Source organism: Rhinolophus sinicus, linkage group LG06 (genome assembly GCF_036562045.2).
Source record: "Rhinolophus sinicus isolate RSC01 linkage group LG06, ASM3656204v1, whole genome shotgun sequence".
Classification (NCBI taxonomy): domain Eukaryota; kingdom Metazoa; phylum Chordata; class Mammalia; order Chiroptera; family Rhinolophidae; genus Rhinolophus; species Rhinolophus sinicus.
The window spans coordinates 160981920-161041823 of record NC_133756.1 but is presented as its reverse complement, the minus strand read 5'-3'; the positions used below and the strand labels follow the sequence as shown (position 1 = coordinate 161041823).

The 59904-nt window shown below is 58.2% G+C and overlaps 6 protein-coding genes across 9 annotated transcripts; 2 read left to right on the top strand and 4 right to left on the bottom strand.

Moving 5' to 3' along the window:
• The first annotated feature begins 8750 nt into the window (after positions 1-8750).
• Positions 8751-11384, top strand: CD248 (CD248 molecule). The gene has a single exon (XM_019737598.2). It carries the CDS (start codon positions 8793-8795, stop codon positions 11100-11102), a length of 2310 nt encoding a protein of 769 aa, XP_019593157.2. The 5' UTR covers positions 8751-8792; the 3' UTR covers positions 11103-11384.
• Positions 11385-20872: 9488 nt separating this feature from the next.
• On the bottom strand, positions 20873-25804 carry TMEM151A (transmembrane protein 151A). The gene is made up of 2 exons (XM_019737910.2): positions 25540-25804; positions 20873-23331 (listed from the first exon to the last, which is right to left on the bottom strand). Exons 1-2 carry the CDS (start codon positions 25612-25614, stop codon positions 22000-22002), a joined length of 1407 nt encoding a protein of 468 aa, XP_019593469.1. The 5' UTR covers positions 25615-25804; the 3' UTR covers positions 20873-21999.
• Positions 25805-28041: 2237 nt separating this feature from the next.
• YIF1A (Yip1 interacting factor homolog A, membrane trafficking protein) lies at positions 28042-32158 on the top strand. Its single transcript, XM_019737812.2, has 8 exons — positions 28042-28227; positions 28827-29038; positions 29201-29305; positions 29422-29500; positions 30977-31034; positions 31228-31383; positions 31773-31866; positions 31958-32158. The coding sequence occupies exons 1-8, from the start codon at positions 28197-28199 to the stop codon at positions 32102-32104; spliced, it is 882 nt and encodes a 293-aa protein (XP_019593371.1). The 5' UTR covers positions 28042-28196; the 3' UTR covers positions 32105-32158.
• Positions 32159-32529: 371 nt separating this feature from the next.
• CNIH2 (cornichon family AMPA receptor auxiliary protein 2) lies at positions 32530-38498 on the bottom strand. The gene is made up of 6 exons (XM_074336725.1): positions 38152-38498; positions 34391-34459; positions 33905-33952; positions 33574-33686; positions 33343-33486; positions 32530-33165 (listed from the first exon to the last, which is right to left on the bottom strand). The coding sequence occupies exons 1-6, from the start codon at positions 38230-38232 to the stop codon at positions 33138-33140; spliced, it is 483 nt and encodes a 160-aa protein (XP_074192826.1). The 5' UTR covers positions 38233-38498; the 3' UTR covers positions 32530-33137.
• Positions 38499-39259: 761 nt separating this feature from the next.
• Positions 39260-46384, bottom strand: RAB1B (RAB1B, member RAS oncogene family). Its single transcript, XM_019737603.2, has 6 exons — positions 46229-46384; positions 44512-44584; positions 44127-44222; positions 43918-44013; positions 40805-40936; positions 39260-40717 (listed from the first exon to the last, which is right to left on the bottom strand). The coding sequence occupies exons 1-6, from the start codon at positions 46240-46242 to the stop codon at positions 40523-40525; spliced, it is 606 nt and encodes a 201-aa protein (XP_019593162.2). The 5' UTR covers positions 46243-46384; the 3' UTR covers positions 39260-40522.
• Positions 46385-47054: 670 nt separating this feature from the next.
• On the bottom strand, positions 47055-56577 carry KLC2 (kinesin light chain 2). 4 transcript variants are annotated; one of them, XM_019737882.2, is made up of 16 exons: positions 56519-56577; positions 55419-55708; positions 52899-53129; positions 52685-52754; positions 51801-52023; positions 51086-51173; positions 50869-50970; positions 50598-50771; positions 50408-50507; positions 49777-49826; positions 49600-49667; positions 49098-49206; positions 48854-49009; positions 48653-48777; positions 48403-48460; positions 47055-48036 (listed from the first exon to the last, which is right to left on the bottom strand). In XM_019737882.2, exons 2-16 carry the CDS (start codon positions 55650-55652, stop codon positions 47953-47955), a joined length of 1872 nt encoding a protein of 623 aa, XP_019593441.1. In that variant the 5' UTR covers positions 55653-55708; positions 56519-56577; the 3' UTR covers positions 47055-47952. The 4 variants fall into 4 exon arrangements, with proteins under 4 accessions (XP_019593441.1, XP_019593440.1, XP_019593443.1 ...); XM_019737881.2 differs by having other exon boundaries at positions 56365-56576; XM_019737884.2 differs by lacking the exon at positions 56519-56577 and adding an exon at positions 56365-56498 and having other exon boundaries at positions 55419-55657.
• Between the last annotated feature and the right edge of the window lie 3327 nt (positions 56578-59904).

Genomic DNA, 59904 nt, shown 5'->3' with positions numbered 1-59904 from the left:
CTGCACTCAACAGTAACCTATGGAGTATCCATATGGACCAAACACCAAGCACCCACAGCCCCAGCCAGAGGGAAACAGATGTGATCTGGGCAGTAACTAAGGAGCAGACTATGCTTGGATTCTGCACTGCCCGCTCCCCCACCCCAGCCTCCCACCTTTGGCCTCTGTAAGAGGAAGGCTCTGAGAGGCGCCAGGCCTTATCCAGCATCCATGGCTGCAGGGCAGCTCTGGAAGCCTGACATTTGGGTCTCTTTGAGGAGCACCAAGTCATTTCCTCACTTGGAAATGCTGCACTTATCACCTCTAGTCACCATAGTTCCATGTGTGGGTTTGTTTATTGTCTGTCTTCCCCACTAGCAGGCCAGAGCCAAGTTGGCCTTGTTCCCCATTAAATCTCAGGGGCCTAGAACAATGCCTGGCCCGGAATTGGCACTTAGTAAATACATGTGGAGTGATTGACTGGGGAAGACTCAGCCTAAACAGTTCGAAATCCCTGGGGCGCGGGCAGTGCATTCTCCATCGCTGCCACCAGGGGGCGAGCATGCCCATTCCTAGTCCCAAGCCAGGTCCCCTTCTCACCTGAGGCCACCCAGGGACTCTGCCCGGGCTCCGAAGACCGCTGCCCAGCCGGGTTCCAAGAAGGAAGCAGCCCTGCAGTGAGGCCTGGGGATCGTCCCTCCAACAGGGATCCTGAGAACAGAGGTCGAGAAAAGACTGAGGAAGGGGCCGCCTACCACCCAGGGCTTTACCCGCCTGGCAGGCCCAGGAGTCGAGGCCTGTGGGATGGCCTGAGGGGACCCTGTGAAGGGTGGGCAGGAAAGCAGTCATTAAGACCCACAACGACACCCTGACACACCTTCAGCACAGAGCATTTAACACTCTGCCATAGCTTTGTGGCCAGTGTTCACAGTTTAACACACAGAAATACCCGGACTCACATTTGCAGAGCATGTGATACCCTCCCTGCCACAGTCATGGACGGTAAAACCTGGGCACCCCCAACCTTAACAGGAACACAGAGAGTGTTAGGAACACTCTGACACTGTTAACCATTTGTGCCCTGTGGTAGGGGACAGTGACACACATAAGCCCCTCCTCCAACCCACACCCTGACACAGACATCCTAGATCAGCAAACTCAGAGATACTCTCTCACAACCCTCCCTCTTGGGTTCAGAATATGACTCCCTGACACAGGGACAGGTTGACACAGAGACGTGTGGTGAACTGCTACACAGGGACCTCATGACCCATTTACACCTACCCATGTGGGACTGCCGCTGACACACCCAAGTCCCCCGCTCAGACACACACACAAAGACACACACATACTTTGTATACTTTTGATCCTGCAGAAGACATCCAAGCCTTTCTGACTAATCTCACTCCCAGCCCTGGCCTATCCCTGCCACCACTCAGACCCCCCCCCCCCATGGTAGACCTTGGAGAGGTCTGAGAGCTGCTGAAAAGACCCCGATGGGGGGTGTGGTGACCCCACTGGCCAGGCAGGAGGCAGAAGCCCGCAGTACTGGGTGGGGAGGCCTGAGCTCATCAGATTCCAGCCTGAGTGATTCACGGAAGCGCCTGGGGAGGATCTGGGGGTTGGGGGGGGTGGGGGCACTGGCCCAGGGGCTGGGGCTTTGGGGGCCTGGATGGGCTTCAAACCACAGGGTCTTGGTTCCAGAGCAAGCCTCTAGTCTGGGAGGGGAGCCTTCCTGGGAGAAGTCTCCTTTTGAGGAAGCGACAGCCTGAAGTGGTGTCTGCTGGGCCTGGCTCCTGGGAGGGGCTCAGGACACAGAGCAGAGCCCCAGGATGAGACAATCGGCCCCTCCTGCCCAGGACCTGGGCCCCTGACCCCACGCCTTCCTAGTCCTGCAGCTGGGTGTCTTTAGCAGGGCTTAGGCCAAGGGTGGGGGCAGGGGTGGGGTGACCTTCACAGCCATCTTGGCCCCTTGGGCCCTCAGGCAGGCAGCCTGAGTGAATACCAGAGGCCCTGAGGGCTGGACCTGCCTGGCCCACAGGGTTACAGACCTTCCTGCCCTGCCAAGCGAGGCTTCTGCCAGAAAGCTGAGGACACAGGGCTGTCCTAGCACCAGGGATGTTTTCCTGTTGAGATGGAGCCTTCTGCTCCTGCCACCCCCTGAGCCTACTGCCCCCCAGGCCGGACTAATGCTCAGAGGACCCAGTTTCTCCTGCAGGGTGACAGGAAGAAAGGATGGGGCTAGGGGCAGAACGGGGCACAGGAAGTGCCTTTCTTGGAACTCTGTACCAAAATAGCCTGTTCTGTCCTACTCTGGGTCTCAGTGTCCCATGAGGGAGGTATGTGTCACCAAGGAGACCTTCCCCAAGGAGGGGCCTGAGCTGACCTTAGTCTGGCTTTTGCCTGCCATCCTCCCACCCCCCACCCCCACCATCTCCGCCTCAGGCTCTGCTCCACTTTGAAGTCTTAACATAAATATCATGTCTGCTTGGGTTCCCCTTCCCGGCCAGTCACAGCCCCCAGACCTGGCTCCCACCCCAGCCAGCCCCGGGGATGTGTGCTGGAGGAGAGGGGGGGCCTGGACCACCCAGGGAAGGTGGTGAGCCAGAGACCCTGGGACAGGATCAGGGAGACAGAGTGGGCAAGACACCAGAAGCAGAGAGAGGAGACAGGCAAGTAGGCAGAGAACAGAGAGACAGACCCCAACAAGGCGACAATCCTGGGGACAGGAGAGGAGAGAGACCCAGAGACAGACAAGAGAACTAGAGACGCCTGACACAGAAGGAGGGAAGAAGAGGCTCTGCTGTCAGAGGGATAGCGAGACAAGAGATCCCTGGGGACAGAGAGGGGGCAGGAAGAAGAGGGAACTGGATAGAACAAGAAGGGGAAAGTTCCAGGGCTGCAGGTAGAGACTGAGTAGAGGGCAGACTAAGATGGGGGTAATAGTAGGAAGGACACAGTGGAAAGACAAATGTCCCTGGCAGGTGACCAACCATCCTCCTTTGCCTAGGGCTGAAGGGCTTCCTGCGACATGGGACTTACAGTGCTTAGACCAAGAAAGTCCTCAGCAAACTAAGCCTAGTTGGTCACCCTAGGTGGCAGGCCTCTGCCAGATACCACTATACTGAGAGGGAGGGCTGCGCCCTTCTACATCTGATGGGAGCTCCAGGACTCCCTTCCTTATGTGCAGATGTGGCCAGATGTTCAGGTCAGGCATCTGCCAGGAGAGAGACTGGGGCCCCAGCTGGGCCCAGGTTGGGCAATCTGAGGGCAGCCATATGCTTCTCTCTGCACAGCTGTGGGCACAGGTGTGGACCTATGAGGACACACACACGTCACCCAGCTGTGCACACCACAGCAGTGCAGGGCCTGTGCAAACATGCACACACATGGTCATGCATGGACACTGGGTACACCCATGAACACACAGTCTCCCTCCAATGGCAAAGATACCCATTCACCCCATCAGAATCCTTTACTCCCAGGGGCCAAGTGTGGACAACACCCCTTCTTCCTGGGCCCCACCTTTCCCAAGCCTGTCTCTCCCACCCTGTGCAGTTCCTACACCACCCGCTTCCCTCAGGGCTCACCCATCCAGAAGCACACAGGGTGGGGCCCCAGCATGTGGGGAGGGGGAGGAGACCAAAATCGCTCCCTTCCCTCCCAGACTCGCTTCCCTCCCCACTCCTGCCCTGGGACCGCTCCTACCTCCTCTCCCGCGGTTCCCACCCAAGACCAGGCGCCTTCCGCCCACCCACCCATAGACCCTTCCTTCTGACAGCACAGAGGCTGGGGTGGTTTGCGAAGAATTTAGAAATGAAGGGAGGTGGGGGGATGGAGACAAAAGAAAAAGGAGGAAGGGAGGTGATTTGTACACAAAGCTATCTGCTGGCTCAGCAGCAGGGGCGCCAGGCTCTAGGATGCCTGGGGGGGCCCCCCAATCACACTCGACCCCCCCATCCTGGCTGGTCCACTGGGCCCTCTGCCGCTGCCTTCACCCCCACCCTCACGGGCCCACGCACTGTATCCAAAACCACCATCTGGCTTGTCCCAGTAGCTGGAAGACAAGGTTCCTTCTGGGGAAGCGGACTTCCGTTTTCATGCCCCTCTTGAGGTGAGCTCTCCCCAAAGCAGGGAACCCCAGACTGCTGACCCCTTTTGTGAGCTGTGCCTGGCGTCCTGAGCTGTCCCACTCCAGCCAGGGAGACATACTGGCCTCCAGCCCCAATAAAGAAAACAGGTTATGTGGTAAGCATCACACATAATCCCTGCCAGTGGAAGCCCAAGCTGTCCGTCCTCCTGGGCTGCACCCCTACAGACCCATAGAATTACATTCTGAGCATGCCATCCATCACAGGGATGGCTAGTTATGAATGAGCGCTTCTGCCTGAACCCCGGGACCCAACCACGCATCTAAACATCTTCTCATCCACACACCCACCCACTTAGCCATCTACCCATCCGTCCATCACTCATTCTTTTACTTAACTACCCTTCCATCCGTCCACCCATCCACCTGTCCATCCACCCATTGTCCTACTGAACCACACTTCCATCCATCCATGCATCCATCCATAATCCACCTACCCATCCTCCAAGCATGTATTGTATCAATTAGCATCTTCTCTGTGTTACGGGGGAACCAAAATGAGTCAGGCTGAACAGGACCAGCAGGAAGAGTTAGAACACAACAATCTCTCTTCACCCTCTCACCCGCCAGATCCTCTGTCTCCCCCTAGGGCAGGAGGTTCTTGGGCTGCCTCACCTCCATCTCTCCCAACCTGGATGAGGGCGGGTGAGTGTTAGGCATCTACCCAAACTGGGCACTCAGCTTCGTCTCCAAGTCTCATTTTCTACCTACTGAACGCTTAGCCTTCTTAGTGTTAGGTATGCCCCACTCCTCCTCACACTACCCACCCCCCAGGCTTCCCTCCACTTGAAAGTGGTCCCAGCCAGACCATCTGGAATGTGGCCTTTGACCCTCCTCCTCTAGCTTCCCTTGCCTGCCCCCCAACCCCTCACCCCCACAGAGGCTGGAGTCCTGACCTCTGCTCTGACACGCCCACTAGCCAGACGGCCTGCAGCCTCCCCTCAGACGCCCCAGCCCCAGCACTGGCCATTGCCTGAATCATGACTGGGCCCGCCACACCCTTGGACCAGGCTCTGGCCTGCCCCAAAGGAGACTCCAGAGGCTGCCTCCCCCAGCCTGGCCCGCCCTGCTGCCTGGCTCTCCAGCCAGCTCACTCCTTTCTCCCAGACTATTGCAACAACCTTCTAACTGGTCCTTGGCCTCTGGTCTGCCCTCCACCCACCACACACCAGCCACAGGGATCTCCCGTCATGCCCCTTCCCCATACCCCTACAATAGAGGCCAGCCTTTTAGCCAGCTTCTCTACTCCTGACTGACTCTCTAGATGTCCCTCACTCCAGGCCCAGTGGAGTCCTTCGGATTCTCTATATGCGTCTTGAATCACCCACCTCGGTCCCTTTGTCCAGGCCGAGTCTTCTTCCTATCCCGCCTTCCTCGCGTCCTCATGCCTTGCTGTCATGCCCCCTCTCAGACTGTGCTCAAATGAGTCTTCAGGGCACTGCAGCAAAAAGAGAACTGAAATAACAGGCAAGAGGCCTGAATCGCAGCCCTGTTACTGACTTGCTCTGAGACTCCCTGCAAGGCCTCGGGTTCCCCACCTGCAAAAAGGCTTGCTGATTTCCAGAGATCTCTCAGTTCTAGGATGGTCTGACTTCTGGGGAAGTCTGGGCGAGTGTGGAGAGCAAGTGGGCTTTGGCTCCAAGCAGAATACCAGTTTCCCACACTTACATCATCCTGAGGCAAGTTCTTCACTTACCATGTTTCCCCGAAAATAAGACCAGGTCTTATATTAATTTTTGCTCCAAAAGACGCATTAGGGCTTATGTTCAGGGGATGTCCTCCTGAAAAATCATGCTGGGGCTTATTTTCCAGTTAAGCCTTATTTTCGGGAAACACGGTAGCTGAGTCTCATTCATTCATTCATTTGCCAACCTCCTGTTAGCAGCATCTATGGGCCAGGAGCTTTCCAGGCTCAGGGTACAACAGGGAGCAAGACGATGACCCTGTCTCGTGGAGCTCACAGTCTCTTAGGGCAGGAGTTCTCCTCTGAGGGTGATACGGTTCTGGGATGTGACGATTGATTAACAATGTCTGGAGACAGTTGTCCCAACTGGAGGGGTGCTACTGGCATGGAGGTAGAAGACGGGGTGCTGCTAAGCATCTTACAAAGCACAGCACAGTCCCTATAAGAAATAATTACCCGGCTTTGCATCGCAATAATGCCAAGGTGGAGAAACCCTGGCTACTGGAGAATTTGAGCCAACAAGTAAACATATATCATGTCAGATAGTGGTAAGTGCAAAGGAAAAAAATGCAACAAGACTAGGGGGCCAGGGAGCCCCAAGGGTGGGGAGGGACGTAGTCAGGGACTGAATGGGAGCTGAGACCTGAAGAAAGTGAAGGGGCAGAGAGCATTCAGATGTTACCAGAATGTGTGTGTGTGTGTGTGTGTGTGTGGTGGGGGGAATGGGCGGGGGAACAGCCAAGGCAAAGGTGCCGAGGTAGACCTGAGTCTGGTAAGTTTCAGAAACAGCCAGGAGGCCAGAGTGGCTGGAGAGGAGGGATGACAGGGAAGGAGTGGGATGAGAAGTTTGGGGGCAGATCACATAGGCCTGGAGGCCATGGTGAAAACTGTGGCCTTTCCTCTGAGTGAGATAGGGGCCTTCAGGCTTCTGGGCAGGGGAGCAACTGGATCTGACTTAGTTTCTAAAAGGATCCTTCTGACCGAATGGGGAGGACACAAGAGAGAGCAGAGGACAGGCTATTGCAAGAGTCTAGATGGAAGATGACAGTAGTGGTGGGGGCCAAAGATGGGTGGCAAAGAAGGTAGTGGGAAGCAGTCAGATTCTGGATCTGTTTTGAAGGTGAAACTGACAGAATCTGCTGAGATTGGACGTGGGGTGTGGGAGAAAGAGGAGTCAAGGATGATCTCAAGGCCTTGGGCCTGAGCCAAGACAAGGCTGAACTGCCCATATTGCCTTTCTCCTCGTGAGAACGGGGATCGTTTTATGTGCTTCACAGATGTCGACCGCGACAGAACCACCTTCCAGGTATAGAGCAAGCACTTCAAAAGCCCTTGTTCTCAGGAGAACTGGCTGTGTCTGCAGTGCTAGCCCTGGTACCATAAGGTGGTTAGCAAAGCAGCCCTGGGCCCCACCCCCACCCAGATTTCCTCAGAAGACTAAGGAACACTTGCCTCCTGCTTTGCAGCTGACAAAGCACATTTGTGAACACTGAGTGTTGAGATACACTAGCCCTGCTGCGGGGAAGGGCCCTGACACATTACCCCCTTTTTGTAGATAAGAAAAATGGAGAGCCAGAGAGGGTCAGTGAGTTCCCTGCAGGCACACAGCAAATCAGTGGCATTGTGGGAAGCTGGACCAGAGCAATGCACTGAGGGGCAGGACCTCTCCTCCATATCCCCACACCCAGCTCAAACTTCTGCCAAGAGTTCAGTGGGCGTGCACGGGTTAATCTGACAACTGGCTCCCCAGGGACCATCCTGGATGATAGGCTCAGTGCACATGCCTCCAGAGGCCTCCAAGAAGAGGACCCTGGCCAGGCCCTACACAGCAGGCCCTGAGGGCAGGGAGAGCTCCACACATGTGACTCCTGTATCACACACACACACACACACACACACACACACACACGTGTGTGTGTCATTGTGTGTCCTATGCCCATACATGGCCTCTCACCAGTTCCCTAACAGCCAGCCCTGCATACCCTGAGTGCAGCCCAGCCCCTGCCCAGCTCCCTCCCCCTGTACCCTGCCCTCCTGCAGCAGGAGCCCAGAGAAGCATTTCCTGTTTGGGGGCCAACTCCTCCCCCTCTAAGCCCAGGTTCCCAGGGCCCTGGCTGAGCAGAGGTGGAGGGAGGGCAGCCCTGTCCAGCTGGAGCCAGAAGCTTAGGGAGTGGGTGGGTGGGGGGAGGTTGAGTCAAAAGCTTAGTACATAAATAAGGGGTTGAGGATACCGGTTCCTGAGAGATCAAGGTGTCTCCAGTTCAGGGCCTGCACATGAACTGGAGGGACTCCATGTGTTAGGGCATGTAGAATGCCACGCTACTTTGTATGTGCACTAAGGGGGGCAGCATGTCAGAGCATGTGAATGTGTGGGAAGGGGGTTGCAGGCCCACGTGGGTCTACAGTGAGAGGAAGGGCTTAGCCTGTCAGAGCACATGCACATCTAGGACCAAGGGGCAGATGGTCGAGTGTTCTTGTGCGGGGAGAGGAGCATACCCACTCGTGTGATGTGGAGGGTGTGAGTCAGAGCATGTTTCCACACGTATGACAAGCAGTTGGGCTGTGAGACTGTTCACGAGTGTGATGAGGTTGGTGTGTCCAGATTTGGGTCACTTTCCGTCTGTGGGAAGTGATCTCACCCCTCTGCCAAGAGCTCCAGGCTGCGCTGGAGTTTTCTGAGGGTCATCCAGCCTCTTCAGGCAGGCAGTCCCCTCTCCTTGACTCCCAGCCCGTTCGCGCGCCTCCTCCCCTCCCCCGCCCCCAACCCCCAGTACCCCCGCCCCTGCCCCCCGCCCGATTGCTTCCTGCTCCGGCGGCCCCCGGGGAGCAGGAGCAGGGAGCTGGCAGCCGCCCCATCCCACTCCTTACAAGGCCTGAGTCCGGCCGGGCCCGCCCCCGGCCCGCCCACCAGAGGGCCCAGTCCCTCCCCCTGTCAAGAGCGATCGCGGGCCGGGCCCGGGCCAGTCGGGGGGCGTCGCGATGCTGCTGCGCCTGCTACTGGCCTGGGCGGCCATGGTGCCCACGCTGGGCCAGGCCCCCTGGGCCGCCGAGCCCCGAGCTGCCTGTGGTCCGGGCAGCTGCTACGCCCTCTTCCCACGGCGCCGTACTTTCCTGGAGGCCTGGCGAGCCTGCCGCGATTTGGGGGGCGACCTGGCTACCCCACGGACCCCCGAGGAGGCCCAGCGCGTGGACAGCCTGGTGGGTGCCGGCCCGGCCAGCCAGCTGCTGTGGATCGGCCTGCAGCGGCCGGCCAGGCAATGCCAGCCACAGCGACCACTGCGCGGCTTCACGTGGACCACGGGAGACCAGGACACGGCCTTCACCAACTGGGCCCAGCCGGCCACTGTCGGGCCCTGCCCGGCCCAGCGTTGTGCAGCCCTTGAGGCGAATGGTGAGCATCGGTGGCTCGAGGGCTCTTGCACACTGGCTGTCGATGGCTACCTGTGCCAGTTTGGCTTTGAGGGCTCCTGCCCAGCCTTGCCGGAGGAGGCGGGCCAGGCTGGCCCAGCTGTCTACACAACGCCCTTCCACCTGGTCTCCACCGAGTTTGAGTGGCTGCCCTTCGGCTCTGTGGCTGCTGTGCCATGCCAGGCTGGCAGAGAAGCCTCTCTGCTGTGCGTGAAGCAGCCTGAGGGTGGTGTGCGCTGGTCACGGGCTGGGCCCTTGTGCCCAGGTACTGGCTGTGGTCCCGACAACGGGGGCTGTGAACACGAGTGTGTGGAGGAGGTGGATGGTCATGTGTCCTGTCGCTGCACTGAAGGATTCCGGCTGGCAGTGGATGGGCGCAGCTGTGAGGACCCCTGTGCCCAGGCCCCATGTGAGCAGCAGTGTGAGCCTGGTGGGCCACAGGGTTATAGCTGCCACTGTCGCCTGGGTTTCCGGCCAGCCGAAGACGAGCCCCACCGCTGCGTGGACACAGATGAGTGCCAGATCGCCGGCGTGTGCCAGCAGATGTGTGTCAACTATGTCGGTGGCTTTGAATGCTACTGCAGTGAGGGCCACGAGCTTGAGGCTGATGGCATCAGCTGCAGCCCTGCTGGGGCTATGGGTGCTCGGGCTTCCCAGGACCTTGGGGATGAGCTGCTGGATGACAGGGAGGATGAAGAGGCCTGGGAGGACTTCAATGGTGGCTGGACAGAGATGCCTGGGATCCCATGGATGGAGGCCACACAGCCGCCTGACTTTGGCCTGGCCTACAGACCGAGCTTCCCAGAGGACGGAGAGCCTCAGATGCCCTACCTGGACCCTACCTGGCCACCCCCACTCAGTGCTCCCCAGGTCCCCTACCACTCCTCAGTGCTCTCTGTCACCCGACCCGTGGTGGTTTCTGCCACACGCCCCACACTGCCTTCTGCCCGCCAGACTCCTATTATTTCTGCTACACGCCCACCTCTGGCCCCTGCCCCTCAGCTCCCCAGGATCCCTGCCGTACACCCAGCTTTGCCCCGTGACCACCAATTTCCCATGATCTCAGCCAGTTATCCAGATCTGCCCTCTGTCCACCAACCCCCTATTATCTCTGCCACTCACCCAGCACAGTCCCCTGCCCACCAGCCCCCGATTATCTCAGCCAAATACCCTGAACTGCCCCTTGTCCACCAGACCCCCATGTTTCCAGACACTCAGGTCTCTGATACCCAGACCACCAATAATTTGCCTCCAATCCCAGCTAACCGTACCCCTCTGGTCACCACTTCCAGTGCCCATCACCCCCTTGGGACCCCAGATGTCCCAGTGCTCAAAGCCCAGGACACCCACCTTCCCATTACTTCCACTATCCAGCCCTCTTTGACCACTACTTCCAGGTCCCCTGTGCGCCCTGCCCATCAAGTCCCTGTACCTGCTGCCACCCAGCCCCCAGTCCTCCACACTCCCCTGCCCCCTCAGAGTCCCACTAACCAGACCACTCCCACCAGCCCTACACATACCTATTCCAAAGCCCCACAGATGCCAAGGGAAAATGCCTCTGATTCCAAGCTGGCCCCATGGCTGCCTTCAGTGGCCCCCACAGCCGCCCCAACAGCCCTGGGGGAGGCCAGTCCTGCCGGGAGAAGCCGGAGGGATGACCGGTGGCTGCTGGTGGCACTGCTAGTGCCAACATGTGTCTTCTTGGTGGTCCTGCTTGCACTGGGCATCGTGTACTGTACCCGCTGTGGCCCGCACGCACCCAACAAGCGCATCACAGACTGCTATCGCTGGGTCACCCATGCTGGGAGCAAGGACCCAACAGAACCTATGCCCCACCGGGGCAGCCTCACAGGGGTGCAGACCTGCAGAACCAGCGTGTGATGGGGAACAGCCCCCCTCTGTGGGGGTGGGGGAAAGAGGCGTGCATTGGACACATGGTCCAGGCTGCACCAATGACCCATGGGGCCTGCCCAGATGGACAGAGAGCTTCCCGCTCCCCCAGGCGCAGCCAGGCTCCTCTCTCAGTCAACCACTAGACTTGACTTGTGGAAACTCTGCTCCCTGGCCTGGCACTCATGACAGAGGAGATGCTGAGGCCCCCAGGACCTCAGGGGGTGGGTGCTGGGGTCTCCTCCAATAAACAGGGTGCCAACCTCACCCGAAGCTCCTGATCCCCATTGGTGCCTGAGGGGAGGGTCTGGGAGGACTCAGAAAAAAGGAGGGGACCTCAAGAAGAAACTTACATGGGAAACTTGGTAATAAGGTAAGACCCCTTAAGAGAGGGTATGCTTCAGCGATTCTCAGGGAAACAAGAGCCCAGAGAGGGCAAAGCTTTGCCCAAAGTCACACAGAAAATCCAGGAGTGGGATATTTGGCACGGAGAGAATTCCATAATTGTTCTTCATACCAAAACTCCAGGAAGGTGGGGCTGAATCTGGGGGAGGGTTCTGGAATGAGGGCTTCTGCTGAACTGGAGCCAAACTGGGTTTTAGGGGTCAAAGGTAGCTCTGGGCCTAGTGATTCTGGGGAATGAAGATGGTCTAGTGGGTGAGCTTCTCCTAACTTTCTTCTGGTACTTCCCTTCCCATCCCTGCTGGCTGCCCAGAAGTTGGTGGCTGGGACTCAGGGTCACTCAAGGATGCTGCCAGCCCTCTGGGTTGTAGGTGCTCCTGAGGCACTCCTCCCTGCTCTAACGAGGAGGTGGGAGTCAGAGCTTAGCAGGCTGGGCTGGAGAGAGTACTAACCCAGGAGAGACTGCCCTCATCCAGCTCACTGGGCAGCCTCCTGAGCAAAGCCTTCCTTCCCATCTTGGGCCGCACTTTGCCCTTCTCAGAAACAACCAAGAGACCCCAGCTTGAGTGAGGGTTCAGGCTGCTCAAGGCTAAAGTGCCCCATGAATAGGAGGAGGGGATGGTCAAAGATCACGGCCTGGGAGAACCCAGCAACCTCCAGCATCCTGGGCTCACTGACTTGGGAACAGCGAGAGGCAGGACCTGGGGGCAGGGAGGCGCCGGTTCCCACCACCACTGTAATTTTTCAGTTGCAGCCTCTCAGGGGCCTCTAATTAAGACGGAGCAGAACCACCACGACCACCCGGGCAGGCAAGGAGGGGTGGCCCAGAGCCCCTTTCCCTATACCTCCATCTGACCCCAGGGACTGGGCCGGGGCTGGAAGGCCAGGCTGGGCCCTAAGGGACTAGGAGACTAGGGGCCGAAGCTGGGGATGAACCTGGGGGGTGGGGGCGGAGGGAACGCTATGCGCCGCCCCATCCCCGGCTCCCGCTCTCACGTCCCCCTAACTCAAACCAGACGCCCCGCTAGATTCTGCCCAAGCTTTTAACCTCGGAGACGCCGCTGGAGAGGTTCGCTAGATGAAAAAGGGGGTCGTGGGGTGGCCCAGAGGTCTGGGTCTAAGAAGGAGGTGCGGGCGCAGGAGGTGGGTGATAAAGCCTGCTGGGACAGGGAGGACTGGAGTTCGCTCCTGTGACCCTGGGCCTAGGATCCAGAGAGCCCCAAGGGCAGGAAGGAGTTAAATGCACAGCAATCAGAGGGAGGAGATGGGAGTGGGGAAGGGGGCCCAGAGCCGGCTCTTTGTCATCCTGTAATGAGCACCAGATGCGGAGCTGCGTGCGGGCCTACACAGACAGCCTCCCAAGGCAGAACCCCCGCCTGCGCTGAGCCAGGGCTCCGCCCAGGCCCAGAGCTGTACTCAGGCTCCGCCCACTAACTCTCAGGCCCCGCCTCATCCACGCGCGACCCCGACGTGCATCAAGACACTCGCACTATCTGCCTGGTCCCTTGGAACTACGAGCCACGCCCACTCACTGCTGTCAAGCGTCCCCTCGGGAGCTCTCCAGAGGCCCCGCCCACTAAAGCCTTAAGTCTCTGCCCCTGCCAACTCAGAGATTCTCGCAGCATTGCCCTGCCCTCTGTTCTATCAGCTCCACCCCGGCCAAGACAGTACCGATGGCCCCGCCCATCAGGGACAGAAGCCCCGCCTCCTCAGTCCAGCTCTCGCAGTCTAGGGGAGTTATCAGTTCCCGCTTCCAGGAGGTATGAACTCCGCCCAGAGTTTACCCAGTCTCCTCATGCAGCCCCACCTAACAGAACTAAAGCTCCGCCCCTTCCCACAGCCAGGGACTCGGTCCCCAAACGCCGGGAATCCAGCGGAGATATTAACTCCGTCCACAGGAGATGCAAACTCCGCCCTCCGGGCGTTTACGCGTTCCTCTCTCGAGCCTCTGCAGGACCTGCTTTCAGCCACAAGCCCCGCCCCGTCACTGGCGACCCAAATCGCAGGGGCGGAGCCCCAGACCCGTCTCACAAGGGGAAGAGCTCTGCCCACGTACGGTTAATACACTTTCCCTTCATACTGAGGTAATGGCCCACCCACACAGAGTTCCTCAGGCCCGCCCACTAAGAATGCCCGCAATAGGCTCCTGAAGGTCCCTTAAGTCCCGCCCACGCAGAGAATGTAACCCAACCTCTTCTCTCAGGCTCCGCCTCCTAATTATGTATGGCCCCGCCCATCTGTAGGCCCTACCTTATCGGAACCCAAACTCCGCCTTCTCCGGGCGTGGGACTCTCGAAGTCACTCATCTCCTTCTGGTTATGCCCAGACTAGTAGGTGGGAACCCCTCGTCTCTGACCAGGACGCTCCTGAACCCAGGCCGGGCGACCTCTCTCCTTCGCCAACCACGGTTTCTGTCCGCCTGGATTGCAGATTCTCTGGGGAGAACGCCGAGACGGTGTCGAGATCTCAGCGGACCGCGTCGATGAATGAGCCTTTGGCGCCACCTGCCCTCCGCACCGCAGCTTGCAGCCAACGGGAGTCAGTCTGGCCCCTCTCCCAAAGCACGCTAGGGCTCAATAAATAAATAGTTGCTTGATTAATTAACTGGGTGTGTTACTCAAATATCTGCCAACTCTCCACCCCCCGCCCCCGGCAAAACAGCAGATCTGCTTGCAGGTGTCCTCCGTTGTATTTGGAAGACCCAAGGGGCTTCACACAGGACCTTAAGCCACTCTGAGCTGAGATGGAGCCTGTCAGCCTTTATAGAGGTTGGTGTGAACTTCCCCACGAATCCCGTTTCCCAAAGGGCGAAAACTCAGGCTCTCACCGAAGGCCCAGAATTGTTAGGGCTGGGTCCTCCCTTCCCCCAACTAGCACTTCAAAGTGTAGACACCTTCCCTAGGGGTGTGTGTTTGGTGGGAGGGAGTGGGTCTGGGTTCAGAGGCCCTCTTGGGGGAGCTGAGAGTCACTGTTTTCGCAGTGGATTTGATTTCAGGGCAGATCTCTATATCTGCATTTGAAAATATTCGCCTGCTCACTCCCACACTAGACTGAGGCTCCAGGAGGCCAGGGCACTGGAGTTCAGCTCTAAGGCCTCAACAAAATGTTTTGCAAACATTACTGGGACAGACCTAAGATTGAGGAGGGCAGAACTAAACTAACACTGAGCTCAATTAGGTGCTAGCACCCACCCAGCTGGGCACCCTTCACTCCCAGCATTAAACACTGGGTGGAGCCACCTCCTGACAAACTCAAGCCTGGGGAGTGGGATGCTTTCCAGCTGAGACTCCAACTCAGGTGTCTTGACTGCTATGAATAAGAGTGGGGTTTGGTGCCAAACAATAACGAAAACAATAGTGAATGCTTGCAGCACTTATCATACGCCTAGTCCTATCCTAAGGGCTTTATATGTCTTAACCCATTTAAGATCCATAACAACTCCTGTGAAGTAAGTGCTATTCTTACCACAATTTACAGATGCAAAAGCTGAAGACACTGGCCTGAGAGCCTTGCGTGAAGCCACTTGTCCTATTTGACCAAGTTAGTAAATGAAGGTTTGAACCCAGGTAGATTCTGTGGTCTTCACCCCTAGAGCAGGGCCAGTTCATAATGACAGCCATGTCTCTGATCAGAAAACGCCCACTGTTAAACAAAAACCTTTGAGGCTGAAAGCTTTTCTGAAAGAAAGGGTTTATTGAGCCACATGCTAGCCAGGAAAGGACCAGGTCCTGGGACCAGCAGCTGGGGCAGGTGGGGAAGACAACATGTCAGCAGTCCTGGAGTTGACAGGGCTCTTTTATACAATGACTTTGGAGAAGAAAAATCTAAGTTGTTTCGGAACAATTTACATTGGCTGTAGATGGGCGGGGAGGGAGAAGGTGAAGTGGGGCCAGTTCTGGGATAGATACAGAGTCTTTAAGGAAGAAGTGTTTGATGCTCCTGGATTGGTTGTGCATGACAGTCTGGAACGTTCGTGCATAAGTGGTGGTGTCTGGTGGTCAGCTATTCTCTCCAGATGAGAGCTGAAAGAGCCACCTGGAAGCTGATTCAAAGATTCAACATACATTCAGGAATGTGAGCAGTCTGTTGCTGGCTTTGGCTTGGAGCTCTGTTAACTGATCAGCTCTCTTGTCTCTCTCTCCCATTCTCCAGCTTGCTGTCATTTAATTTAGGACAGCTCATGATTATTCTCTTGTCACCACTTTCCAGGGAACTTTCTTTTAGGGATGAGTCTGCAAGATGGGGACTCCCAGGCTGATTATGCTGTGATTGGTGGGGTGGTGGTATAAACCCTTCCCCCCCGAGGGAGAGTCAGTCCTGGTTTTGGTGGATGATGCTAGTGAGTGAGGCTGGTAAGTGTGACTTCATGGGATGCAGACAAGAGGCCCAGACCAGGTGCAGCCTTAGGGCATTGGCAGTGTGATTCTGATGAACTCAGGGATTTCTCCCCAGAAGGCCAACTAGCAGTGGCTAAGAGCAGGCACCCTGCCCCAGACAGCCTTGCTTTGATTCCAGTTCCACTGCTTGAGGGCTGGGAGTCCTTAGGCAGCTTCCCTAATCACACGATGTTTGCCTCCACATTTTAAAAATGGGCGTACTATGTACCCATTATAGCCACAGTAACCTGTCGGGGAGAAGAAAGGACTCTCGGTGAGGAAAGTCAAGGTTTCCTGCTGGAAGCCAATGAGGAACTTCAGGGCAGCTGCATGAACCTGCTACAAGCAGAGCTGTCCGCTTAGCTGGCACTGGGCAGCCCTGAAGACGGACTCCAGAAACTGACATGGGAGAGCTGAACTCCAAACCCACCAAGTCCCTACGGCAGATGTTCCCAAACATCAGTTTACCACATCCTAAGTGTCTCAGTGATTTTTCTCATGCCCTGCCTTGGCAAAAAAAAAAAAAAAAAAATCTAACAGTTTCATTTAATAGTTAGGGCCAAACAACATAAGAAGTACTTATGTTTTAATACTCAATAGTCATTTGAAAAAATAATATGCCTACATTGAAAGATACAAAAATATTTTTATTCTTAACCACAATCACTAGCTAATGGGGTGGATGTTGGTCACTGCACAACTTCTCAAAACTTGGAATCAGATTGGACATGGCCACCTTCATTTCCTGTTTGACTTTCCCGTGGTACTTGTTTTTTATCATGGCAGCTGCCAAAAACCCAGTTTTGCAAAGATACTTATGTCACTGAAAGGAATGTAGTGCAATCCAATGTTGAAATTGTGAAGGGCCTTGAGCTCGAAGTTTGCCAGTTGTCTGACAGATGTCCAGTAGCTCTGTTTCTCTCAAGGGTTTATCATATTTCATGGCATCCATGTGAGTTCGCTGCAGTGCGTGGGGGCCTACATCAAAGGAAGGGTCTCGTTAGACACCAGGATCCTGACGGAGGACATAGGAAAACTGGGAAGAAGGTGCAGGATTGGTGATGCCTCTAACCCTTCCCCTCCGCGCTGTCTCTACTCCATTGCCAGGTGTGTCCCATGGTAGCTGATGATAGCATGGAAACTGAAATCAAAATCAGTTTGCTGTGCAAAATCAGACTAAGAAGATGATGGCACATCCAGAATGAATGACAGAAGCCTGTGAAAAACATGCAAACCAGATTTGGGGGGTGGACTACCAGGTAGCAGAAAGTAAGTATTTATGTCTGGCACACAGCTGTCTTGGGGATGCTCACAGGAAGCAAGGTTTTATTGTTCTATCACAGATACCTGGCAGAAGCTTTTTCCAGAAGGCTCGCTCCAGCCCGGACCTAGCACACAAGGAAGAGGCAGACTTTCCTTGGAATAATAGAGAGGAAGGAATCTCCAGGCTTCAGGAAAAAGGAATGGTAAAATCAGTCTATCCCACCTGTTAGTCGCCTAACCCACAGACTGTTTCTCCAGGTCCCAGGGACTCCGCACTCTTCAATGGTGGTCGTTGAAAATAGGTTGATCAATGAAGCCCCAAAGGACTGGTTAGAATGAGTGCTCCACCGGGAAATTTCAGGATACTAATCGCCCCACTTCAAAGCCCTTAACCTTAATCACGTCTGCCAAGTCCCTTTTTCCATGTAAGGTAACATGCTCATAGGCCGTGGGGATTAGATGTGGTCGTCATTCTGCCAACCACACTTAGGGACCAGGCGAACAGTTCTAGGTTGGTGGGAGATCCCACTTGCCACAGAGAGCACATCCTGCAGTGGAGCACCCAGTGGACAGAAGATAAAATCTACTTTTTATTGTTGGCTTATTTATCAGTGAGAGAAACGGCCAGGAAAGTTACCAGCCACTTTATGTGTCAGTCCAAACAGCTGGGACAGCTGCCATTGCTGCTGATTACCATACAGCCATCATTCCTGGTCAGGTAGCCATGTGTCTGAAGGGGGACAGCATGCTGCTACCGCTGTCACTGCCCCTGAAATGAGGGGCTGGGTCAGGAGGGGTTTCCAGCTTTTGCCTTCATCCAGGAACCATGAGACCCTGGTGCTGAATTTATGTCTAGCCACCCCTCCCCCCAGGGCCATCCCTCTCTTGGGGGCCCTTGAGGTTCTTTCCTGCCATCTGATCTCAATTCAGGTTCATCCCCAGCCATCTGGGTCAATTTAATCACTTTCAATCCTAAAAGGAAAATAGATCTCAAATGAACCTGCTCCTAGGGCACCAGCCCATCAGGGTCCTTTGATGGCAAGCAAAACGAAAAGGAATCTTCAGTAGGATGTTGGCAGTTGTGAGGTGAATGGGGGCTGAAAGTCAGACCTGGAGACAAGCAGAAGCCGGGGTAGCTTGGGAGGCTGGAGCAGCGTGGTCAGGCCAGCGCTGGAGGCTTGTTCCAGCCATTCTTAGAATCTTTGAGCCTTGGCTGGGGGCCTCAGTTCTCCTATACGTGACCTCTCATCTGTCAGAAGGCGAGGCTGGGCATCTTCAGCATGGTGGGCTCAGGGCTCCAAGACAGCACTGGTGGAAGTGGCAAGGCCTCTTGAAGCCCAGCCTCAGAAGTTGCACAGCCCCACTTCCACCATATTCTGTTGGTCAAAGCAAGTCTCAAAGCCAGTGGGAAAATAGATTCCACCCCTTGAGGGGAGGAGCTACAAAGGATTTGTGGTCTTGTTTAATCTACTACAAGCCAGAGGGCTCCAATACATGACCTGAGCAGGTCTTCCTGCCCCAGTAGGCCCACATCTGACACATCACCACCTTTCTCCCCCCAAGCAGCATTATAACAGGCTGGCATTCATTTTGCAGACCACTCTGTAGATGTCGAGCAGTTAGAAACAGCATTTGGTTCAGTGGTGGCGGATTGCATTTTTGGAGATGGCTCCTATCCCACAGGCTAATCTTACCAAGTGATGTTGATGAGCTTCCATCGAGAAGTGGGTTCTTGTGCTTTTTCTCCTTGAAACTGGGTGGAACTTTGTAATAATCTTGACCAATAGAAAGGGGCAGACGTGATGCATGTTATTTCGAAGGCTAAGTCATAAAGGGCGATACAGGCTCCACCCTGTTGGTACACTTGGCCTTGAAACCTAGCCCCCATTTTGTGAGGAAGCCTAAGCCACGTGGAGAGGCCCTCTTTGGGTGTTTCAGCCAGTAGCCCTTAGCCATCGGCCAGCATCAACTGTCAGACATGTGAGTGAACGAGCCTTTGAATGATTTCATCCCTGGCTTTTGAGTTTTCCAGCAGAGGCCCTAGATGTCCTGGAGTAGACATAAGGCATCCCCGTTTACTCTGTATGAATTCTTGACCCACAGAAACCAGGAGATACAATAATGATTATTGATGTTTTAAGCCAACTAAGTTTTGGGGTACATTGTTGTGCTCTGCTATCAGCACTTGGCCACAATTCTCAAGGTCATCTCCTGATCCAAAATAGCTGCCAGAGTTCCAGCTATCACATCTGCATTCCAGGCTGAATGCAGGATGAAGCAAGAGGACAGAATCAGCCTTTATTGTTTTTATTTCAAGGAACATTCTTAGAAATCCCTTGCAATACCTTATGCTTGTATCTCATAACCTAAAATTAAGTCATAGCCAAACTATATGGGCAAGGGAGGCTGGAAATGCTGTCCTTTAGCTGGGCTCATTGCCATGTGAAGTAAAACTGAGGTTCTGTTATTGAGGAGGAGAGGAGAGTGGATAATGGCTAGCAGGCAGTTGGTGGCTGTGGTGTTAGAGTAGGATGATGGGAGAGGAAATTTCCCCATGGGAGGAGCTGGAGCCAGCACATTGGCCCCCCTGCCCATGCAGCCTCCTTGAATGCTTGGGAACAGTAGTTTCCCATGTAAGTTTCTTCTGAACAAAGAATTGACTTCCTTCTCAAAGAAGTGAAGCAGTGGGCGGATGCACAGGGAAAGCTCTGGTCTCTGACTCCACCCTCCCCACGTGGCCAGCAGACAGCTGGGCTTTTGCCTAAAATCCTAACATGCGGCCCTGACCTTACCACTTACCTGCTCAACCACCAGTGTGCCCCAGTTTAAAGACCAATTCTGGGGCTTGGTATTGAAGGCCTCAACCAACTATTCCAGGGCTCTTTGCTTCTACCTCCTGGCTTCATGTCTTGCGCCCACACCTTTGTGCAGGCAGCTCCCACTGCCTAGAACACCTTCTGCTCTGTCTCTGCCCAGGAGAATCCCCTCCGCGCCCCCCCCCCCCCCCCCCCGTTCTCAGCACCCTTCTAGGGCTACCACTAGCCCTTATGCTGCCTATATACAAGTTAGAAAAGGGTGCCCTATATCCACCCCAGGGCTTAAGGAGTGGCCCACAGACTGGATCCCACCCACACTTGTCCCTCAGCCTGGTGCTGTTGCACAGTGAACACCCTGCACAGCCGTACATGTGAAGAGGCCATGTCCAGGGAGCTCTCTAGCTCCATCCGTGAGGCCCTTACTTTGCCCTTGTTCTCTGCCTTCGGATCCCAAGCCCTGATTCAGGGCTGGCTGTTTGTTTCCCACTTCGTATCCTCCAACCTGCTCAGTGCCCACTCCTTCGGATCGCTACCACCAATTGCCAGTGGGGGAACTGGCCTCGTGCCACAGACCATAGCTCTTTCTCCCCACTTTGGAGGCCAGTCACCCTTAGTTCTCAGCATGCCCATCCACAGATTGGAAACCCTCACTGGGCTGGAAGAGGGACCACTTGGACAGTGCCTTAGAAGTGACCCAGATACCAGTTGATTGGAGTCAGCTGCTCAGAGCCATTCAAACCTAATTCTCAGAGGCCCCGCCTGGGCAGGGAGGTTCCCTCTCAGCTTACCCTGCTCCTGGGGCTCTGGAGCCCAACCCTACATCCCCTTCCAGAACCCAGGTTGGCCCATTGTGCTGGTAGTAGTGGCCTTGGACCCGCCACTCAGGAATTCACATCAGAAGACCTTCCATTTTATACCTTTTATTTTATCTGCATCTTCTCTGCCTCCTCCCTCCCCCGCAAGCCCCTGAGAGGGGGTGGAAGCCCCAGTTGGAAGGGAAGGGACTACTCTCTCCTCCTGGGGGAGGGATGGTGTCCCCTGAGCCAGGCCCTACTGATGGGGGAACAGGGGCCTCCACGACAGAGCAAGGGCATCGTCCAAGAGGCTGTGTCAGGCTGAGGCCCCTCGGATGCCCTGTGGCCCTGGGCCCTGTGAGTCACCAGGAAGGTGAAGAGCAGAGAAGTCTGAGGGAGCAAGGAGGCCGAAGCCCAGAGGGTGTGTGCGTGGCTGACAGAGGCGGATGTGGACTCTGGGGGGCAGGAGTGGAGAACCGGGGCTATGAGATCGAGGTGGGGCCTTGAGAAGGAGCCCCTAGTTATAGGGGGAGCTGGATGCGAGGGAAGGGGAGGGTACACCAAGGAAACAGTGAGGGGTGGGGTGGGGTGGGGCAAGGCTGTGCTCCAAGAACCAAGAGGGGCCACACTGCAGGGTCCGATCAGGGACTGGACCCAAGCAGAGACCAGAAGGTAGGCAGGGGGACCTGTCAGGGCAGGAGGATGGGGACTTTGGGTGGGTGGTGGGGCCAAGGCCCTGGTGCTGCCATAGCCAGCTCTTCAGCTTCATGGAGGCCAGCCCAGCTGGGCATGGCCCCAATCCACCAATTTGTGCTTCCGGGTTGCTTGAGGGCCCCCAATGTGGCCTCAGCCATGCAGGGAAGACCCACAGGAGGCCCTCTGTGGCAGGCAACAAATATCCCTGGGCTCTTCCCATCTCAGGCTTTCTGGAAACTTCCTCCCCTGCCCAGCCTGAGAGGCCCTCAAGCCAGATCATTTGCCATCACAGGGGGTGGAACATGGTGGAGGTGGGCGAGAGCCATGCCGGGATGGTTCATAGACTCAACTTCAGTGGTGTCTACTCACCCCCAAAATGACCCCGAGTCACTGCATTTTAGTCTATTTAAGGACTCCACCTTTACACCCTCCCCTTGTGTGCTGGTCTGTGTTCCCCCTTGTTTTGGCCAACATTTACTCAGGCCTTGAAGCCCTTGTTGGAATGGTGGGGAGGGGGCCACTCTGGGGGGCCATGTGGGTCTCAGAGGGCACCTTGCCCATCGCCCTGGCAGCCGCTATCCCCGTGGACAATGAGCACCGGGAAATAAAGGGCCTCCTCATAGGATGGTGGGCTTTCCAGGGGCTCCGTGTCCTCTCCACGGCGCCCCAGGGGCCCCCCACTCAGGCTTCGGAAGACCCCCGGTGTGGCCCGGCCCCCAGCTCCCAGTGAGAGGCGGCTGCGACTGAAAGGCAGGCGGGGTCCACTGGGCCGGGGAGGGGGCAGCGAGTTGCTGCTGACGGAGCGGCGACAGCGCTGGCAGCCACGGAGGTAGGCGCCCGAGCTGGCGCCCATGACCACAGCCTCTGAGTAGCTGGGCACCAGCTGCCGGTTGGAGCAGATGTGCCACTCAAGCTCAGTGAAGTCCACCGTGGCCACACGGGAGAGCGGAGGCCCACTGGGCACGGCCCCGGGTGGGGGCGAGCTGGCGCCAAACAGCTTCTCCACCTGGTAGTGCACGTGGGCTGTGCCATAGGCCGCCACCACGCGCAGGGGCCAGGACAGCGTGGCCGCTGACACCAGCCAGAAGACCCAGGCCCGGGCATACCAGGGCGGGCTGCGGGGGTCAGCGAAGACCATGAGCGACTCGCGGAAGTCCACGTCCTTCAGGTGCATCCCCTCGCGGGCCTCCAGGTAGTCGTCCAGGCCCTCGTTGGCACTGAAGAAGCGGGCCCTCTGGGTGAGGTATGAGGCCTCGGCCTCGGCGCTCCCGAAGCTGAAGCACTTGGTGAAGCGCAGCCGCGTGGCTGCGTGATCAGCCAGGCCCACGAGCTCCTTGGAGACATCGCGGACACCATGGGCTGAGTAGTCAAACTCGCCCCGAGCCGTGCGACTGTCAGCCCTCTCGTGGTAGACCTGCGTGGTGGTGTAGGCATCACCGTTCCGATAGCGGGTGACCTGGCGGGTGCGTCGCACATAGTGGTAGCTGGTGGCCTTCCACCAGACACACGGTGGTGCCTGCTGCAGCCGGTGGATCAGAGCAAGCACGGTGTTGGCGTCAGTGCGCGGGGCCTGGCAGGATCGCACGTGACAGTGCCAGCACTCAGCCAGGTAGAGGAGGTAGAGGAGGGAGACAAAGGCCAGTGGGATATATAGGTAGCCATCGGAGCAGGGGCTGGCTGGGTAGGTGGGCGGCGGGCCCCCAGCCCCACGTGCCAGAGCTGCCTCGGGCCCCAGGACCAGCCGTGGTACGGTGGCCAGGCGACACCAGGCCACCACGGCACCGCAGGCGTGGATGAGCAGTGTGAGGAGCAGGCACTTCCAGTGCGACTCGCGGCACAGGGAGCTTCCCAGGGACTGTTTCAGGGGCCGCTGCTGCAGGGCGGGCAGAGAGGGAGGCGAGGTCAGCACGCGCTGTCAGCTGTGTCTGCCACTCTGCTTAAGCCCAGGGAAGGTCGTGCTACGCTCCCCACTGCAGAGGAGGAAACTGAGGCTCTGAGGGGTTGAATAACTAGCTCCAGGCCTCACCCTTCTAGCTAACTCACATTAGAGCTGCAGGATTCAAACGTGGGCCTGTCTGTCCCGAGCCTGTCCCCACTGTGCTGTCATCTCTCAGTCAAGGGCATCGAGGACAAAACAGACCCATCTCTGACAAGAGAAGGAAGGACCCCCTGAGCGGCCATTGAGAAAACTGAGTTCTGGCCCCAGCTCTGCCCCTAACTTGCTGTGTGGTCTTGGTCATACCCATGACCTCTCTGGGCCTCAATTTCTAGACCTGGTGGTGTGGGAGGCCAGGGTGGCAGGGGTCCTATGGGTAAAGAGCATGGGCTTTGGAGGCCAACTGCTCAGGACCCAGTGCTGGCTCCACCACTTACTGTAGGACTTGGGCAGGTCCCTCATCCTCTTTGGACCTCAATTTCCTCATCTGTAAACTGGGGTTATTGAGAGGATTCATGGAGATCATACATGTGAAGATCTCAGCATGGGGTCTGGCCATCGGAATAAATATTATTACTGTGACTCTCTCTTGTCCCTTGGTTCCACTAGGGACAGCAGGAGACTTGGGAGAGGTTTTTAAGGAAGTGAGAAAGAGGAAGAGCTGGGAACGGGGGAGGTGTGAGTCTGGGGGGAGCAGATGGAGTGCCGGCCTCCACTCCCCATCTGTGCTGAGGGAGGGGGCGGGACACAGCTGCTGGGTAGCAGGGGCCACTGCCTGGTCCAGGGGATTTGGCCCACCCTCCCTGGCAGGGCTGCCAGCCTGGCCTCCACTTCACCCCCAGGTCCCTATGGAGAGAGAAGAGGGGAAGGAGTAGGGAGAGGTGGTCTGGTGGAAATGGCAAAAGTAGGATACATGGGCCACATCTCACCCCAGCCTCACTGGGCCTTGAGAGACCCAAGAGGAAAGGAACCACCCCCATCCCAGCCCAGAATAGCCTGCCCTCCCCGCTAACCACCCACCACAGGTGCGTACCACCACCCTGCCCTGCTGGGCCAGTCAGAGGCACACACCCACTCAACCACAGCCCCCACCCACCACAGATGCACGTGCTCTGTGTTTATCCCACAGTATCAGACCCTCACCTGTGCTCAGGATACAGCCCTCTATCCCCATCTGGTAACATGGTGCACCGGCGGGCACACACGCACACAGACCCACCACAGGACACAACATGCGCGTACACGTTACACACTCACTGACACCCAGAGACACACCAGACACTCACCTGACTACAGTGCACATCTTCCACCCCCACCCCTACGGCAATTCACTGCCACCCACACCCCACAGACTCTACAGGAGAGACCCACCCACGACAGGACCCACTCACACAGGACCGCTTCACCCAAGCCAAGGGACCATTCAGACCCTCACCTGACTTTAGGGCCCATGTTTCCCACCTAACGTATGGGGAGCACACAGCAGCACTCACACCCACGAGCACACTACATTCACCCTAACACATACACACAGACCCACTCACCACCTATCTCCTCCAACACCCCACGCTGGGCCCCACACCCCCGCAGCTCCTCTTCCTAGCTAGGGCTGAGGAGGGGCCATCCTTGCGGGTCCCAGCCAGCAGAATGGGCTCTGGGGCCTCACCGCGAGGAGAGGGAGTAGGGGTACCTGAGACCTCTTCCCTTCCTCTTTTCCCTCCTCCCTCCACTCCCCCCCAAGTCCCTGATACTGCTGCTGCATTGCAGGCGCTGCCCGAGCACCTCGTGAACCGCCAGGCCGGGCTGGGGGCCTGAACCCAGGCCCGGGGGTGGGTGGGGTGGGGTGGGTGAGGGGCAGCGCTGCAGAATGGGGACGCGAGGGGCCAGGCGCTGACGTCACAGGAGGGCGAGGTTGGAGGAGGGGGCACCGGGGGCGGGAGTTGCCCCCCACATCGCTTCCCAGCTGCCCCACGCGTGCCCCTAGGCCCCGGGACTGCTCGCAGGACGCAGGCTACCCCAATGACGTCATTGACCGCAGGGGCTACAAGACTCCTCCTCAGCTCGGGTCGGGGAATTCGCCCTTCCCTTGTCCCCCTTTCCCCTCTCCAGCGCAGGCTCTGGGTCCCCATCACTCAGCGCCGGTACCTCTTCGCGCAGCGGCTCGCCGTCCGTGATGAGCGCGGGCACCTCCCCAACGTCGCCACCGCCTCCCTCGGGCATGGTGTCCTGGCTGCTTGGGAGGCCCGGGCCCAAGGTCCGGGCATGATAGGTGGGAGCGCGGAGGTCTGTGGCGCGGCCCCGAAGGGCGTCCGCTCGGCTCGGCGGCCGCGGAAGGAGTGCGCCGAGCTCACCCGAGCGCGCCGGCGGCGGCGGCGGCCGCGGCGTTGGCAGCCACGGTGCCCGGCGCCCCGCCCTCCACTGACCCCGCCCCCGCGGCACCGGCGGCTCCGCCGGCAGCGCCTGGCACTGCGGGCGCTGCCCCCGCCCCCAAGAAGCCCAAGCTGGGTGGACCGTTGCCTGGGTTCCCCTCCTGCCGGGCTTGCGCTTGCGACCTTGGGCGAGTCCTTGCTCTTTGGGGCCTGAGTGACCCCGCTGTAAAGTGAGGAGAGGGGAAACCCACGGGGTCCCATCTCTGAGAAGCAGGCCCAGGCCTAAGCCCACCCTGACCCCACCCCAGAAGCCTCATTGGTAGGAAAGGAGGCAGTTACAGTCGAGAAAGGTGTGATGAGCCTCATTAGCTGGACAGAGACTCTGGGCTCCACTTAGAGCAGGCAGGCTGGGGGCCAGGAGACCCTGGGCCCTGGTCTGTGTGACCTGGGGCTGGCACTCTCCAACCACAACCTCAGTTTTCCCTCCTGAGCAATGGGGATGGATAGGTGTTGGATTCAACGCAGAAGCAGTCATTATATGGTACAGGGGAGTGGGGTCTGTCCTGCATGGGAGAACCCCTTTCCAGGTACCCATGGCCCCAGTGCTGCTCCATGGCCTTTAGGGGCCTCAGACCTTCACACCTACCCTTGGGTCTGGGCCTAACCCCCAAGCTAGACAATCAGTGAGTGGGACATAGAGAGCTGAAATGTTGATGGGTTTTGTTCTGTGACTTTTTTCCCAAAGGGCAACTCAAAGGCCATTTGGTTCAACAACACTACCCATTTAAAGATGAGGGAACCGAAATGGTAGAGAGAGGAAAGGACTGACCCAGGGTTTCACCCATTATTTATTTATTGGCACAGATGTTTATTGGGTGTCTTCTACATGCAAGTCCTGTGCTTACACTGTGAAGACAAGGGTAGGAGAGGAGAATGACACAGGCCCTGTCCTCATGGAATTTACATCCAGGGCAAACTGGTGCACTCAGAGGGAGCCTAGAATTTGGCCTTCCGCCTCCACCCCAAGCAAGGTTAGGCCTCTGCTTCCTTTGTCTCTCTGAGAGGCACAAGTTGAACTGACTCCTAAAGGATAGTTAGGCCTTGGACAAGTGGATAGGAAGGGGAAGGGCATTCCAGATGGAGGGGAATTCTTGGCAAAGGCACTGCGATTGGACTGTGTGGTTTGGGTTTGGAGAGCAGGAAGGTCACCTGTAATTGAACACTGGGTAGCTGACTAGAGGCACGTCACAGAGGACCTGATTTTGCTTTCTAGAAAGTGGTGGCTGACGGTATATATAAGAAGATTGGCCCCTGAAGACTGTCTCTGGAGAGGGTGGGAGTGGTCAGAAACTGGGTGGAGAGAAAGGAGCCCGCGGGATCACGAGTGAGGCTTAGGGGTCTGACTTCGAGATGACCGCAGGACCAGCAATGACTCAGGTGTTTCAACTGCAACTTCAGGAGGCGGATCAGCACACCTCTACCTCCAAATCGTCTGGACCACGGGGGAGTTGATGGGACAGACCTGGTCAGGGACCTGTCCCAAGTATACCATCCAATCTCTGGGACTTAAAATATTCTGGACCTCAGTTTTCTGACATGTGTAATGGGTGTTTGTGAGAGCCCAGGACTTTCCAGCAGCACTGCCCCGGGGTCTGCAGGATGACGACAGCAGTGGAGGTAGACCATTTCAGCACCGGACGACGGACAGCACCCGCGCGGAAAGGAGGGGTGGGAGGCGGGAGGAGGAGTCAGCATCCCGAGGCTCGCTTGGCTACGCTGTCACTGCCCGGCCCGGGTTCCTACCAACAAGTCCCAGGCAGCTGGGGCACCGCGCCAGGGCTGGGGGTGGTGTGGGGGTCGGGAGAAGAAGGCCAGCATTGAGAGGGAGGGGTAGGAGCCCCGAGAGGCGGGGCTTAGTCAGAGCCCCACCGTCCAATTCCCTCTTGGAGTACACGCCGCAAGTGAAGCTTCGTTTCCGGACTGCAGCCGCCGCCTGCCTCCGCCGGGTGTCCTGCTGCAGTCGTGGCAAGAGCATCAAATGTCCCACTGCGCAGGCGCGGAAGTAATTAACACCGTAACATATCTATTGGCTGCTCTCGCCCAACCAGCAAACCCACTACCCGATCCGAGAACGCCTCGAATTGCTCCGCCTATCTCCCCGCCCGGAAGTTTCCTACGGCCGAATCCGCTTCGGCGACGGCGCGCCAGTAGCCAATTGGGAGAGGGGAGGGACGAGCCGACGCCACCAAGAAGCCAATGGCAGGCGGCGCAGGCTGACGCTGCGGACATGGCGGCTGCGGTCGCAGAACCCGGGGACGTGTCGGGCTGCTGGGTAGCTTCGGTCGGTGCCGTGGGAGCGGAGCAGCTGCCTCATTAGTATTCGTACCCACGAGGAGGCGCAGCGGGCCCTCCAGGAGAGCGAGCGTTGCGGCCATGGCTTATCCCTCGGGCTACGGAGCCCACGGTGCGTGGGGCGCGGGGCGGGCGGGGCGCGGCCCGACCCGCTTGAGCAGGGTCGGCGGCGCGGCCCGCTCACCCTGAGGGATTGGGGTGGCCGTGACCGCCGCCCAGGGCGACGGGAGTCGTTCGGGTTGTTGCCCCGCGCGACTCGGCCACGCGTCCCGGACTTCGCCCTCTCGGCTCAATCCTGAGATCGGGCGGTGACAGCACAGCTGGGGTCCCCATGCCCGACCCGGGCACGGACAGGGTCCGCTTCCAGAACTTCCTTTCCTTGTCATGACCCTGGTAGGATCCCTAACCACTACCCAGGACCTCCTCGTACCCAGCTGTCGCCTTCCCCACTTTTGTTCATTTAGGGATGCCCTCCCAATTATCTCCTCCACCTAGCAACCTTCTACTCATTCTCCAAGGCTCAGTTCAGAGATCGCTTCCCCTGAAAAGGCCCTCAGGATCGCCTAGGTGGGCAACCACTTGCAGACGCTGCCTCAGCTCTTTCTTTACCTACATTTAGCGCCTCTCGAAAAGAACCGTTGGGAAAGGGGCAGGGGTTTGGGCTCACGCTTGGTATTCCCGTCACCTACTCTGATACCTACAAACCCACAGGCTCCAAACACAGGGCCCGGGCCGCTCCAGATCCCCCTCCCCTCTTCGATGACACAAGCGGTGGTTACTCCAGCCAGCCAGGGGGATACCCAGCCCCAGGAGCCGACGTGGCCTTCAATGTCAACCACTTGCTTGGGGACCCAATGGCCAACATGGCTATGGCCTATGGCAGCTCCATCGCATCCCATGGGAAGGACATGGTGCACAAAGAGGTGTGGCCCTCCCGCAGGGCAAGGGTGGCTGGATTTCTGGCCAGGGCTGGGGCATCATGGGATCCCACCTAATCCTCACAGCAGCCCTCAGGGAAGGAGCACACTGGAGCACCCTGAGTTTCAGGGTGCAGCTCGCCCACAGCCTCCTCTCTCCCTTCCCAGCTGCACCGTTTTGTGTCTATGAACAAACTCAAGTACTTTTTCGCTGTGGACACAGCCTATGTGGCTAAGAAGCTAGGGCTCCTGGTCTTCCCCTACACACACCAGGTGAGCTGGTGGGCCCCCTTTCCTCCCTCGTCCTGCCTGAGTCTGGCCCCCAGACCTCAACCCCTGTCTCCTCTCTTGTCTTTTTCTCGTGACCTGGTTGCTGCTGTCACTGCTAGAATTGGGAAGTGCAGTACAGTCGAGATGTACCTTTGCCCCCGCGACAAGACCTCAACGCCCCTGACCTCTATATCCCCAGTGAGTCTGACCTGGGCTGGGGGGTATGGGGGACTTGTGTCTTGAGGCACCAATGAAGAGGCTCATGTGTTGAATCAGCATCTGCTCTTGGTGCTTTTGTGTGTGGCAGTCAGTAGAGACCAGGTAGAAAATACGGGGTGACCAGTAAGGAGCTTCCAAGGTGTGCCTTTAGTGCCGTCAGAGGATGCCCTTTGGACACCTCTTTACCTCCTGACTTGGACTGTGTTCCTCCCCGCCCGAAGTCCTGGGTTTAGACCTGGCCCTGCACCTTCCACCTATGGGACCTCAGGCTGGCTACTTTCACTCTTCTGTATAACAGGAATAACAACAGTCCCTCCTGCAGAGGATTGTTGTGGGGGATGGGACTCATGAGGTGATGTGCGCTCAGCACAGCACCTGGCCCACAGGAAGCACACAGTAAATAGTAGCTGTTACCATCATTGTCACTTGAGGTCTCTTCCAACATCCCGTCCTCTGAGGAGGTGGTCACTCCCTTCTGAGTTCCCAAACCTCCCGTCCACGTGGCCCAGGTCAGGCTGCCCACACTTTAATGTGGCTGGCACATTCTGCATCTGACTCCTCTCTGTTCTATGGCCTGCACAAGGCCAAGCCCATGGTGGGCACACTGGAGGAGGTGTGGGTGTGCCCAGGCCAGCCCTCAGAGGAGCTGCCGGGATGGCAGCTGGCCAGCCCAGTTGTCCCACAGGGACACGGGTTCTTCTTCTGTCCTTCATTCCACTTCCCACTGAGGACCACTACGTAAGGTGGGAACTCTATTCCCGTTCTACGTGGTGAAACCAAGGCTCAGAGAAACGAGTATCTTTGAGACCACACAGCTTGAGCAGGTTTTTGACGCCAGACACTGCCCTCTGGTGGGCACATCACTTCTGATGCTTCAAGGGGGCAGAGGACAGGATTGATTGGTTCAAATTGCTGTGAAAGCCCAGCTCCCACTGGCTCTGAGCTTTTGTGAAAACAACAATTAAACATGGAGTTCTCTGCATTGGCAGGGTGGCCAGAGCTGTAGCCAGTGCCCATGCCCAGACTTGGAATTTGGGGCTGCAGTGAGGTCATCCCCATGGCCCGGACTCCAGGGACAACCTGGGTGGTCCCCTGAGCCTGCACTTTGCTCCTATAGTCTTTCCTGAGATCAGTTTAGCCTCTGCGTGTGGGCCTAGGATGAGCAATAGCCTTGACCGGTGGTGTAGTTTCTGAGACAGCAGGAAACGTTGGTGAGTTTCCTAGCACAGGGACAGGGAGGCAGGCGGCTTGGTCCTGAGAGAAGGGTCAGGTGGCGTTTACACACAGGGAGGGCTGAGCCGGAAAAGGCATCCCAGTCAGGACACTAGGTGGCTGAACGTGGGCGTTGGCTGGGTTGGGACACACATGGAAGGAAGTATGGGGTGGAGAGCAGGCCTTGAATGTCTAGTCTGATTGTGGTAACCAGGCTGATGGCATCTCTCTGGCTCTTGGCAGCAATGGCCTTTATCACCTATGTGCTGCTGGCTGGGATGGCACTGGGCATTCAGAAAAGGTCAGTCCATGCCAACCCCCTCCCCAGTCCCCCGCTTCTGCCCACCCGTGTTCTTTTCCTCACTTCCCTAGGGGGTCGGCACCAGGTCCCGTGCCCACCCCCAGGTCCCGTGCCCACCCCCAGCCCCCGGCGTCACCCCTGCCACTGGATGGTTGGTTCTCAATTCCTCCCGCCCCACCCCACATGGCCACAGGTTCTCCCCAGAGGTGCTGGGCCTGTGTGCGAGCACAGCACTTGTGTGGATCGTGTTGGAGGTGCTAGCCCTGCTCCTGGGCGTCTACCTGGCCACCGTGCACGCTGACCTGAGCACCTTCCACCTGCTGGCCTACAGCGGCTACAAATATGTCGGGTGAGCGCCTGGGGCTGGGTAGGCAGCTGGCCTGAGGGAGGGGCCTGTGGCCCTGGGTTCCTGGCCTCGAATGGTGAGCCTGGACACACCTCTGGCTCCTGTTATAGAGGAACCAGCTGTTCCCAGCAGTCTGTTGGGCAACTGTGTAGTGTGGGTCAGGAGTGCAGGGGAGAAGAAAGCCTTGAGCTGGGGGAGGGAGGGGGGGTCTCAGATCCAGGGCTGAGTCCTGGGCATTCCAGATTCGTTTTGAGTCCAGGTCCCCTTGGGTCAAGGGTCCCCGGTGGTGGTAGGGGGGGTCTTGGCTGGACTCTGAGCCCTGGATGGGGGGCCCGCCTCAGGCTTGGACCCTTGGGGAGGACTCCAGCCTTCTCCTCACCCCACCCCTGCAGGATGATCCTGAGTGTGCTCACAGGGCTGCTCTTTGGCAGCGACGGCTACTACGTGGCACTGGCCTGGACTTCGTCTGCGCTCATGTACTTCCTCGTGAGTCTAGGCTGTCCCCTCGTCCCCTGTGTTGGAGCTGGGGACAAGCCTCCCCCCACCCCAGCTCAGCGTCAGCTCTCGGTTCTTCCAGGTACGCTCTTTGCGAACAGCAGCCCTGGGCCCCGACAGCATGGGGGGCCCGGCTCCCAGGCAGCGTCTCCAGCTCTACCTGACTCTGGGTGCTGCAGCCTTCCAGCCCCTCATCATATACTGGCTGACCTACCACCTGGTCCGGTGACCCCTAGCCCCCACTGGTACTGATTTTTCCATACACTGAAGATTTGATATCTTTGATTGAGTTTGACCCTTATTTCTGGGGTTGGGATTTGCTAACACCTCTAGGCCTCTGCATTGTCCAAGGGACCAGGCGTGGGGCTGTCTGGGAGGGGGACCCAGGGAGGACTTCCTGGAGTTGTTGACCTTGGAACTGCCTTGAAAGGCAGATGAAAGGGTTTCATTAAGAACAGCTGTTTATCTGTGTCTGGAAAAGTGACGATGGAAGGGGGCAGCTGCCAAGGACACCTGGAAGTTCAAGGCCTCTGATCCATCTGAGGGGGTCCCCAGAGGGGGTCTGTGGGCTGATGGGGGTTTAGCTCAGGGCTGTCCCCTGTCTAGTCCTTTTGCTGCATCTCCTCTTCACACCTTTCAGGAGCAGAACTGGGGCCCAGTGTTTGCAGTAGTTTATTCATATTTTGTCACAAATGGCCAGGGAGGGGGTGCTGGACTCCTCCAGGCAACATAGAAAATGTGTCCAAGAGACAGGGTGGGCTGGGGTTGGGGCAAGTGGGAACAAGGAGGGGTCTGAAGAGAGCCTGGGGGAGAGGGGAGGGCAGACTAGGGGTGGGGCTGCCCCCCTGCTGAGCCTGCTCATTCTGGGTGTGGGTACCCCCCCACCTGCAGGGGGAGCCTCAGGGTATGGGTGGAAGGGGCGGCCCAGAACTTCCAGGGTCAAGCTCTGCCCTTTGGCAGGGCCCAGGTCCCCCTGAAGTGGACAAGGCTGGAGGTCCCCCCCCTCCAGGACTGACTGCCATGCCCATAGGCTGGCAGAGGAGCTCCTGTCCCTATTTAGAGATCGGCCCAGCTCTAGTCCGAGGGGAGGGGTTTCTGAAGGCGGGAGGTCCCCGCAGCAGCAGTTTGGGAGTTGGAGAGGAGGCTGGGGGCACCAGTGCCCCCTTCCTCCCCAGGGCTGAGGCCTCTGCGGCCGAGGGGCGGGGCTGGGGGTGCACAGGCGTCCGGTCCGTTCTGGGCTCGCTCCCTGGCCGGCTTCCCCCTTAGAAACTCACCAGCGTATAAACCATACTGTGGGAAGACAGGCAGGAAGCCGAGGCCTGAGCACCCACCCGTCACACCCTGGGGAGCATGCTCTCAGTCGAGGGCAAAGGGCAGGAACGTGGGGCCCAGCCATTCCTGGGACTGAAGGTATGGTGCCTGGAGCATCCCTTCCCTGACTCCTGACTGCTGTGGGCAGGGCCTCACCTGTACAGGTAATAGAAGAAGGAGAGCAGGTAGAAGGCGAGTTTGCACCAGGACTCCTTCTGGCAGTAGTTGAGAATGTCAGCATTCATGATGGAGACAGCGTCATACATGACCTCAGAGCCATCCGCAGGGCGGTGGAAGTACCTGGGGCGAGGGAGGGGCCTGAGTGCTCCCCCACCCCGCATCCTGCCGCGCCCCCCTCACCGTCCCCAAGGCAGCTGCTCCCCTCACCTCCAGAGGTGGTAGAAGAGGAGAGGGATGTTGAGGCCCAGCGTCACCCACTCTGCCGCACACAGAAACATCAGACAGAAGAGGCCGTGGATGGAATATTCTGGGACCACCAGCTAGGAGTGAGGGCGAGAGGTCAGCAGCCTGGTGCCAGGACAGACCCAAGCTTCAAGGACACAGAGGGGAGCTGGGGACCTGGGGACTAAAAGGGCCTCTAGCCTCCCACTCCCTTTTTGACTGGCAGAGTGGATCAAACAGGCCCCAGACAAGGAAGGTCACAGAGACGGGGGCTGAGCTGGGCAAGGAGCCTCCTGCCCTCAACCCGGACACTGACCTTCCTCAGGAGGCAGCAGATGCGTTCGATGTTTTTTAAACGCTCGCGCTGTAGGGGGAGGAAAAGGCCGCGATGGGGGTGGGGGAGGCGGAGGAGTGGCACTGGGGGTGCCCCGCCACCCTCCCGCACTCCCCCACCGCCCTGCACGTGGCCGCTAGGGGGCGCCAGAGAAATCTCTGCGGCGTTGACGGCCTGGCAGGGAAGCAGCCGCAACGTCCCCATGGTAACCATCACCATGGAGGGACCTTCACCCGCGTCTCCACGGCAACGGCCCAGAGCCTGGCAACGGCCGCCCCACCAGGAGGAACCCGAGCCCTGAGCTCCTGCCAGGTGTTTTCTGAGGGCGGGGACAGATAGAGGAAGGGCCAAGGCCAGCGGTACCCCCCACATACACACCCGTCTTCCAGTCCCTCACCCCCCTTAGCCCGCAACAGATGGAAAGACAGACGGACGGACACACCTCGGCACAGCACATGTATCACTTACTGCCCGCGCTGGGTTCCCCTGGTCGATGGGGTTCTTGAAGTCGGTCCGCAATTCGTCAAAGGCTATGATCTGGGGGAGGGGTGTATGCCCGTCAGGGTTGGAGCAGCCTCTTACGGTCCCCCACCCGTCCTTCTGTGGGATGGGAATTCATACATGGGGACTGGACCAGATGGAGCTTGCTGTAAAGGTGGGGAAACTGAGGTCTCTGCCTGGCCCAAGGTCACACAGGTCTGGCATGGACCCCTAGTGTGCTGATGGCCCGGTTTAGGCCATGTCCAGGACGTCTCCATCCAAAACACCCCAAGAGAGGCTGTCTTGTCTGTTGGGCCGTGCTGAGCACTGGGGCCCTACAGGCCGGGGACATAGCCCCTGCCCAGGTGGGACCCCAGGCTTGGGAGGAAAACTGTAACCAGGGCGATCAGGGCGGCGGGGTCTGAGGAGAACCTGGTGCCTGACCCAGTGTGGGGGGTCATCGATGGGGGTTTAGGCTGGAGTCTGATTTGGTGTTTGTCTGGTGAACAAATCAGGGAAGGGCAGTCTGAGCAGCAGGTTCAAAGACAGAGGGTAGAAAGAACAAGGAATATTCAGGAAGCAGCAGATTCCATGGGGCTAGAATGAAAGTGTAAAGTGAGTGGGAAAAAATAAGAAGAAAACGGTGAAACAGGCTGGAGAGGTCAGCGGAGCCAGACAGGGGAGCCCTGTGAGGTCAGACCAGGTGTTTGGACTTTAACACAAAAGTAACGGGGAGCCCTTGAGGGATATGAAGCAGCAGAGTGGGGTGGTCAGGTTGATGTTTTAGGATGATGGGGCAGGAAGGACAAACTGGCTGACAGTCCCAGCCAAGGCGACGTGCTTACTCTATGCCCGCGAACAGGCTTTGTGTGGATGAACACGTGTAGTGCTTGCTGCACCTGACGATGTAGGTATCATCATGTCCGTTGTGCAGATGAGGATACTGACACCGGTTAGGTGACCAGTCCAAGGTCACACAGCTAGTGAGTGGCAAGCCAGGATTCTAACTCAGACTCCAGAGTTAAAATCCTTAACCACTTTTATCGTACTCAGCAGGCCAGACCAGTGAGGGGACTGTTGGACGGTTGGGGGGTGGGACATTGCTGGTGATCTGAGTGAGGAGAGTGGTGACAGGATAGAGGGGTGTGTGGATGGACTGCAAAGCTATTTAGAAGCCAGATCCAGAGGGCTTGAATGACAATGGAGTGTAGGCAGAGGGGCCCAAGGTGCCTTTGGGTGTTGGGGCATCACTGGGATGGGGAACTTGGCCGGGGGGGTGTGGGTATTTGAGGGGATGATGGGACAAACCTGGGGGGAACTGACATGGGTGGAGGGCTGGCAGAGGAGCTTTCTGGGGTTCCCTCCCCTCAGAAGCAGCCCTAGGATGAGGTAGCAGGCCCACCAGACCCAAGCAGCCCAGACCCCAGAAGGTTAGGAGGGAGAAAACATGGGCTTCCTGCAGGCAGCTGAGGCCATCTGGAGCAGCACCCCCAGCTCCCCTTGACTCTGGGCAGGCTCCTGCCTGCCAGGCACAGCAATAGGGTCCAGCAGGAAGCGGAAGGGTGCCGTATGTCTGCCCCAGAGCTGGCACCACCAGCAGGAGGCGGGTGTCTCGCCTCCCACCCCCCAGGCTGCCTGGCACTGACTCAGCCCCCTGGAACAAACAATCCCCCGGTGACAGCTGACACGCGTCACTCACCACCAGGGTTGCCTAGCGACCAGTGGGGCCTGGGCTCAGGGTGTGGGGTAGCATCTGGGGTCCTGCCCTGGGAGCTTCTAGTTCTTACCGATTTGGATTGAGGACCACACCTCCTGTCCCACCCCACCCCCTGGGCAGGCCCTGTGCTGGGCACTGTGATGTACACACCACAAGCCACTTTATCAACCATGAAATAGACTCAGGACGAGGGACTTGCTAAGATCACCCAGCTAGATAGCTGGGCCAACACAGTGCCTGATGCGTAGTAGGTGCTCAATAAATATTTGTTGAGAAAGCTCGGGCCCTTTCTCCCAGCCTGGGAGTCCCACAAGGGCAAATCCTGAGTCTCATTTATCCTTGACTCCCCGCAAAACCTCCCAGAGCTGTTTCTCAGGAAGCATTAATCCAAGTCAATTGGATGAAGAACTGCTCTGAGGATCCTGTGAGGACAGGGACCCCCCAGAGGGGCTGTGGGAGGCCTCTGGGTGGGGAGGGGCCCAGAAAGGGGCTTCTTGAATTCCAGAAGCCTTTCTCCCAGGAGCTGGTTAGCTGTGTTCCCAGCTTCAATTCCTTCCAAGGACCCAAGCCCTCCCACAGGGCAGTCCAAGGCCCAGATGAGACAGGAGACTCTGAGAGATCAAGATGGACCCAGGGAGAATGGAGAGAGGGAAAGAGAAACAGAAAGGGGGAGAGGAGAGAGAAAGCTACTGAGAGACACACACACAGAGACAAAGCCAGGGAGGAAGAGGGCTGAAGATGGGGTGTGTGTGAAGGTGCCTAGGGGGTTTACTCCTCTCACAGGAGGGGCAGTCTAAGTCTGCTCTGATGTAAAAGAGACAGGCAGCGGGAGAGACTGGTTAGGAGCCACAGAGGACCACGGAGCAGGTAGGCAGCAGGTCCCAGGAAAAGAGGGGAAGTAGGGAGACTAAGAAAGAAGCAGGTGAGGCAATAGGGAGGAAGTGAGAGGAAGAAAGGGAGATGGGAGGGGGATGAGACTGGAGGGGTAAGGGCACCCCGCCGGCCCCCCGGCCCCCCCCCCTGGCGGGGAAGATGATCAGGGAGGGGTGTGCTGGAGGATGCCCAGCTGAGCAGGCCAGCTGTGTGGAGGGGAGCCGGTGGGGGCCCAAACCTTAGTGGACAGAGGAGGAGGAAGGGCAGCAAAGGGGGGCAGAAGGCCTCAAACAATGACCTGAAGGGTGATCAACAGTTCTGTAGTGAGAGGAGGGGAGCCAGGCAGGGGCACCACTGAGAGGGCCCCAGACAGAGACTGGGGGAGAGGGACCCACTCTAAGGGGAGGTGATCAGGATAAAGGAATGAGAAATGGACATTCTGAAGGACCAGGTGTGAGGCCAGGCCAGAGTGAGAGACCAAAGGGAACACCAGACAAAGGGGAAAGTGGGGGGCGGGGGGAGGGGGGCAAGAAGAGGAGGGAAGCTGGAAAGTGGGGAGGAAACCTGGTGGGGGGGAAGCCCTGACAGGAAGGGTAAGGAAACCCAAGGTGAGCTGGTGGTGGGGGCCAGGTCTCTGGGGCTGCTTAGGGCTAATCACTGCTGGGTCGGGGGTGGAGGGTGGGGGGTGGAAGGGAAAGGGTTAACGGTCTCTGCGATCTGTGGGTCCTGTAAACAGATGCAGTTGCCATAGCAACCGGCTCCATCACCCTGGCTGGAAAAACCCACAAAGCGAGGGGGGGGCAAACAGACAGACAAACTGCCCGACAGAGGGGGCGACCTGATGGTGGGTAGGAGGAGGGAAACGAGCAAGAATCCCATAATTCCGTCCCACACCCCAAGGCTGCATGGGGCAGGGGAGGGGGCTCAGGGACCCAACTGATATACCCACAGACAGCCGTGGGTGGCGGAGGATGGGGGCCCTCCAGGAAGGAAACCGACAATGGGGCCGTTAATAGGGGCCACAGAAGCCGGCCAATGGGGGAGAGCAGAAAGGAGGCTCCAAGTTTCCCTGGGCCCGGAACTAACCATCCGCCCGACCCCCTCCCACTCCGTGCGCCCCCTACCCCCCACCCCGCCCCCAGCCCCAGCCCGGCCTTACGTGCCAGATGACAAAGAAGATGAGGGAGGCGCACAGCACCAGGGTGAGCATGTAGCAGAACGCAGCAAAGGTGAACGCCATGGCCCCCGCGCCGGACGGCGGCCCGGGGGGCGCCAGCGCGGGGCCCGGGCGCAAGGGGACGCCCCCCGGCCCGCGCTTAGGGCCGGCCGGGCATGGCCCGCAGGGCTCCGGCGCGGGATCGGGGGTTGTAGGCGGCACGGCCGGGACCGGGACCGCGGGACCGTGGGGCACGCGGGGCGCGGGCCGGTGGGCTCGGGTGGCGCGTCCGCTGCCGGCTGCCCGGGCCCCGATCGCTCATCCTGCGATGCCTCGCCGGCGGCTCCCTCGCTCTCCAGCCCGCGAAGCCGGCAGGGCGGAGCCGGGGGCGGGGCCGCCGTGCGAGCGGCCTCGGGCGGGGCTGGGTCTCCGTGCGCCCCGCTGCCTGCCGGGCCCAGCCCGGGCACCACCCCCAACCCCAACCCCAACCCCAACCTCAGGGACACGTAGGCAGGGACCCACATCCCTGGCATGTGTGCCCCCAGCCCTGTACACGGCGTCACACGACGAACCCACTACAGCCACACTCACACTCGGTCCACTCGGACGGGCACACAAGCCTGCCCTCACCCACTGCCTTCCTTACAGCCGGGAGGCCGGACTAAGAGGTCTTGAGTTGGAAGCACTGTCACTGTCCCAGGGGCCTGCGACACCGGGCTTGAACCCACAGTGAAGCCGGGAGAAGGGGCTTAAGCAGAGGGATGGAGGGGATGCGGGCCAGGCGCCATGGGGCACAATGTCTGTCCCCTCCCTGCTGCGGCCCAACTTCACATCCTGTGCTTGTGTGGGTGTTAGCAACAGCTCACCAGGTACTCGCTGATGGCCGCCTGCCTCTTTGCCTGCCGGAACCGTGCTGGGCCCCAGGGGGACAGACCACAGCACAAGCAGGCAGCTCTCCTGGCTTCAGGAAGTGGGTCAAGGGCTGTCGACAGCAACCCTAGGACACAGCCCAAGCCAAGACCCCTGTGCAGCCCGCCAGGCCCAAGGCCCTACTTCCATCCTCCCCACCCCAAAGCGGCTCCCACCACAGACCACACTCAACCACCACAACTTCCTTGCAAAAACCCTCGGCTCACCCGAGGGCCAGTGGAAATTTATTTTTTTTGTCCTTTCTGTCTTTCCCCAAGTGGCTTTTCCTTGCAAAATGCCTGACATCACACCAGAGGGGAACCTGGGAGTGGGGGGCACCCCAAGGGGCAGCCCAGGGACTTAAATACAAGCTGGAGGGCAGGGCACAGGTGGAAGAGGCAAGACAGCACAAGGGGCATGGCTTCTCAGGTAGAGACCAAAGGTTTGGTTTTTTGCAGGAAGCTGTGCTGGAGGGCTGGAGGCTAGGATCCTGGGGGGGAGGGGGGAGCGAAGCGGCCCCCAACCCTGGGTTGCACCCACATTCCCCAGAGGAGAAGTAGCGAAGGGATGAGGATCTGCCCTCGTAGGCTCCAAGGAAGGGGGGAGAAAAAGCCAGATGTGCTGCCTCGGGGAAAGGGAGGTGGTGCTGGCAGAGTGAGGGTTAAGGCTGGTTGCCCGGCCTCTGGCACGGTGGGCCTTCCGCCTCCGCCTGCCTTGGGGACAAAGGAGGGGCACGGTAGGCAGGCAGCACATGGGCCTGGCTGGGGCAGGGCAGGGGGTGGCAGCAGGCTCCCTCCGGGCTCAACACACAGGCCCAGCGTGGCTGCCCGCCCACCTGCCCTAAATGTGCTCAGACCCCACCGCAGCTGGACGGCTCGAGCTGTGAGTGTGGGAAGGGTGGCAGGGGAGGTAGGAGGGGAAAGGGTGGGCTGCTGGGCTGCCGTGGCCCCCATGCCCGTCCTGAGGTCTGGCCCAGGGCCCTGGATCCCAGGTCCTGAATCCCCTGGTCCCATCCTGTCCCTGGGTGCTGATTTCAGCCAGGGGCAGTGGAGGCCAGGGAAGCCGTCAGCTCTTGGGGAAGGGCACGTCAGGGAGCAAAGGAAGAAGGGTACGGAGAGAAACCCCCTGCAGCATACACGGGGAGCAGAGGGAGGCAGACAGACAGAGGAGCCCTCATCCCAAAGAAAGGTGTGTGGTGGGCTATCTTTTAGTCACCTAGAGGCAGCAGCAGAGCAGGCCCCACCCCCACTCCAGCCACGGGTCCTGGGTGTCCTCTCTTGGGGGCCCTGACAGAACCGGGGGTCAGGGCGGCAGGCAGATGGGCCTGAGGGAGCTGGGGAGCTCAGGACACCCCAAAGCCACAGACTCAAATGCCCCAGGAGAGGGCGGCACCTCCTGCCCCCTTCCAGGGGCATCATCTGAAGAAGGTGCCCCCTCCTGTCCCACCCCACGGGCCGGGCCCCTCCTAGCAACAGCCGCCACCAGCCGGCTTCACAGGGGTGCTGTCAATCTTGAGGTTGGGCCGCTCACCCCCCGAGGCAGCCCCAGGCCCCATCCGCTTTTTGATCTCAGCAGCCATGGTCATGAAGGCCTGCTCAACGTTGGTGGCGTTCTTGGCACTCGTCTCCAGGAAGGGAATGCCCAGAGAGTCCGCAAACTCCTGACAAGAGGAAAGAGGAGGAGGGGTGAGGGGTAAGGGACAGTAGGCCCCAGTCCGCCCTGGGAGGCCTACCCAGGCCCCGCTCACCTTGGCGGTGGTGTTATCCACCACTTTCTTGGTGGTGAGGTCACTCTTGTTGCCCACCAGGAGCTTATTGACATTCTCGCTGGCATAGCGGTCGATCTCCTGTAGCCACTGCTTCACGTTGGCATAGGATTCCTAGAGGGGCCAGCGTCAAAAGTTAACTTTGCTTCCACCACCTCCCACCCCTACCCTAAGCCTGGAGAAGAGGGGCTTTGGAGAGAAGGGGCTGATCCCTGAGCTCAGGGACCCAGAGGAAGCACCCTCCTCCAGGCTTAGCTCTCCTCCCTGCACTCTTCTGTCGGAGACCCGAAAAGCCAGCCCCAGCCCAGCTCCAGCTGTCTGCCAACAGGCCCAACGACTGAGTAGCCTGGGCCTCAGCGGCAGCCAGCTCCGCTTCCTGCGAAGGCTCCCTGAGACTCAGAAAAGGCTTCATTAACCACATATAGGGAGCACATGGCATCAGAAGACAAGACGAGCCAGAGGGATAGACAGAAACAAAGGATAACAGGTTAGCAAGAGTCACAAAGTTCTCACAGTGGCCTCAGTGTCCCTTTAAGGTTTGAAGTCTTGGAGCTCAGTGGCAGGTGAAGGGTCCTTGCAGAGGAGACCCTGCCCTCTGAGGAAGACAGGCATCTTGGGAATAGGCCTAACATTCGTCCAACTTCCGGCACCAACAGCCTCACTTGGCCTGGCAGTCCTGGCAGCTTGCCATCCTCCCCCGCCCCCCCAGGCCCCGGGCATGTGGACAAAGCACAGAACTTTGAGGAACATGCTGGAGCTAGAGCCACTTTCCCTTCTTAGGAACCAGAGGCCTGGCGATGTCACCAGGGTTCCCACTTCCACCTCCTGCCATGTCCCAGGCTGGGCACTAGGGACAAAGGCGGCAACGCTACCTGGGCCCTGCCCTAAAGCCCTCGGGACAGGGAGGACGAGCCCAGGACATATACGATGGCGAGACAGAGTGAGCAGTGCTGCAGCGACAGAGGCAGGAGCCGCGGAACTCCAGGCCCACCTCGGCCCAGGGAGGCTCAGCTGACCTCTGGCTGGGAGCCAGTGGAGGAGATGACAGGTCACAGAACGAGAGGAGCGTGGCGTCTCTGGAGAGTGGGGCAAACTGAATGTTGCTGGGACACGGAACCTGACAGGGAAGGACGGGGCGGGGAGGCAGGCCAGAGCATGGAGGAGCGTGCACACAGCCAGGGGCTGGGGCAGCAGGAACACACCTGTGTTCCGGGAAGACAGTCCTGGCAGGAGTGGAAGCCAGATCAGAGCAGCAAGAAGATGGAGCCCAAGTGGGAGGTGGCTGGACTAATCCAGGGAAAAGAAGAGGTGCCCCGAGCCAGGGAATGAGGCAGAAAGAGCACCGGACTCAGCCAGACCCCCATGCATGAAGGCCCGGCTCTGCCTTTTACTGTGTGACCCTAGATATGTCATGTGACCTGAGGCTCAGTTTCCTCACTTCTACAAAACAGTACCTCCCGGTGGGGCTGTTGTGAGCAGATAATGAATGTAGGCCTGTCTCCTAACAAGTGTTTAATTAGAAGGAGCTGCTATTATCCTCATCACAGCTATTATTATGAGGGGACAGATTGGAGAGAGCTGACGGGGGAGAACAGAGGGGACCTGGGACTGACTGGATTGAGCGGGGGGGAGTTTTCTAGTCAGGCCGACAGCGAGGAGAGAGCCAGTCTGGGGAAGAGATGGTGGGGCCAGTGCTGGAAACGCTGCGTTCTGCAGATGGTCTGAGAGCACGAAGGGGTGAGCTTGGAAGCCAAGAAGTGGGCTCCAATCCTGGCTTCACCTTTCCTGGCTGTGAGACCAATGGCAAGTTCCTTAACCTCTCCGAGCATGTTTCCCTTCCAGGAAAATGGGGACCCAGTTCCCTGGGTCGTATTGTGAATATGAGAATTAATGCAGACATAAGGTACCAGTGGAAATGGAGGACACCGAGAAAAAGAACCATAGTGATAGCCGTTCAGACGTGAGAATCGCAGAACATAAGACAGAAGCCAAAGCACAAAGTGGCCAGAACCGTGACGGAGAGTCAGGAGGCGGCTTGGGGCAGGGGCAGGAGGCATAAAATATGGGGTTATGGGGGTCAGGACAGGACAAACCTGTGAAAAGCTACTGAAAAGAGAATCGAATGCAGCAGGAGTGGGGAGAGCTGGAGACAGTGAGCTTTTCAAGGAGAGGAAAGACGGAGTTAAAGCCACGAGAGGTCGATCGGGGCGAGAACTGAAATGAGGTCACAGGATTTGGCAGTTAGAGGTCCTCGGTGACCTTTGAGTGGAGCAGAGTTCACCCAGCTTGTTGTCCAGGAGGCATCATGAGTCCTTGGTGAGCCAAAGAGCCCAGCTGCCCCTTAGGGCAGGGACTCCTCCTGGCTGGAGCTGATGTAAACACCTCCATGTCCTCAGAGCCCCATTAAGCAACAAGGTTTGGTAGAAAGAACAAAGCACGTCGAATCAGGAGGCCTCGGCTTTCTTTCTGTCTCTTAACCAGTTGCAGGGCTCTGAGCAAGTCTCCTCACCTCTCTGACCCACCTCCTCAACTGTGAAATGGGAACATAATGCAGACCTCTTAAGAGTGTTATGAATTTCGAAAGGCTGCAGCAGGTTCTGGAAACTGTATACACAGTATCGGCGGGGCTGTTTCTGGTTGTTGAAATCACCACTCCTGCCAATGGCTCGTGACTGATGCTGCCACAGCAGACATAGGGCTCCCAGACTCCTGCTCACACAGGGCCCAGAGTGCAGGGCGCCCTCGCTTCTTGTCTGAGGCCCTCTAACTGCTTCTCCAGTGTCTTCACACAGGAGGCCATGGGCCCAGCACAGCAACCAATCAACTGATTAGACGCCTCCAAAACACAGGTGTCTAGAAGGCCTAAAATAAGGTGGCGTTTTTGGTGGGGAGGCGCGAAGCCTGGCTCTGCCACCACCCTGCAGCAGGGCCGGGAGGACCCGTTTCTGTGCTGTTTCCCTCCTGGTGAAACAAGTCCAAGTCCAATCTCCTTTCTAGGCCGCATTCAGAAGAGAGGACGGGAAGAGGAAAAAGAAGCAAGAGCCAAAGACCCGAGGCTGCGGAGGCAAAGCTGAGGAAGGGGAGCCCAGGAATACCTGGTCAGTGACGTCATACACCACAATGATGCCGTGCGCCCCCCGGTAGTAGCTGGAAGTAATGGTCCGGAACCGCTCCTGACCAGCTGTGTCCCACTACGAGACAGGAGCAGAGAAGCGCAGGTCAGCCCTGGGCTCCACGCCCAGAGCCCCTCCCTGCTCAAGGTGGACGCCTCTGCACCAGGAATGCTGGGAAGCGCGACACTCACGATCTGAAGTTTGATGGTTTTGCCATCCAGCTCAATGGTTCGGATCTTGAAGTCCACCCCAATGGTGCTGATGTAGCTCTCTGTGTACGTGTCATCCTGGAAGACCGGGGGCCAGGGAAATGGCCTGAGTGAACAGGCTTGAGGCCCCACCGGAACACCTCCCTCAAGTGTCCTGCTCCAGCAAAGCTCCTAACTGCTGAGCAACAGGTCTCAGCACCTAACTGGCCGGCCTGGTGCCCTTGTTCAGTCAGTTACGGTGCCGGCAGGTCCTGCAACTTCATCCTTGGTCCCCAGTTCTTGCTACTACCGGGCTCTGGGTTGCACCCTCTCCCTCCAGCCACCAGCCAGGACCCCAGATGGATAGTATGGGCGGCTTCTTACTCACAGCAAACCGCAGGAGCAAGCATGACTTGCCCACGCCCGAGTCACCAATCAAAAGCAGCTTGAACAGGTAGTCACTGGAGAGAAAAGACCGGGAAGCATGAAGGAAGGCAGGGAGCCCTCCCACCATCGTCCTGGAGTCCCAGCTATAGCACTCTCCGGCATTAAGGGGTGCCTGGGTTTACAGTACGCACACACTCACAAGATCCTCCCACAAGTTTTGGGAGGAGCAAGCTGACCACCCCCAAAAGGCCTGATTATGAATCCCCACTTTACAGAGAAGGAAACTGAGGCACAGAAAGGGACATGACTTGCTGAGGATCACAATGAGCTAGGTGGCAGCGCGGGGTATCTTACCCATTCCTGACAGGCATCATGGTCTCGGCCCGGTAGGAGCCATATAGGGAACCCATCCGACTACACTGCCCTGAGGTGCACCTGCCTTGGCAGGGGAAGCCCCAGAAGTGGGAGTCAGGGCCCGGCCTAGAACTTACTAAGTGATCATCTATGTGAAGAGCCTGGTAGGGAGTCTCGAAGAAGAGGTGGTTAACAAATAACAATCACTTAAAATGTACTGCATTCCTACTCGTGCCTGACCCTGTGCTAAATACTTCAGGGCATCATCTCATTTAAGCCTCACAACAGTCCAATGAAATGGGTGTTGTTATTCCCAACAAATAAGGAAACCAGAGATCAGAGAAAGGAAGTGACTTGCCCTAAGTTTACACAGCTTCTAACTTTAAGACTGGAAACCAGGTTCAGACTCCCAAGTCTCTGTGAGAGTCTGTCAGCTCCCTTCTCTGTTCCCCCTTAGAATCCAGCTCAGAGCTTCACCCTGCCCCAAGGGAATCTGAGGCCTGGAGGAGAAAGAGGAAGAGGAAGAGGAGCAGGATGATAACTGGGCACTTGGGAAAAACTGTCAATGGGAAGTCTGGGGCAGAGATGTGGGCCACCTACCCATAGGGGGAGTGACCAAGAAGTGAGGAGAGGAACAGAGAATCCCACTGGAACGGGGTAAGCAAATGCCACATTCATCTAAACTTCATCAGCAGTATGACAGCAAAGGGAAGGGGTGTGACGGTGGCGCTGGGGGCCTGAGCAAAGGTAAACAGAGGACGGGAAGGGGCCCACGGCGGGCAACTTGATCCAGGCAAGGGGCAAAGCGGCAGCCCAGGAGGGGAGGACCTGCGGGAGAGATACCGAGCGGCGCCTCCCGCGTCAACCAGCCCCTGGGCTGCCCCCAGGAACCGGATTCCGGGAGAACCGGGAAGAACTGAAAGATTTACGGCCCGACCTAAAGGGCCCACGTCTGGACTGAGATCAGGAACTATCTGGTGACGGGCTCCATAAAGCTGAGACCGTTGTCAGTACCCAGACCACCACTCTCAACCAGCAAGTGGGGAAACTGAGGCCTGGAGAGACCGGGGCTGCGGGGTCACCTGACCAATAAGGCCTGGTAGGGTCGGCGCTTCGGGCTCCAAGTGGCGCCCCTCAGGGTCGCAGTCTCTGGGTCCAGCGTTCAAGATCTCGGGGTGTGGAGCTGGGGTCCTGGGGTCCCCGGGGGAGGGGCAGGACCCGGATGTGGGGGGGGGTCAGAGGAAGAGGGACCCGGATGTGGGGGCGCCGCGCAGTCCTGACCCGGGCTGGACAACCCCGATAAGTGTACAGCCCGGTACTCGGGATCGAGGCTGCGCCGGACGGCGCGGGCGGGGCTCACTCACTATTCGGGGTTCATGGCGGCAGCGGCGGCCCGCTCGGTCGCTCCTAGTCGGCTCTGCTCCGCCTCCCGTTCCAAGATGGTGGCCGCTCCGCCCCAGAAGCCCCGCCCGCAGCGCGCAGGCGCAAACGTATCGACTGGGGCCTCGCTGCTTAGCTTCTCGGAACTTGTAGTCTCCTCACATTGTCAAATACACCCCGGCTGCGCATGCGTAAACTGAAGAGCCCGAAGCTCGGAAAACCCACTCCCCATCATCGCCGCGCATTGCTTTCTGGGGCTGGTAGTTCGCTTCCTGGACGTACCTGAGCTTGAGGACTGCGCTCTGGAATCTGACCGCTCACGCACGGTTGGGAGCTCAATTTAGGGCCGGGGTTGATACGTTTCACATCTGACAGAGGTAGTTATCCCTACCTTCCCAACACCCAGAGTTATGAACATTAGTAAAAGTTCATTTATCCAGGGTGCTGGCGCTCCTAACTCACAGCCACAAGCTCCAGGTGTCGTCATACATTTTAAAGTATATGAAAAAATCGAGTCGGTAACCCGCTCAAGGTCAACTTAGTGAGGGACAGAGCTCAAAGCCTGCACGGTCTATAGAACCTGAGATGAAGCTTATTAGATCCTGAACCTGTGGGGCTCCCAAACAATTCCGGGTTAGGAGAATCTGGGCTCCAGTTGCAAGGGACAGGACGTGGAGAGACAGAGACACACAGACACACACACACACACACACACACACACACACACGCCCCACTCGCAGCCTTTCCCGACCCCACCCCCAAACTAGAGACGCTGGGAACCCTTGGCCTCAGCCCCAAAACAAGCCTGGCTCAGATTCAAACCGTCTTTATTTCTACAGCATTTGAAAATAGAGAGCGACCACCTTACCCCCCAACTTGGGCAGCCCCTCCTATCACAGGGGTGGGGCATCACTGCCCCTCGCGAGAAGCTGCAGGCGTGGGAGGCATGGCTGGATGGCACCACGGGCAGTGCCCGGGGCGGGATCAGGCCGTGGTGGGGCGGGGTCGGGTGGGAGGGGCAGTGCATAAGGCCGGGATGCAGGGCAGGGCCCGGCGGTAAGGAGACGGGCAAGGGGAGGGCTCTCCGTCCTGGGGCACAGGACAGTGGTGGGGCTGGGAGCACCCCTCAGAGGCCGGGAGGAGCGCGAGAAAGCCCAGGGAACCCTTTGGGAAGGCCCCCCAAAGATGTGTTGTGGAGCCTGGAAGATACCACCGCGCGGAATAGGGGTGATTAAGGCCTGGGCGGTACCACTAGAGAAGGGCAGGGAGGGGAGGCCCGGGCAGTACAGTGGACTGAGGGGAGGGGCGCGGCCAATAACTTATTTCTCTATATACAGAAGCAACGGCCGGGAAGGACCGGGGTGCGGACGGGATGGCAGGTGCTTAGTGTTCTTGGCTCCGGGGTCTGGGGAGGGTGGGCCACTGAGTCTCTACCTGGAAGACCCCGGCCAGCCCCTCGCGCTGGCCCTGAACCTAGGAAAGAGGAGGCCCTGCTGGAAGGAATAAATAAGGGGTAGAGCTGGAGCGGGGCAGGCCCAACCTCCAGGGCTCAGGCTGAGATGACAAGGAAGGAGGTTACCCTGAGATTGAACAGAAAAGACAGGGGTCCCTGGGAGAGACAGGCGGGGCAAGCAGCAGGCCCATGCGCAGGGCTGGGGGTGGGGGCAGTGCCAGGTGGAGGCTCTGGAGACCAATTGCCCCATCAGTATTAGCCCACCAGGGAGCTTCGTCGGGAGAGGTCCATGGAGCTGGAGCTGAGGGTGCGGCTGTCAGAGAGGCCTGTGCCTCCAGGCTGTGGGCAGAGGGAGCAGCTGGCTCAGCCTCATGCTGCTGCCAGTCTGTGCTTCCCTGGTCGGAAGGGGAAGGGGACTGACCAGCCAGAGTCCCTGAGCCTGGCCCACAGCCCACCCGGTACTCTTTAACACTTCCACACACCTCCACAGTGACTGTTGGCACTGGCCACTTGCATGGCCACCCATTTGGGTTTCTCTCATTTGTTTTTCCAGTGTCCAGCCCAAAGCCAGGCCTGGACGGAGACAGGAAATGTTGCTGGATGAAGAGACATGCTTTGAGGAGAAGCTGGGCACGTACACGAGACATGCAGGCCTTGGGCCCTGGGCCTCAGCTGCCCAGTGCCCTGACACCCACCCACCCATACCTGGACTGGCTCTTCCACACTCTTGTTGAGGAAGTTGAGGGAACTGGCCCGCTTCATCCTGAGGGGAAAGGAAGGCCGGGATTTGTCCGTGGTAGAACTGGGAGATGATGGTCAGGTTGGGGCTGGGGAGGGAGGCGGATGGGAGATGAGGGAGTTCGCCCTGGGTCAGGAGCTCATCTGGGGTTGGTGGCTTGTAGGGTGAGTTCATGAGAGGCTCACCCTGGAGGGGCTCATCGGTTCAGAGGCTGACCTGGGGTTGGGGGATTCCTGCGGGCCACCGCCCTGCAGCTTCTTCACCAGCATCTCACTGCTGCGCCTCAGGGCATCTCGGAGCTTCCCAAAGGAGCCACTGCGCCGCAAGGAGCCACTGCCGTCCTGGGGGGTGGACACGTTTGTCTCTAGGCCTTGATGGCTACACAGCCCCCTGGCCCACCCCAGCCCCTAGACTCACCCCGCTCCACTCAGCTGCAGGCCCTGCCTCCTCGACGTCAGACTCAGACCGAGCCCCCGTACCTCCGACCACATCTCGGCCGCCACGGCGGTCTCCCCGCCCACCGCCATCTTTCAGCAGTTCCACCACCTTGGTCTGGCTTGCAGGGTCCAGGCCCTGAGGAAGGAGAGGGCACATCAGGCTCTGATTGAAACACACAGGGCCACGCGGGTCCCTGCCCACTCCCCTCATGTCTGTGGCCCACCTGCTTGCGGCTGCGGCTGGCGCAGTCCTCCAGTGTATGCGCAGCTTCTAGCTTACCCTGGCGCCGGTACAGAGCCCCCAAGCTGCGCAGGGTGGTGTTTACAGTGGGGCTGTGGACAGGACAGTGGGATAGTCTCAAACTCTGTGATGCCCAGGAACCAGGGCCTATCCTCGCATCCAGCCCACATGGGACTCTAATGACCCATATGGAGAAGGAGAATCTCGCCCCTGTTCTAGGCCCCACTGCACTCTCGTCTTGGAATCACCCCAGGGCTGGGGACCTGGCCCCAGAGCCCTAAGTGGGATATTGCCACTAAAAGCTGGGAGACCCAAGAGCGAGATAACCAGGACAGCCATTTTGGGACAGGGGGCCTATGACCCAGGTCTTAAAAGAAAGCGGACAGAGAAGAGCGTAGTCCGGGGGGTAGGCAGAGGGAAGTGTGCACCCTGGCCTCAGCCCCACCCACGATATATTTCCCCGCTACTTGCCCCGCTGTCCTCACCTGTCTACTTTACAGGCCTTGTACCAGCTGCCATATTCCCCATACGGGGTGCTATCCCGGCGCTTATCCTGGGGGAAAGAATGGTCAGGGGAGGTAGGAGGAGAAGGCGCCCCCTCTACACACCCCCAGCTTCACCTTCCTCTGTACACCCCCCCCCTCCCTGCCACACAGAGCTACCTTGCTCTCCTCCCGTTCCTCTGCGTGCATCCAGATGGGCTTGTTGTCCCCTGGGGAGAGAAAGGGGGCTGTCACCAGCCTCCCATATAGGCCTCTCCTGGTTGAGCTTGACATAAGATTGGGGTCTAGAGAGGGGGTCAGAGGTACCCAGAAAGGAATAGAGTTGGGCTTTGTTGAATGAACGAACAAGGAACAGGCCCGAAACATTACTGACCCTCCTCTGGAACCGAGATGACTGTGGCCCAGCTCTGTGCTTGAGGGGCTAGGGGGAATAGACCTTTAGACCCCTTAAGTCCAGAGCCTGAGACATGAGCTGGGCATGAATGATGGGTCAGGCTGAGGGATCCCAGAGCAGGAAATGACTGACCATCGGGGCCAGAAGGTAGCCTCCCAAAGGGGGAGACATTTGCGCTGGGCCCTCACGGTGAGCAGCAGTAGAGAAAGTCATGGGGTAGGCAAAGGGTGTACATGGCACGGGCAGGGCCCAGGTTTGTGTGCATGTCGCATGTGCACACGAGTGGCTGGGGACCAGCCCGACCCCAGGCATGAGGGCCTGCCCAGCTGCCGTGGATGCTGACGGCTGAGTGAGCCTGTGCTGGGTGAGCTGGGCCACATGGCAGCCATGACTCACCATTGACAGAGCCAAACTCCTTCTCGTGAGCACGGGTGAGGATTTCCTTGTACAGCGTCTCTGCGTCCTGGTACTTGCCCTGCTTCAGGTAGCAGGAGGCCTGGAATGGCAGGGGTCAGAGGATGAGTAGGATGCAGGCAGCTGGGTGCTGTTCTTTCCTTCCTCCCTGCAGCCCCCTGGCCCAGGGTACCAGGTTGTTCTTGGTCTTGGCCACGTTGGGGTCGTCAGGCCCCAGGCGTGTGGCGTAGATCTCCAGTGCCCGCCTGTAGTAGTATTCCACCTCCTCAGCTTTGCCCTGGTTCTGGCACAGCAGGGCCAGGTTGCTCAGCTGCTTGGCCACATCTGGATGAAACTTGCCCAGGACCTGGGATGGGAGCGGGAACCAGTGGCTGGCTTCAGGGTCGGCCTAGGCCCCCCGCCTGCCCAGCCTGCCCGGCCTGCCCAGCCCTGCCTGCCCCAACCTTCTCCCGGATCTCCAGGGCCCGCTTGCATAGTGGCTCGGCCTCCTTGTACTTTCCCCGCTTGCCGTATAGAACCGCCAGGTTGTTTAATGTTGCCGCCACCTGGGGGGTGAAAGAACGGAGCCCCTGTGACCCAGGGCCCTGTTGGGCAGAGGCTCTGGGACCTTATAGCTACACAGGGCAGTGGCAGCCTGCACCTCCACCCACCCTCACTCACAGCTGGGTGGTCCTTGCCCAGCGTCTTCTCGCGGATGGCCAGGGCATCATTGAGCAGGTGGGCAGCCTCCTTGTACTTGTTCTGGTCCCTGGGGGCAGGCAGAAGCACGGTGAGGGCTGGCCTCTGGCCCTGCCCCAGGGGACTGATCCCACGGTCACGCCTCCTGTGTTTGCTGAGTAGGCATGATTATGACCCAGAGCGTGGGGAGACCTGGTCAGCACCTGCCCTCTAGGAGCTCGGGGGGCTTTGGGTCGTTCACTCACACCCCAGGGCATGCAGTGCTGGGGTATGAGGCAGATCCCTCCAGTCCCCCCACCACCACCTCATGCCCCGTGCACCCTGTTCTGTTTCCCAGTGCTTTTGCTTATGCTGCTCTTTCTGCCAAGGAAAACTTGCCCAATCCTGTGTCCTGGGCAAACTCATCTTTCACCAAAGACCCTCCTCAAGCCCGAATGCCTACAGATGTGTAACTCCCCCCCCGCCCCAGTGCCTGAGTCCTCAGGTGCTGTCCCCTCCCTGGTTATGTCCAAACCCTTCTCCTCCACTGGATGGAGGCTTATTCACGTGTGTAGCCCAGGCCCATGCAGGCTCAGACCCCTCTGGACACAAGCTCCTCTCTGTTGCCCGACTGCCCAGAGGAGCCCGAGTCCTGGCCCAAAGCAAACACTGAGGGTTTCTGACCCAGGGCTGGAGGCTGTGGCCAGAGGCGCCTCACCGATAGACCAGGGCCAGGATGTTCAGCATGGTAGCCACATCGGGGTGGTCGTGGCCTGATGTCTTCTCCAGGTCTTCGAGTGCCTGCTTGCAGAGTGGCACGGCCACCTCATAGCGGCCCTGCGAGGCGTACTGGATCACTAGGTTGTGCAGGGTGCGGAGCCGGGCCGGGATTTCATAGCCCCCATGCTGGGCAGCCACATCCCCTCCTCCAGGGCTGGGGGCTGCAAGTTCAAGGGCAGGAGATCAGATATACCAACTGCCCCCTGGGCTGGGCTGGTACATGCTAGCCATGCCTTTGACCCACCCGACATGTGGCCCTGGGCAAGTCATGAACTATTCTGCCTCGGTTTTTCCATCTGTAGAGTGGGTCTAGTCACTCCCTAGAAAGAGTGGGGGGTGTCCCAGCTCCAATGCTTTAAGCTGTGTGTCCTAGAGCAAACCACCTGAGCTGTGAGCCTTAGCATCCTCAGCTGCAGAGGGAGGCTGTGATATGCACTTGACACAATCAGCAAGGTGAGCCCCGGCTCAGCACTGGCTCAGCACTGCGTACGCATCCTCCTGTAAACCTCAGAGGAGGCCGAGAGAGGAAAAGAAACTCGACCAATGGTCACAGAGCAGCCAGTGGCACAGCGGGACGTGAACCCAGGCTGGGCTGCTCCAGAGCTCTGAACTGAGATGTCTGCTCCTCAGAGCTTCCGGGCAGGAGAGATGCACACGAAAACATGCCTCTAAGCTCTAACATGTGGGATGTAATGAGCAGAAACGAGGCAGGAAAGAACATGGCAGCCACTTGGTCCGTTTCTGGTGACTTGTGGGTCCCAGGGACCAAGAGTTCATGCAGCCCTCCCTGCCCCGTCCCCACAACCAGCTGCCCCTCCACACCTGGGCTCTGCTCCTCCTCGTTGGGGAACAGGTCATCCAGAGAGTCTTTGGGGACCTCCCCTTTCTCCTCCTGGGCAGGAAGACAGGATGAGCGTCAGGGAAGGAGGTGCCAGGTAGCCCAGGTGTCAGTGGCTGGGTGGGAGCCACACTGTCCCTCTCCCTGCTCCCAGGCCCCCCTGCCTGGTGGCCTTGCAGTGGCTATGGTTGGACTCACGCTGGGGGAGGTGTCCTCGTCCAGCTTGCGGATCTGGCTCATGAACAGCAAGTGCTGCTTCTCCTCCTCGAGCTGGGCCACAGCCTGCTCGCTGCGCTGTAGCTTCTGCTGCGTTCCTGCCAGTTCCTCTCGCAGCCACTGGTTCTCCTGTACCAGGCGCCGCACCTGAGCCCGCAGCTTCTGCTTCTCCGACTCTACGGCCCCCAGGTGGCTCGAGAGTGCCAGGATCACCTGTGGCAGCCAGCAGGGATGTGGGTTGGAGCCCTGTCCACCCCCAGCCTGTGCCTCCCGGGGCGCTGGGGCCCAGGGAAGGGCTAGGTCCGGCCCTGCCTGATCAGCTGCAGGGCTGAGGGCCTTGGAGTTCTCCTCTCATCAAGGGAGTTTTCCCCCGCGGCCCCAAACACACTCTAGTCCAAGACCTGAACGCAGGAGGCTTGGGGATCCCCAACTCCTTCCTTCTGGGGTCAGAAGCCCCAGGCTCCCAGGCCGATTCTGCTGGACTGAAAGTCCATCTCCTTTCTGGAGCCTTCAGCTAGTCAGTCCTCTGCATTGATGGTCCAGCTTTCCCGGGCTGGCCATTCTCTTCTCTCCTGGGGGTTGTACTCAAGCCCCTGCAGCCACAGCCACTATAACGCTGCCCCGTACCCCAGGGATAGCACTTTCCTGATAGATGGCTGAAGGACCATAGAAAGACCCCATCCTGACTTCCGCCAAGGGTCCAGATTAGCCCCTGCCCTTCTGGGGGGAAGGGGTGCATATCCCAAAACCCCGGATGGTATGGGGAACCACAAGGGCAGGTAAGGCGACCCAGAGGCCTAGCCACAGCCCCCACCCCCTCTCCCAACCTCTATGACTCCTTTCCTGAGCTTCCAGACTCTTCCAGGCTCTACCCTTTCTCCATCCTTCACATTCAGGGTCATTTTTGCAGTGAAGCCTCTTGTCTCTTATGCCCACAGCCCTAGAAAAGCAGGGCACCTTCCACTCTCTCCACGCCATCCTGTTGCCCATCTGTGCCAGTGCCTGCACACACTGGGAGGGGGCCCCTGAGTGTTCATCTCTGCACCTGGCAGCTAACTGGCTGACGAGTGAATGACCAAAACACACTGCCCAACCAGAGGGCCAGGCAGTCTGGACCCTGTGCTTTCCAGTTGATTAATAAACGCCTAAGCGACAGGTGTTTTTACAACCACTAGCTTTTTAAAAAAATTTCTGAAACAGCCTGGAAGTAGATACAGCAGATGGCATGATCCCTATTTTAAAGACAAGGAAACCAAGATGCTACCACCTGCCCAGGATTCACGGAGCCAGCCAGTTTCTCAGCCAAGATCCGAGGAGGCCAAGACTCTTCCCCCCAGAGCCTAACTGCTCCACATACATACTATCCTGGCAACGCCAACATAAGAAGGCCAAGAACTACTGATCATCCAGCCTCTCTCATCCCCTTAACTTGCACCAACCACAACCCTGGGAGTTACCCTGCCTTCCTGTGTCTCCCTTACTCTATCCGCAGGTCCTCTGGAACCTACCTCCAGGACATCTAGAACAGGTCCCCTTCTTTCCACCCTTACAGCCACCCCTTTAGTCCCAGCTGCCATTTTTTCATTTGAATTCCAGCAGTGGATTCCTAGCTACCTCATACCTGCTTCCATCCTTGACCCACTGTAATTCCTTCTCTATACCTCAACCTGAGAGAACTTTTAAAACCTAAGTCACACTGTGTCCCTTGACTGCTTAATGCTCTCGAAAGCTTTCCCAATTTCCTGAGACTAAAACCCAAATGAACAAGGCGCAGCATGATCTGGCCTCTGCCTTCTCCACAGGCCTCTTTTGTCCCTCTCTCCTTCCCCATGAAGCTCCAGTCACATAGGTCTTCCCTCAATTGTCTCATCACAACAAGATCTTTCCTACCTCAGGACCTTTGCACATGCAAACTCTCACCCTCCTCCCTTTTCTGGAGGCTGGTACATTCCTTCCTGCGGGTCTTGGTTTAAATGTCATTTTCTCAGAATTCTTAACTGACCAATAGATAAGACATCCCGTTAAAAGCTATTAAAAGATCGTCCTTTGCTTTGGAGAACTTATCACAATGTGTAACAAATGTATGTGTGTTTCTGTCTTCCTACCACACACACTAGGGCAGGGATCTTATCTGTTTTGTCAGACCTGTATCCTTGGCACCTAACATATTGCCTGGCACATAGTAGGCATTTGATAACTTACCTATTAATGAATGAATACAAGAATGAATCTGGGGAAGGGGTCCTTAAGGATTTCCTTTTTGTTCTCCTATTCCAGTCTCTGCTGCCTAGCAGAGAAACTAGGAGGAGGTTGGTCAGGCTTTTCCTGGGGCAAGGCCTGGCTGGGGTCTCCAAAGCCCATTCATTTCTTCAACAGATATTTACTGGGGTCCTACCATGGGGCTCCAGGAGGCAGACGGTTCCCTGCTCTGATTCTATTTCACTGGAAGTCTCCATCCTTCCCTCCTGTGACCTCCCACCTCAGCACCCCAGACCAGCCTACCTGGGCCTCCCCAAGCCCCAGCTCGATGGCCTCCAGGGAGCGGCGCAGGAGCACACAGCGTTCCTGTGAGCCAGGCTCGGCCTCGCCGGCTTCATGAGCGACCAAAGGAGCGAGAAGGGCACGATGCTCCCCGCGCAGGGTCTCCAGCCCTTGGATGACTGCTTTGGTGCCCAGCACGATCTCATCCTGGCTCAGCTTCTCCTCTCGAGGAAGCACCATCGTGGCCATGGCCATGCCGCCTATGAAGGCGAGGGGGCGGGCAGGCGGGTGCCGAGCCTGGGACCACACCGCTGTCCGCCCGGATTAGGTAAACACCTCCGGTCCCCGAACGCCTGGATCCCCGGGGTGCCCTGTCCCCCAGCCGGCAGCCCGCACCGTGTCCGCGCTCGACCTACAGGGGGCGCGCCCAGCTTGTCTCGGCCCGGGAGACGCAATGCGGTGAGACCGGACCCAGATTCGGCCCAGACCACCCGCTCAGACCAGCTTAGGCGGCCCAGTCTCGGGGCTTTCCCGGGGACTCTTAGCTAGGGCAGGGGGCGCCGGAGGACGGTCCTAGGGGGGTCTTAGGGGCTCACTGTCATTCGGGAGATCCCGACCCCTCCGGGAGATCCAGCCCCAGCCCCTAGGGCAGCCCCCACCTAACAGGCAGGCCGAGCCACAGGGCCCCTCCTTGTGGGCAGGCCAACCCTGCAGAGACGCTGCCCCTAGAAGATCTGAGGTCTCGGGTTCTCTGTCACCTCAGGCCCCGCCCACGACGACCCTCCCCATAGGCGGGCGCAACGCCCTGTGGACCCTCCCCTGAAAAGGCCGAACGCCCGCCCCGGCCACTCAGGACCGCGCCCCCTCCCCGCGGGTGGGCCTGGCCCTCCCACAGGCCGCGCCCGCGACCACCCCTCCCCTAGGCCCAGCCAGAGGCCCTCTCCTGGCCCAGTCGGCCCGCGCGGACCTGTGCCTCTCTCTCGGGCCCGGGTCCAGCTCCCGCTCCGGCCCCGGCTCCCGTCCCGTTTCACTCGGACCAGCAGCCGTGAGCGGGTCCCGCCGCCTCCATCCCTCCGGCCTTCCCAACAGTCCCCGCGCCGCCTTAAAGGTGAAGCTGCTACCTCAGCGGCGTCGGAGGGGGCGAAACACGCTCTTCTCCGCCTGCCGGCTGCCTTAAAGGAGCGCGCCAGCCGGGACTGCTCCAGGCAAGGAGTTGGGGAGGCCGGGGCGTGGCCAGCCGAGGGAGAGGGGCGTGACCACCAGGGGCGAGCGTGGGCTGGCGGCAGGCGCCCCTTCCCTGCTGCCTGGTCCACGCTCCTGCGTTCTCGGGTTCCTCAGTTGTAAAGCGCCCCGAGGCTGCAGGGCTGTGGAGAGGCTCAGGAGACTGTGAACCTGAACGCACCCAGTACCGCACCGAGAGAGGAAGGCGTGAGAAACTGAGGCACAGGGAGCCGGCCCGGAGTCCACTGCGAGACCCTGGACGTTTATTGAGGGAGTTGCCACTTTCTAAGCAATGTGCGTCAGGTGCCTTAAGTGGGTTAACTCAGTGAATGCTCGCAAAGACCTCATGCAATGGTCACTGCTGTTATCACAGCTCGCAGATCTGGCTGCCCTCAGGCTCACTTGTCTCTAGAGACTGGTTGCGCCTCCACCCAATTCCTTCGGAGCTGTCCATGACCCTGTAGGGGATTCACAACATCTTAGGGCTATTTCTTGGGGAGAGGGGACGGAGGCTTCGGACTGTAAGGGAGAAAAGGGTGGCACAGGGCAGCCGGGTATCTGCCAAAACGAAGACTCGTGCGCCTGTGCTGGAACACCACAACAAATGCCCTTGGTGAGATGATCAAGACAAGCTGATGATGTCATTCGGGGCTCAGATGAAATGTCACCTCCTCAGAGAGCCCTTCCTTGATTCCCACCCCCCATGTACAGCTGCCCTCCAGTCCGTCTCATGCACCCATTCAATTCTCTCTGTAGCATTTATTCCTTCTAACACTTTTCCTGTGGGTTTCCTGTCCCCTCCCTAGAATGCAGGCCGAGCCCTGCCCATCGTGTCCACTCCCAGAGTAGCCCCTGGCCAGCCACATAGCAGCATTCAGTAAACGTTTGTTTTTAAAAAAAGGGCAGAAGGGTGCCCCTATTGGCCTTGCCAGGCCCCTGCCAGGCCTAGGTTTTGGTCTGGTGCTCTGCACCCCTGGATTGGTGGCTACCCTGGCACTGCCCCCACTGCAGGGCATCTAGGTCAATGTCACTAGTGGGTGACAGCAGGATAACCACTCCGAAGGACAAAACCTGCACACTTTCCTTGGTATCATCTCTGACACAGAGATGGCCCGGTGCCCTTAGCTCGAGTTCGTCCTGTGACAGGGAGCTCACTACCTCCTACTAAGAGAGTAAAGATTAGAACGTTGTTCCTTAGATGGCCCCCAGAGGACCTTCCTGCAGTGCTCTGAAGCTGTCTCCAGGAAGAACAGTCTGCTCCCTTTTGCCAATAAAGATATTTAGAGGCCATGATGGTCTCCTTGCCTGTCCTTTCACCCACTCCTGGCCCAGTTTCCTGCCCCTTCTCCATCCTGATTTCTTCTTTCTGGGTGTAGTTTAGCGTGTCAGTCCAGACACTACTTAGAATGTGGTGCTCAGTCGAGAGCCTGAGGAACCGGCAGGGAGGGATCTGCACAGATCACAGAGGGATGGGCCCCTCTCGATGACTATGCCACCTATCTACCATGAACTTGAAAACCAGGCTGGCAGCCACCACACTGTCTGCGCAGGGTAAACTTGTCAGCTGAAACCCTAGGTTGCGTGCATCCCCATTGTATCCAGTCAGGTTCTTCTCCCCGATCCTGTGCTTCTGCCAATGATTTCCCCCAGTGATGTAAAGGTAGCTAACACAGTCATAGGATGCAAAATTCAAAAGGCATCTACAAGTTATAGCGAAATAGAGGTCTTCCTTTCTGACCACTATCCTCAGCCATGCAGCTCCCCTGCCCAGAAGCGCCTGCTATTACCAGTTTTTGTGCCCATTCATTATGTGGTTTGCATCAGTGCAGAGCTTGTGGTCCCCCCTGTCCGTTTCTCTCTGAGGTCCTGAAGATTGGAATCTTTCGTGTGTTTTTGTGTGTGTGTGTGTGGGGGGGTCTGTCGTCCTTCAGCTCTATCTCCCAGAGGTGCTCTGGCTGTTGTGTGATGAGCCTGCCTCTGGGCATGGAGTCTCCATCAGTTCATGATCGCCCTCCCAACTTGCCTGCACATCTACAGGGAGGAAACAGAAGCTGGAACCCAGGGCGTCTTTGTTACTCTTAACTAGGCTGGGTGTCAGAATCTCTCACAAAGACACTTTGTTAGAAGGCTCTCTTTCTAGAGATTGGGATTCGGTGGTGCCAGGGTGGGTCCTGGGCATCTCTTATTTTAAAACTTCCGTGGTGCCCATGATGTTCATCCTCAGTTGAAAGCCCTTGCTTTATTTTACAAGGACACAGAGGCCCAGGGAGGGGAAGGCAGCTGCATGAGGTTCCTGGCGAGCTCAGGCTCCCAGTGACCTCTGGTCATTTTGTTCCAGTGGATAAGGGAGACTGACCTCATGGAGTAGCGGTCAAGAGAACCAAAGTCAAGTGCTTGTTCACACCTACCTGAAAGTACAGTTGCTCAGAGCCTCAGGCAGATTCACCCAGAGGCACTGAATGAAACCCTGTGTGCCACACACACACCTCCGTGTGTGTGTTTTTAGGCTCAAGTAGGTGCAAACCACACATGGCCACGCACAAACACACAACCACAACCCCTGCTTTCTTCCCTGTGCGTCCCCTCTGTCTCATAAAGGAGTACATTCCTTTTATCATCTTTTACCAGGTAAGTGGAAAGAACATTTTTCAGTCTCCGGTTTGCTGGGTTTTTGCTCTGGCTTTTCTGCCAACATCCCTGTAGGTTTTGTGGTTTCTCTGAGATTCTCTTTAGGCAGCTGGCCCAGCTCCTCCCCGTGTGCCTGGTGTAGGGAAGGCTGTTCTCTTGATTTCAGTGCTTGACCTTGCATATGTTCAAACCTTTTCAACTACCCAGCTTTTTATCTTGTCTCTGAAGATTGTACTGTGTGTCTCCCGCAGGAAGGACTGTTACTTCATCCGCTCTGTTCTGTACCCCCACCCCTGCCCCGCCTGTGCAGCTGCTGGGCAGCCAGGCGGCTGATGGATGCCCAGTTAACAGAGGGTTTAGGAAGGAGCCCGTGCTCAGTGGTGATTCGGCTCCTCATCCCATTTTCCACAGGGCTTCACAGGCTTGCCCCTGCTGGTCCCCAGCCTGGGAAATGGTTGCTACTTTTAATATTGTTTTCTCCCTGAAAATCACTCCCACTGCTCCCACCCTTCCCCTTGGATCCTTGGAAGCACACATCCCACTGAAGTCTACTTTCTTAAATGATTCTTTTCCCCTTGGCCAGCTTCACTCCTTTTCTTTGAAATGGCCTGGGAGCACTTTCACTAAGCAGTCAGCGAGTTCACTCATAAACGCTCAA

Excerpts from the sequence above, each read along its gene's own strand:
- CD248 (XM_019737598.2), top strand. The coding sequence starts at position 8,793 with ATGCTGCTGCGCCTGCTACTGGCCTGGGCGGCCATGGTGCCCACGCTG.
- TMEM151A (XM_019737910.2), bottom strand. The coding sequence starts at position 25,614 with ATGCCCGAGGGAGGCGGTGGCGACGTTGGGGAGGTGCCCGCGCTCATC. Across the intron at positions 23,332-25,539 it reads GCGAGCCGCTGCGCGAAGAG|CAGCGGCCCCTGAAACAGTC; the intron begins GTACCGGCGCTG and ends CCCGCCCTGCAG.
- YIF1A (XM_019737812.2), top strand. The coding sequence starts at position 28,197 with ATGGCTTATCCCTCGGGCTACGGAGCCCACG. Across the intron at positions 29,039-29,200 it reads AGGACATGGTGCACAAAGAG|CTGCACCGTTTTGTGTCTAT; the intron begins GTGTGGCCCTCC and ends CTCCCTTCCCAG. Across the intron at positions 29,501-30,976 it reads CCCTGACCTCTATATCCCCA|CAATGGCCTTTATCACCTAT; the intron begins GTGAGTCTGACC and ends GGCTCTTGGCAG.
- CNIH2 (XM_074336725.1), bottom strand. The coding sequence starts at position 38,232 with ATGGCGTTCACCTTTGCTGCGTTCTGCTACATGCTCACCCTGGTGCTG. Across the intron at positions 33,953-34,390 it reads AGGGGAACCCAGCGCGGGCA|CGCGAGCGTTTAAAAAACAT; the intron begins GTAAGTGATACA and ends CTCCCCCTACAG. Across the intron at positions 33,487-33,573 it reads CTCTTCTACCACCTCTGGAG|GTACTTCCACCGCCCTGCGG; the intron begins GTGAGGGGAGCA and ends CCCTCGCCCCAG.
- RAB1B (XM_019737603.2), bottom strand. Across the intron at positions 44,223-44,511 it reads GCTTGCTCCTGCGGTTTGCT|GATGACACGTACACAGAGAG; the intron begins GTGAGTAAGAAG and ends CCGGTCTTCCAG. Across the intron at positions 44,014-44,126 it reads AAACCATCAAACTTCAGATC|TGGGACACAGCTGGTCAGGA; the intron begins GTGAGTGTCGCG and ends CCTGTCTCGTAG.
- KLC2 (XM_019737882.2), bottom strand. The coding sequence starts at position 55,652 with ATGGCCATGGCCACGATGGTGCTTCCTCGAGAGGAGAAGCTGAGCCAG. Across the intron at positions 52,755-52,898 it reads ACGAGGACACCTCCCCCAGC|GAGGAGAAAGGGGAGGTCCC; the intron begins GTGAGTCCAACC and ends CTTCCTGCCCAG. Across the intron at positions 49,827-50,407 it reads GGAGTTTGGCTCTGTCAATG|GGGACAACAAGCCCATCTGG; the intron begins GTGAGTCATGGC and ends TTCTCTCCCCAG.